The sequence below is a fragment of the Indicator indicator genome, unplaced genomic scaffold, assembly GCF_027791375.1.
Source record: "Indicator indicator isolate 239-I01 unplaced genomic scaffold, UM_Iind_1.1 iindUn_scaffold_109, whole genome shotgun sequence".
In the NCBI taxonomy this organism is placed as follows: domain Eukaryota; kingdom Metazoa; phylum Chordata; class Aves; order Piciformes; family Indicatoridae; genus Indicator; species Indicator indicator.
This window is the reverse complement of record NW_026539221.1, coordinates 4,325-73,961: the sequence shown is the minus strand read 5'-3', so window position 1 is coordinate 73,961 and position 69,637 is coordinate 4,325. Positions and strand designations below refer to the sequence as shown.

General features: G+C 48.4%; 4 protein-coding genes across 4 annotated transcripts in view; all 4 read left to right on the top strand.

Annotated features, from left to right (window-relative positions):
- The first annotated feature begins 12,266 nt into the window (after positions 1–12,266).
- On the top strand, positions 12,267–20,340 carry LOC128980322 (aldo-keto reductase family 1 member B1-like). Its single transcript, XM_054398785.1, has 10 exons — positions 12,267–12,332; positions 12,680–12,847; positions 13,793–13,909; positions 15,197–15,274; positions 16,531–16,653; positions 17,122–17,228; positions 17,388–17,469; positions 18,438–18,521; positions 18,960–19,042; positions 20,279–20,340. Exons 1-10 carry the CDS (start codon positions 12,267–12,269, stop codon positions 20,319–20,321), a joined length of 951 nt encoding a protein of 316 aa, XP_054254760.1. The 3' UTR covers positions 20,322–20,340.
- Positions 20,341–24,007: 3,667 nt separating this feature from the next.
- Positions 24,008–32,635, top strand: LOC128980320 (aldo-keto reductase family 1 member B1-like). Its single transcript, XM_054398783.1, has 10 exons — positions 24,008–24,073; positions 24,555–24,722; positions 25,910–26,026; positions 27,230–27,307; positions 28,454–28,576; positions 29,889–29,989; positions 30,149–30,230; positions 30,745–30,828; positions 31,551–31,633; positions 32,345–32,635. The coding sequence occupies exons 1-10, from the start codon at positions 24,008–24,010 to the stop codon at positions 32,385–32,387; spliced, it is 945 nt and encodes a 314-aa protein (XP_054254758.1). The 3' UTR covers positions 32,388–32,635.
- Positions 32,636–35,889: 3,254 nt separating this feature from the next.
- Positions 35,890–47,100, top strand: LOC128980321 (aldo-keto reductase family 1 member B1-like). Its single transcript, XM_054398784.1, has 10 exons — positions 35,890–35,955; positions 37,126–37,293; positions 38,344–38,460; positions 42,334–42,411; positions 42,930–43,052; positions 45,034–45,140; positions 45,262–45,343; positions 45,833–45,916; positions 46,675–46,757; positions 47,058–47,100. Exons 1-10 carry the CDS (start codon positions 35,890–35,892, stop codon positions 47,098–47,100), a joined length of 951 nt encoding a protein of 316 aa, XP_054254759.1.
- A 15,220-nt stretch (positions 47,101–62,320) lies between these two features.
- LOC128980319 (aldo-keto reductase family 1 member B1-like) overlaps positions 62,321–69,637 on the top strand; it is an 11,184-nt gene continuing 3,867 nt past the window's right edge. Inside the window, exons 1-5 of the mRNA XM_054398782.1 lie at positions 62,321–62,395; positions 63,609–63,776; positions 64,259–64,375; positions 65,619–65,696; positions 66,085–66,207. Of these exons, the coding sequence (XP_054254757.1) occupies positions 62,330–62,395; positions 63,609–63,776; positions 64,259–64,375; positions 65,619–65,696; positions 66,085–66,207 (552 nt within the window). The 5' untranslated portion in view covers positions 62,321–62,329. The remainder of the gene's footprint in view (positions 62,396–63,608; positions 63,777–64,258; positions 64,376–65,618; positions 65,697–66,084; positions 66,208–69,637) is intronic.

The following is a 69,637-nucleotide window of genomic DNA, read 5'->3' as shown; positions in this document are numbered from 1 at the left end:
GTCCTGGAGGGGTCTGGGGGGTCTGGAGGGGTTTGGGGGTTCTGGAGGGGTCTGGGGGGGTCTGGAGGGTCTGGGGGTCTGGAGGGGTCTGGAGGGGTCTGGGGGGTCTAGAGGGGTTTTGGGGGTCTGGAGGGGGTCTGGGGGGGTCTGGGGGAGGTTTTGGGGGTCTGGAGGGGTCTGGGGGGGTCTGGAGGAGGTCTGGTGGTCTGGAGGGGTCTGGAGGGGTCTGGAGGGGTCTGGAGGGGTCTGGAGGGGTCTGGAGGGTCTGGAGGGGTCTGGAGGGTCTGGAGGGTCTGGAGGGGTCTGGAGGGTCTGGAGGGGTCTGGAGGGGTCTGGAGGGTCTGGAGGGGTCTGGAGGGGTCTGGAGGGGTCTGGAGGGTCTGGAGGGGTCTGGAGGGGTCTGGAGGGGTTTGGGGGTCCTGGAGGGGTCTGGAGGGGTCTAGAGGAGGTTTTGGGGGTCCTGGAGGGGTCTGGAGGGGGTCTGGAGGGTCTGGAGGGGTCTGGAGGGGTCTGGAGGGGTCTGGAGGGTCTGGAGGGTCTGGAGGGTCTGGAGGGTCTGGAGGGTCTGGAGGGGTCTGGAGGGGTCTGGAGGGTCTGGAGGGGTCTGGAGGGGTCTGGAGGGTCTGGAGGGTCTGGAGGGTCTGGAGGGTCTGGAGGGTCTGGAGGGTCTGGAGGGGTCTGGAGGGTCTGGAGGGGTCTTAGGGGGGGGTCTGGAGAGGTCCTGGGGGAGTCTAGGAGGTCTTGGAGGGGGTCCTAGGGGGGGGGAGGGGGGGTCTTGAAAGGGATCTTGGGGGTGGGGGTCCTAATTGGGGAGGGGGTGCTAGAGGAGGGGGTCCTGAGGATCTGAGGTGATCTGAGGGAGGCCCTTAAAGGTTTTTCTTTGGGGGGGGGCGTCTCCCCTCTCGCCCTCCCCCCTCACCTTCTCTCCCCTCCCCCTCCCCAGAATTCCCCTGAGTGCGGAAATCGCCAACATGAAGAAGCTGCAGGACGAGCTCCTGCTCAACAAGGTTTGAGGAGGGGGGGGAGGGGTGGGGGGGTCAGGGGGGACGACCCCCACACCCCCTCCCCAGATTTCTTTCCCTCCCTGTGCTGGGGCACACCCATCCAGAATGGGTCTGAGAAGAGCCCAGCCCCCGGTGGACAAAAGCAACTTAATCCGGGGGAGGGCTTGGCCCCTGCCCTGCTGGGAGGAGGTGGTCCTGGCTCCAAGGGGTCTGTTCCCCTCCCTGTCCTGCCCAGCAAGCCTATCACAGGGCGGACATCTTGCTGCTCCTCTCTCTGTCCTGCCTCGTCCGCCCGAGAGGATCTCCTGCTGCTGTCGCTGTGCACCGGACCACGCGGCTGGGGCCCTCTCTCTGTCCCAACTGAATCCTCCCGCCATCCAGGGGAACACAAGGCCATCCAGGCTTGGGGTTGGATATTTTTTCCCACTTACCCTCATCCCTCACCTCTGTGAACCCCCCCCCTGTTACTGCTATATATAAAATTATTTTTTCCTTTCCCTTTTGTAAAAAAGAAAAAATTTACTCCTCCTACTTCCAAACCGACTTCAGACTATTTCTTTCATGATTTTTTTTTTCTTTCCCCTACCCTTTTTTTTTCTTTCCTTTCTTCTCTCTCTCCACCCTGCCGAGAGAAAAGGGAGAGGGGCAGGGGGAGGAATTTCAATCTATTATCATTGGAGCTCCTAAACTCAGAGCTCAAACTACCACACTCCCCTCTCTCCCCTCCCCCTCTGCCCCTCCCCAGGAGCAGCTTCTGGCCGAGATGGAGAGGATGCAGCTGGAGCTGGAGCTGGAGCAGCCCCGGGGCCGTCCTGTGTCCTCCTACTCCAGGTACCACCCTGAGACCCCCTCCTACCCCCTCCCCTCCTTTTCCTGCCATAGGAACCCCTTCCCCCGCCAAGATCTCCTCTACCTGCCCCTCCCCTCCCCCTCCCCCCTCCAATCTCACCTCAGCACTCCTTCATTAGTCAGGACCCCCTCCCTCAATTAAATCAGGACCCCCCCCAATTAAGTCAGGACCCCCTCCCCCCAATTAAATCAGGACACCCCCCCTCAATTAAATCAGGACACCCCCCCCCTCAATTAAATCAGGACCCCTGCCCAATTAAATCAGGACACCCTCCCCTCAATTTTATCAGGACCCCTCCCCTCAATTTTATCAGGACCCCTCCCCTCAATTAAATCAGGACCCCCTCCCCTCAATTTTATCAGGATCCCCTCCCTCAATTTTATCAGGACCCCCTCCCTCCAATTAAATCAGGACCCCCTCCCCTCAATTTTATCAGGACCCCCTCCCCTCAATTAAATCAGGACCCCCTCCCCCCAATTAAATCAGGACCCCCTCCCCTCAATAAATCAGGACACCCCCCCCCTCAATTAAATCAGGACCCCTCCCCTCAATTTTATCAGGACCCCCTCCCCTCAATTTTATCAGGACCCCTGCCCAATTAAATCAGGACCCCCCTCCCCTCAATTTTATCAGGACACCCCCCCCTCAATTAAATCAGGACACGCCCCTCCCCAATTAAATCAGGACACGCCCCTCCCCAATTAAATCAAGACCCCCTCCCCCCAATTAAATCAGGACCCCCCCCAATTAAATCAAGACCCCCCCCCAATTAAATCAGGGCCCCCTCCCCTCAGTTAAATCAGGATCCCCTCCCCCCAATTAAATCAGGACCCCCTCCCCAATTAAATCAGGACCCCCTCCCCCCAATTAAATCAGGACCCCTCCCTCAATTAAATCAGGACCCCCCCACCTCCAATTTAATCAGGACCCCCCTCTCCCCCCAATTAAATCAGGACCCCCCTCTCCCCCCAATTAAATCAGACCCCCCCCAGTTAACCCGGGACCCTCCCTCAATCCCTCCTGTGGCTCTGGAGGGCACCCAAGGGTCTGTGGAGGGCACCCAAGGGTCCATGGAGGGCACCCCTCCCCTCCAAGGGAGGGGGGGGTGGCGCTATAGAGGGGAGGGGATTAGGGTGTCAGGAGTGGTCCTAAAAGAGGGTTCTTAAGGGGGGGTTAGGATTTGGGGGGGGTCCTAAAAGGGGTTGGGGGGGGTGGGGGTGCTACAGGGGGGGCTGGTCCTAAAAGGGTTTTATTTTGGGGGGGGTTCCTTAAGGAGGGGGTTAGGGGCTTGGGGGGGGTCCTTAAAGGGGTTTTTTTTGGGGGGGGGTCCTTAAGGGGGGTTAGGGGGTCAGGGGGCATCCTTAAAGGGTTTTTTTGTTGGGGGGGGTCCTTAAGGGGGGGTTAGGGGCTTGGGGAGGTCCTTAAAGGGGTTTTTTTTGGAGGGGGATCCTTGAGGGAGGTCTTGGGGTGTTGTGGGGTCCCAGAGGGGGTCGGGGTGGGGGGGGTCTGGGGTCCCTTAGGGGGTTTTGGGGACTTGAATGAGGTTCCGGGGGGGGGGGGAGGAAGGGTCTTCTCTGGGGGGCTTTGGAGGGGGGGTTCTTGGGATTTAGTATGGGGGGGGGGGTCTTCATGTCCCCCTCTACCCCTCCCACTCAGGAAATTCCCTGCCCCCCTGATGGTGATGGGAGGGGGGAGGGGGTCAAAATTTAGGGGGGGGTCGTCTTTGTTGGGGGGAGAGGAAGGAAGGAAAATTGGGAGGGGGTGGGGTGGAGGAGGGGGGGATGGGGGAATTTAGAGGAGGGGGTTGTTTGGGGGGGTCCCTAAATGAGGGGAGGGGGGGCTTGTATTTTTGGGGGGGGTTCCTTTGAAGGGGTTCCTTATTTTATTGGGGGAGGGTCTCTATTTTATTTGGGGGGGTCTCTATTTGTTTTGAGGGGGGTCCCAATCTGGGGGGGGGTTCCCTATTTTACTTGGGGGGGTCCCTATTTATTTTGAGGGACTGGGAGGGGATTGAGAGGGATTGGGAGGGGATTGGGAGGGATGGGGAGGGGAGTGGGAGCCGGAGTGGGAGAACTGGGAGGGAATCCTAGATTCCTGTTGCCTCTTAATAGGCATCGCTGAGGTGGGGCCCACAGGAAGGGGCAATGGCAGGACCCCAGCAGCTCTTAAAGGGGCAGCACTGGGAGGGACTAGGAGAGACCCGGGAGCACTGGGACCACACTGGGAGTACTGGGAGCCATAGTGGGAGTACTGGGACCATACTGGGAGCACTGGGAGCCATACTGGGAGCACTGGGAGCCAAACTGGTCCTTACTGGGAGCCATAGTGGCGCTGGCCGCACTAAAATGGCACCGACCGCACCAAAATGGCGGTCTCTCAGCAGAGACAACCAAGCTCACCTGGGGGGAGAAGTGGAAGGGGGTCTCAGGCAGCCACTCCAAGCGCAGGGCCTGCACCCTGCTGCGGTTGGTGATGGTGAAGGTCACAGTGCAGGGAGCGCCAATGGGACAGAACCCAAACTGGATGTGGTCTCCTGAGGCAGCTGTTGGCAAGGAGAGCGAGAGGTCTCAGAGTGCAGGGAGCTCCATCTGCCCCACACACACCACAGGCACACAGGGCTCCAGCTCTGCCTTCTCCAAGCCGCCTTTCCTCTGGGACGTGCAGCCCAGGACGTGGCTGGGCCTGGGCTAAAGAACTCAAAAGGAAGGCAAAAGGAACTCAAAAGGAAGCCAAAGGCACCATGAGAAGGGTTTGGGATCTGGCGGGAACTCTGGTGCCAGCTGGGATGGGTTTGCTGCTCTGGGGGTGGCACTGGTGCCAGCTGAGATGGGTTTGGGGCTCTGGGGGTGACACTGGTGCCAGCTGCAATGGGTTTGGGGCTCTAGGGGTGGCACTGGTGCCAGCTGGGATGGGTTTGCTGCTCTGGGGCTGGCTCTGCTGCCAGCTAGGATGAGTTTGGTGCTCTGAGAGTGGCTCTGGTGCCACCTGGGATGAGTTTGGTGCTCTGGGGGTGGCTCTGGTGCCAGCTAGGATGAGTTTGGTGCTCTGGGGCTGTCTCTGGTTGTAGAGAAATGGCTAGAAGATAAAAGGCCATGAGATGCACAAACCAGCCTTTAGCTTTAAACAGGCTGCCATGTCCTTGAGAAGCTGATTAGAGAAAGCTTGGCAGAGCAGTAAACAGGAGATGAAGCCAGCTGTTGGAACTACAAGGCAGAGAAACATTGCCGATACCATATTCCAATCAGCGTACAGTAACGGGCACGTGGGCAATGTGTGCTGCCAATAGCAAGAGGATGGTATTGGCATGGACAGCACAGAATGCTGTACCAGCCTGTGTCTGCTAATAATAGATGAGCAAGGTCCTGAACTCATTGGGTCTGTGTCTTGCCTCTGGTCAATCTCCTGTATCTCGTGCCACCTGGGATGGGTTTGGTGCTCTGGGGGTGGCTCTGGTGCCAGCTGGCATGGGTTTGGGGCTCTGGAGGTGGCTCTGGTGCCAGCTGGGATGAGTTTGGGGCTCTGGGGCTGGCTCTGGTGCCAGCTGGCATGGGTTTGGGGCTCTGGAGGTGGCTCTGGTGCCAGCTGGGATGAGTTTGGGGCTTTGGGGGGGCTGAGGTGCCTCCCCTGGGGCTCTCTGGGGGTCCTCACCTGGTCTCCACAGTGAACTTGTTGGGCTGGTTGGTTGTGCCACTCTGGATGCCAGGGCCATGGACTCTGACTCAGGAGGGGTCACCGTCCTCGGTGACTGGCACCCGGAAGGGGCTGTGGGGCACAGGGCTGCCCCCGTAGCTCACTGCCACTGTGTGCAGGCCTGGCAGGGAGGGGGCACAGCCTCAGCCTGGCACCCTCCCAGTGGCATGGGGACCACTGGGAGGTTGGGGTTAGTTGTCTTGAGGGTCGTCTCCCACCCAAAGCAGTTCAGGAGGGAATGGGGGCACTGGGAGGAGACTGGAAGGGAATTGGGAAGGGACTGGAAGAGGATTGGAAGGTCATTGGGAGGGGACTGGGAGGGGATTAGGAAGTCACTGGGCTGGCACCGGGCAGGCACTACGTGGGTACTGGGCTGGTACCGGGCTGGCACTGGGCAGGCACTAGGCGGGTACTGGGCTGGCACTGTGCGGTCTGCCTCCAGCAGGTCTCTGAGCCCCCAGCCCCTGCTCTGGGGTGCCCGCAGGTGCCAGCCCGGTGCCCTCCCCCTCCTCAGAGGGGCTGTACCCCATGGGGTCGCTGCCATCCCCCCGGCCTCGGTGCAGGGCTCGGGGACGTTGCTGGAGGGGTTGGTGACCCTGGGGGGCAGCAGGGGACCCCTGCTCTGTGCCACCACCCCAGCAGCCACCCCCAGCTCTGGCACCACCTCCCGGAAGGCTGCTGGGGGGAGGGGGAGGAGGGCACACGGGGAGGGGGCACAGGGGGTTAGGATGTGGTCCTTGGCCACACCGCTGTGGTCCTGGCACCACCGCCATGCCCCAACATAGGGACCCCTCCCCATCTCCCCATCCTGCACCCCCAGACGCCAACCTGCACCCCCAGAACCCACCCCACAGGACACCCCAAGACCCCACAGAGGCCCCCCCAAAGCTGCCTCCCCCACCTTTGGGCCCCAGCACCTTGCCCTCCCGCAGGGGCAGCCCAGCCCTGGAGGTGTGGATGGGGAAGCCCTGAGGGACTTTGGGCCTGAGAGCCCCAGGGGTGAGGCCTGGCCCTGAGCACTTCCCCTGGGAGGAGTCCACCCCAGAGGCCACAGGCACCTGGAAGGGGCTGCCTGGAGGGGGGAAGGGGAGAAGGAGCCAAAGGGGAAGAGCTCAGAGGGGGGTTTGGATGCTCAGGAGCATCAAAGAGGAGCTCAAGAAGCTTCAGAGGAGCTCAAGAGTCTCTACAGGACACCTGAGACCCCAAAGAGGACCTGAAGAACCCAGAGAGGACCTCAAGAGGCTCTGCAGAGCACCTGGAGACCTCAAAGAGGACCTCAAGAAGCCTCAGAGGAGCTCAGGAGCCTCTACAGGACACCTTGAGACTTCTGAGAACACCTCAAGAACTTCTAGAGGACCCAAGACCTCAAAGAGGACCCCAAGAGTCCCCAGAGGACCTCAAGACTCCCAGAACACTCCCAGGAACTCACCAGGGACCTGGTGGCCTCCAGAGGTGACAAAACCAGGGGGCTTCTGACAGCTTCCTCCTCTTCCCCCTCTGTACACAGGACAAGATAAAGAGCAGATAGTAGCTTGTTAGTACTTAGCCACAACAAAGAAATGTGGCCAAGGTCAGCAAGCAACCAGCTGGTATCTGCCAGAGCGAGGAAACCAAAAAGAGCAAGAGTTAGTTTTTACACAACTAACTTTATGTTAGTTATCAGACCACTGGGATTATTTAGACTTTATCATTATTTTCCCTTTTACATCCAGTGCTAATTTGTTTACATTCTACCACTTTTCTACTCAATCTGTGGAAAATTTTCTAAAACTACCACACCCCATTGAAATAAAAAATGAGAAGGTAGGGTCTTTGTTGATACTTTGGTACCTGGTCTTTTCACAGGGCTTGAACTAGTGAAGATCAAGTACAACATTTGCCAGTCCCACAATAATCCACCTTTCCAGGCTATGATCAGAAGGTTTCTTTTTACAAGTGCAAAAAAAAAGACACAAACCACACTGATGTGCTTCTGCTCCCACAGCAACCAGTCCTGGCCTGTGCAAGGAAGTTGCAGTTTAATTAAACTAGTTCAAAACCTGCTGCTGTTAAATTAGTGCTAAGTCTGTGGGAGGACAGATGTTCATTTGCTGAAGAGGTCTCTTTGAACTGAAGTGGTAAGGAACAGGTTTAAGCTAAATCAATATACAGCCTACTTCAACTGATATGTGTCCAAAAGAGGCATTTGCATCAACATAATGAAACAGAGCAAGATTTTCATGTAGACAAGGCTCAAGAAGAAAAATGTAACCATATTATACTTGGGGAATACTGCAAACGTGCCTTGTTTTGCCCTTTGTCTGCTGTCAACACCTCCTCCACTGCCTTCAGGGGTCTGCTCCCCACTACCTGACAGTTTTATTAACCATCTCTTCCTGTCCTATTTGCCCTCAGGTACCCCACTTTTTGGCAAGTTACACTCTATCACCAAACCACCCCATTTGATGTAGCTCTCAAAACTCTATCTTCCTGCAGTTCTGCTAACTTAAAAGGTTCTTCTTGGGGGTAGTTTCAAGCTGATGTGCCATGGATTTTCCCCTATTTTCTGTATTTGTAACAGTAATAGCTACTACAGCTTCAGAGCCAGACTGGCTGAGGTTTCCTCAGAAACCAAAATTATGTTTTCAGGTGCTTCTTGTATGTCCAATGCTATGCAAATGTTAGAACGTGACTACTCTTTCTGGGAAGTTCATCTCTGTTCAGAGGATGACTGTGCAAAGGGATAACAACTGTCATAAACCATTTTTAGCAGCTCTGCTTTCTTAGCCTGGCATAATATCCCACTGCCTGTTTGATTAGCTTGAGCCCACTGGTTTACACTACAGAGCAGAGAAAGGTCAGTTCTTACTCTTGCTGTTCTTGGTTCCATGCCCCCATTCTCAGGCCACAGAACGGTTTGGGTTAGAAGGGACCTTAAACATCATCTAGCTCCACTCCCCCTGTCATGCTCAGGGACATCTCACAGCACTGCAGTATCAGAGGTTGGAAGGGACCTCCAGAGATCATCCAGTCCAATCCCCCTGCCAAAGAAGGATCACTTAAGGTAGTCTGTACTGGAATGCATCCAGGTGGGTTTGGAAAGTCTCCAGAGAAGGAGATTCCACAACCTCTCTGGGCAGCCTGTTCCAGGGCTCTGTCACCCTCACTGTAAAGAAGTTTCTCTTCATGTGAAATCTTCTATGTTCAAGCTTGAACCTGTTGTTTCTTGTCTTACTGCTGTGCATCACTAAAAAGAGCCTGGCCCCCTCCTCTTGACACCCACCCCTCAGATATTGATAGACATTGATCAGATCCCCTCTCAGTCTTCTCTTCTCCAGACTAAACAACCCCAGGGCTCTCAGTCTCTCTTCACAGGGGAGATGCTCAAGTCCCCTAAGCATCCTCATGGCTCTCCATTGGATTCTCTCCAGCAGGTCTCTGTCTCTCTTGAATTGGGGAGCCCAGAACTGGACACAGGATTGCAGCTGTGGTCTCAGCAGGGCAGAGTAGAGGAGGAGAAGAACCTCCCTAGCCCTGCTGGCCACACTTCTCTTGCTGCACCCCAGGATCCCATTGGCTCTCTTGGCCACAAGAGCACATTGCTGTCCCATGGAAAACTTGCTGTCCACTAGGACTCCAGGGTCCTACTAGACCAGGTTGCTCAAAGCCTCATTCAGCCTGGTCATGAACACTTCCAGGGATGAGGCACCCACAGCGTCTCCAGGCAACACACTCACAACCCTCACAGTAAAGAACTTCTTCCGAATGTCCAGTCTAAATCTACCCTGCCCTAATTTAAACCATTGCTCCTTGTCCTGTCACCACAGGCCCTTATGCACAAGTTTTGTGGAGCTACCTCCAAAATCTGGTTAGCCAAGGGTAAAAGAAGCAACAGCCTCATAACGTGGCATTTCCAATACAAAATCAAATTAGCCAAGGCTGGGATGCATATCCTGTGGAATTTCATCTCCTCTGTCTCACCCAAGCCACAAGTACAGCTGTCTGGTGAGGTGCAGGGTGGGGGAACAGAGGAAATCTCTAGTGATGAAGCACTGAAAGCATACACAGTGATGTCCAGCTATCCTGAGAGCATCCTGGCCAATACACAAAATAGGTTAGGCAGTGTGTGGTTCTAGGCTGGCTGAAGAGAGAGCTGGCATAGTACACACACATTTTAAGGAAAGACTTGCTCCAGTGCTTTTCAATCAATGGCAGATCTCCCAAAGGAAGGAACCTCTGGCTGCAAATGTGCAGCTAACAACTCAACACTGTCCAGCCCATACTGCTTCCTGTGAGTTGTACACAGCCCACGATCCCCACTGACTGCTGCAGTCAAAAACAACCTGGAGGTGCTGAGCACATCAGAGTGCTATTGGTCATAGTAAATGCAACCACTCTCAATTTTAAATAGTCTTCACATTTTTCCTGGAGTATGCAACATTGGACTTGGGGATGCTGGTGGATGAGAGGCTCAACATGAGCCACCAGTGTGCACTTGCAGCCCAGAAAGCCAAGCAGAGCCTGGGCTGCATTAAGAGAAGTGTGGCCAGCAGGGTGAAGGAGGTGATTCTCTCCCTCTGCTCCACTCTGGTGAGACCCCACTTGGAGTATTGTGTCCAGTTCTGGAGCCTCTATTACAAGGAGGATCTGGACATGCTGGAACATGCCCAGAGAAGAGCCATGAGGATGATCAGAGGGCTGGAGCTGCTCTGCTATGAAGACAGACTGAGAGAGTTGGGGTTGTTCAGTCTGGAGAAGAGAAGGCTCTGGGGAGACCTTATTGTGACCTTCCAGTATCTGAAGGGGGCTACAAGAAAGCTGGGGAGAGACTTTTTAGGGTGTCAGGTAGTGATAGGACTGGGGGGAATGGAACAAAAATAGAAATGGGTAGATTCAGATTGGATGTTAGGAAGAAGTTCTTCCCCAATAGGGTGGTGAGACACTGGAACAGGTGTCACAGGTTGCCGAGGGAGGTGGTGGAAGTCTCATCCCTGGAAGTTTTGCAGGCCAGGATGGATGTGGCTGTGAGCAACCTGATGTAGTGTGAGGTGTCCCTGCCCATGGCAGGGGGGTTGGAACTGGATGATCCTTGAGGTCCTTTCCAACCCTAACGATTCTATGTTTCTAACATGTTGTAAGTGGCCAGCTAACAGAAGAGAAAAGAGGCTTGATTGCCCCACCACACAGAGCACTATTTAATAGTGCAAGTTTTGGCACATTGCTAAGAGACACTGGTCAGCTGAGGCAAGAAAAGCAGTCCCAGACATTTCAGTGCAAAAGGCAGCAAGGAAAAGGAAATTCTTTTCCATGCCTTTAATGTAAGGATCAGACAATTCAGAAGGTCAGTATGTTTGTGATAACTGGAAACCACCTCTTCAAAACCCACCTTGTATTAGTTGAGTCCTCACCAGGAAATTGTAATGCCCATTTATTTGTTGCACGCATAAACCACCTTTATCCTTTTTAGGAAGAGAGATTTCCACCTTCTCATGATTACAAAATCTAAGGAATGCAACATGCAACCCAATCTGCAGGGAGATTATTGAAGGAATTCTACAGCAGCTGTCACACAGAGGTTTAACTCTGCCCTCGTGTGTGCAAACATTAAAACACAGCCTCCTCTTCATTACCTGGGTTCCGTTTTTGTGCAACAGGATGCATTAATTTATGACATGAATTGTAAATGGCACCTACGATAACCACAGAACCGGAGGATACCTTTCATCTTCTACACTCACACATCTTTCCCTGCATTATGAAACTCTCCTCTGTGTGCACTGGCCACTAAAAAACAAGCCATAGAGATAAGCCTGTTGCCAGTACTAATAACACAAGGAGGGAAGACAATGAAAAAGCAGCCAAGTCTGCAATCTTATCAGAGGCATGTCCCTACTAATATCTGGGAAAAGATGTGGACTTAATTTTACTTCTCACTTTTGCCAGGCATGACCTGCGTGAACTTCTGTCTTCTCCTCTGTGCCTCACTTCCTAGCCTGGGAAGCATGCACACCATCACCTGCATGTGTGGGGGTGACAAAGAACTGCTTCTTCCTCTGTAAAACCACACCAAGGTTTCTCTGGCCATCTCACTTCATCAGCACGCAACATTCCAGGGCCACCATCGCTGCCACAAGGACTACTCCACCCAAAGGGGCTCAGCCCTTCCTCAGCCCAGCAGGGAGGGAACAGGTCCATGCACTGAGAGTGAAGGACATCTGCCCTACCAGGTGACTCCTGTTTATAGACTCCTTTTGGCACACACCTCTGGCTTTACAAGGACAAATCACAGGCCAAAGTGCCACAGAAGGAAACAGGCTCTCCATCCAGTAACCAATGAACCGCAACTGGGTGTTGCAACACCCCAGCGCCGTGCCACAAGCAAGATACACATGAACCACTGGTGGCACTGGGCTGGGGCACTGCAGGAGCTGAACTCTGCCCAAACGCAACCCATACCAGGGCACAGCTGCCCTCTGCCCTTATCATTTGATAAGGAACTTCACCAGGAGGGAAGATCTGCAGGGCACACCACCGTATGTCCCAGGGGTGTGATTTCCTCCCCAGTTTTTAATTGATTTCAGCTTTGTGTGAGTTGGGAAAAAGCCACAGCTTTGTTTGCCAGATATGGGAGGACCCAGAACACTGGCACCACTTCATCATCTTCCCCTGCCCTGGCAAGTTACTATTAAACCAGCTGGGCAAGGGGCAACTGCAGGGAGGCTTCCCAGACGGCGTGCAGGATCATGGCAACCTACGTGCAGCTGAACACCAAAGCTAAGATGCCCCTTGTGGGGCTGGGCACCTGGAAGGTAACAGCTTCAGAGAAAAGAAAAGCTGGCACAAAACTCTGTTCCCACTGATCAGCTTCAGGAGAACTGTCCTGCTCTACCTCTGCTCTCCCTGGCTGCTGGGCTAAACCTGCATTGGAGTGGGGCTAGGTATAAATGTCTGGAGGCTGGCGTCAAGCCCTGGAGCCCAAGAGTGCAGGAAATGCTGTTCTGGTAAAGACCAAAACCCACAGCAAACAAGCTAGGGCAGAGGGGGATTGCTTTCAACCAGGTGAATTTATTCTGTTTCTTTTGCTAGGATCCAGGTATTTAACTGTACAGGTGTTTCTACTGATTTGAGATTCTTAAGATTTCTGCAATATTTTCAGTCCCCACCAGGGCAGGTAACAGCTGCAGTGCTGGCTGCCATCGACGCTGGGTACCGCCACTTTGACTGTGCCTATGTGTACCTGAATGAGAACGAAGTTGGGGATGGAATCCAGCAGAAAATCAAGGAAGGTGCTGTGAAACGAGAGGACCTCTTCATTGTCAGTAAGGTAAGGATCTGATGATATTCCACCCCGGGAGCAGAGGTGAGGGAATGCTCTGGAAACAAACTGTACACTGAGGAACAAAGCAATTCATAGTAACATTCAAGTCCTCCTGATACAAGTTTGCTGCTTCACCCTATTCTGTATGGAGATTTAGGAAGGGTAAATTGTGGCAGCACCCTGCTGAAGTCTAGCACTCTGCTGAGAAGATCCAGAAGTGCTGGGGGATGGATAAGAGGCCATTTGTCGACAAACTGCTGCAAAAGAAGAGAAGCAGGAAAAGGTAGAGTGGGCAACGTAGCACCATGCAAGGTAGAAACCTGTGATGCAGAGGTCTAAGGCCACTCTGTAAAGGACTGATACAGAGACAGAAACAGTTTGGATACAGTGCCTCACTGACTGCTAAAGAACAGCAGAGGAGACAAGCCTGGCAGAGCCTGCTGCTTGTTCTAGCAGCCAGGCTTGCAGTTCTTACAAAGGGCTGCATATGCTGTGTGAGGAAGATGAGGTTCTAGCCACCTTGGGACTGTATAATCTGCTCAGCACATCCCAGGGAAGATGTGGTTGGTGGCTTCTCTTTCCCTTACTGTTCATCTGGATACTGAAGTCACTTCTTACCTTGGTGTAGAATGGTGGCAACCCCTCTTTTGTGGCTTGTCTTATATTTTCTTGGCTTTGCCTGCCAAATTTTTTGCAGGATGTGTACAAATGGTCAAATCTGACAGAAGGTTTTCCTGAGCTGAGCCATTCTCCTCTGCACAAATCTGACATTGCAATGGGAGTTTTTAGTACTGATCTGTCTGATCAGGTGTACTGCCACTGCACATTCTGAATTCAGTATCACAGAACAAGCCCCATCTGAAGAACACTAAGATGGTTTCATTCCTGTGCAGGAGAGCACTCGAGCTTTAACCCAGGAGGTCATGGTGTGCTTTGGCTTTTTGTCTCTAGCTCTGGTGCACATTTCATGAGAAGCCTCTGGTGAAGGAATGCTGTCGGAAGACTCTTGCTGACCTGAAGCTGGATTACCTGGATCTCTACCTCGTGCACTGGCCTTTTGGGTTCAAGGTACAGTAACAGCAATGCCCTTGGCCTTCCCTCCTGTAAGAGCTCCTCAGAACTGCCAATAACAACTGCAGCAGTAGTGCTGCTCCAGTCCAGAAAGCCCACGTGTCCGTTGTGTGTACCAGCACTGCTCCAGAGCTGCTCATCCAGCTTGAGTCCAGCCATGTGAGACAGCCTCTTGATCTCTGCCCCAGAAACCGTTGCTCTGCAGTGTTCTCTGCCCTTGTGATAGGGGAGATGCAGACCTAGCACTAAGATCAGGCCTCCCAGCTGCAAGCATAAGCTATGCCACTTTCCTTTACAAATCCCAAGCATGCTCATCTGAAAATTACCCCTTGTGGGCAGGAGGGGTGTACTTTGCTGCCTGACAGAAACTCTTTCTTTGGCACGTTACAGCATTGCAGACGGAAAGAAAATTGAGCTGACCTTGCCTCTGGGAGCCTTAGTTTCATTTCACTGATCTTGGATTTCAAAAGATATTTTTTAATACCAAACTTTCACAGGCTACATGTACTTCAAAAGATTTATGCCAGTTTGTGTGTGTATACATGGAGAGATATATGTATACATATGGATATGTAGGTATGCACACACAGACCTCCTTAGCCTTTCCTTTCTGCTACACACAGCTCAACAATCCCTCTTCTACCTCATGTTTTTGAGCTCAGCCTCATTTCATCCTCTCAATATTGTTTTACTTAGCCTTATGTGGCCAAAGCTGTGAAGTGAAATGCAGAACAGCACAATATTGTGGCATCTGGAATATCCCAATCACCCAAAATGCTTTGGCCATGCTGTCTAGTTGGAGGCTGTTCTGATTTTCCTACTAAAGCAACTTAAACAGCGAGGCTGCCCATGGGGAATCTGTCAGCAGCACCTTCTTCAGGAAATGCACTCCAGTATAAATGTGGACATTCACAGGGTCAAAGTCAGTCCTCTTTGAAAACAACTAAAGAACCTGTTACTCCTAATTGTGCTTAATGGAACAACGTGTGCTGCTATGAACTCACATTAAGACTCTTGGGTCTTGTTTTGTGACTAAATTGCTTCCCTGTGTGCATTTTGTGGCTCATCAGCAGAAATATCTGCCTTTATTGGGAGAGCAGGTGGCAAATTTGCCATGACCCCTGCATGAGTTAAGAATTAAAAATGGCTGAAGAATTAATTAAGTTATTATGAGAATTACCTGAGGCTTTTTTATGCACTTTCAGCTTTAGCTCCTTACCTTCCTGCTTGGTTCTTTAGCATCACAACAGAGATTATTTCAAGCATGTTCTTTGTCACTGGCAGGCAGGAGAGGAGCTGTTTCCCAAAGATGACAAAGGCATGGGCATATTCAGCAACACAGATCTTCTACAGACATGGGAGGTAAGTTCAGTCACAGCAGAGGGGACACTCTGTCCTCATCTGTCTCGTCTGTGCTTTCATGACACTCAGCAGTGACAGATCTGTTGTCTCATAGATGCAAAATCAGCTGGGGGGAACATAATGCAGTCCAAAGCAGCTTTTCACAATGTGCATGCTTAGGCATTACCTAGTTATTAGACATGACCCAGTTATTAGGCATCACAGGATATAAGGGGTTGGAAGGGACCTCTGAAGATCAAGTCCAACCCCTCTGCCAGAGCAGGACCATAGAATCTAGCACAGGTCACACAGGAACACATCCAGATGGGTCTTGAAAGGCTCCAGAGAAGGAGACTCCACAACCCCTGGGCAGCCTGTTCCAGTGCTCTGGGACCCTCACAATAAAGAAGTTCCTCCTCATGTTCGGGTGGAACCTCCTGTGCTGTAGTTTATATCCATTGCCCCTTGTCCTATCCCAGGTGCAACTGTGCAGAGGCTGCCCCCTCCCTCTTGACCCCCAGCCCTCACATATTTATAGACATTTATTAAATCCCCTCTCAGTCTACTTTCCAGACTAAACAGCCCCAGGGCTCTTAGCCTTTCCTCATCAGGCAGTGCTCCAGTCCCTTCAGCATCCTTGCAGCCCTCCCTTGGACTCTATCCAGCAGATACCTGTCCTTCTTGAACTGGGGAGCCCAGGACTGGATGCAATATTCCAGGTGGGGCATCACTAGGGCAGAGTAGAGAGGGAGGAGAACCTCCCTGGATCTGCTGGACACACTCCCCTTAATCACCATTTATTCCTGTTCCATGAGAGCCTCACTTGACTGCCTGACCCACAGTGAGCACCATCACTTTAAATGGAGCTGCAAACAGACTGTGTTTAGAAAACATTTGTTGCTTGACCACAACAACACTACAATTGTCTTCACCACCCTTACTGTGCCCTTCTTGAACTGGTCAAATAAATTGTACAGAAATAAAGGCATTTTAGGTAGCGATCTTGCCTAGAATGTGGGCCATAGCCCTCCAGTGCTTCCACAACAGTGAATTTCTGTAGTTATTCTTTTCCTCATGCAGCTTAGTGTGAATTTCCACAAAGTCAAGGAATAAGAATTTGCTCTTGAGTGAGACAGCACTAACATACCAGTACCTGCTTTTCCTTCAGAGAATTTTGCAACTCTAAATAGTTATTTTGTGCTGCTTGGGACGTGAAGGAAGAACATCTTCAGGCCCCGTCCTGTATACTAGAAGCTGACTTTGCTCCTCTTTGTTAGGCCATGGAAGAGCTGGTGGATGCTGGCCTGGTGAAAGCCATTGGAATCTCCAACTTTAACCATGAGCAGATTGAAAGAATCCTGAACAAGCCAGGACTGAAGTACAAGCCTGCAAACAACCAGGTAAGCTGCTAGGTGACTTCAGGTGAATAGCTGTCAGGGATTATAGAGATCTGATTACAGTTGAGTAAGGAGATGGAGAAAGGGAGAACAAAGTGGACACAGCATGTACTTTAAATCCCTCTCTCTGGGTTCTTCTGAGCACACAAGGCAATCAAATTCTTCCTCTTTTGTCTCATCTTGCTGAACCACACTTTATAAACGTCTGACTATGAATGTTTGACTGGAAACATTTTCTGGAATAATAAAGAACCCAGAGATGGCCTCTGTGAAACCTCCACAGCAAAAAAAAATCTAAGCACTTTGTATATAAATAGGTCTCTTTAATCCTAGGAATGCATATTACCATGCAGGCCACTGGCAGATGAGGGGAAAAGGCAGGCTCTAATTGGATTAGGAGATATTCCATGGAACACAAAAATATCCACCACAGTTTTAACACTAGCAGCCTCTGTGCCTTTGTGTTGGCAGATTGAGTGTCATCCATACCTCAACCAGGAGAAGCTGATCGAGTACTGTCAGTCCAAAGGGATTGCTGTGACAGCATACTGCCCACTTGGCTCTCCTGACAGGCCATGGTAAGATGGCTTTGTGCTTTGCAGGGGAGCTGCCATGGATTGTTTGTAACATTGAGACCACAAGTGCACTAACAATCATTCATCTAGATACACATCTCTCTTGCTAGGCTGTGTCTTTCTCTGTAGGTTTCTTGCCACTGATTTCTTTTCCCTGCGTAGGGCTAAGCCAGAGGATCCTTCCCTTTTGGACGACCCCAGGATCAAAGAGATTGCAGCCAGGCACAACAAAACCCCAGCACAGGTGGGTAGGTGCAGTACAGTGGGTGCTTCATCATCTAACACAGCCCTTGAGGAAAACAGAGCTGAAGAGTGCCTAAAACCTCCACCCATTGCCCATGAACTGTGGCACTCCTCTGATGCTCCTCTAACAACGCTGATATGTGGCCTCAGCCACAGAGAGAAATGAAGCTGGTGAAAGGTCTGGAGAACAGCTCTTATGAGGAGCAGCTGAGGGAACTGGGTTTGTTTCATCTGGAGACTTTTTTGCTCTCTACAACTATCAGAAAGGAGGTTGTAGCAAGATTTCTTCACCCTAGAAAGAAGTGACAGGGAGAAGAAATGGCCTCCAGTTGCACCAGGGGGGGTTTAGATGGCTATTAAAAGAAAGTTCTTCACTGAAAGGGTTCTCAAAGGCTGGAATAGGCTCCCCAGGGAGGTAGCTGAATCACCATCTCCAGAGATGTTTAAAAGACACATTGATGTGGTGCTAAGGGACATGGTTTAGCACCAGATTTGGCAGAGTTAGATAACAGCTGGATCCTAAAGGTCTTTTCCAACCAAAACAATTCTGTGAGTCTCATTTCTGTTATATGGCTTGCAAGGCCTGCTACTATTATCTCTTTGGCACTCACTGAGAAAAAGATTCATGACCCATCTTCAGAGATCACTTCCCCTCTCAAGTCCTCTTGCAGAGAATGAAAGACTGCTTGCAAAGGCTTCTGCCCATCCAAGTGGGAAGAAAAGGAGTTGACTATCCCAAAACTAGATGGAAAAGAAGGCCTTCCATGTGGGCATCCACCACTTCCCTCTTTGCCCTTCAGGAAGTGCTGCCTGAGCCACGGCAATTGAAATTATTTGGATTGCAGCTCCACAGAAAGCATTTGGTTCTGCAGAAATATACACAAGATGGCAAAACAGCTGTTGGAACAGGCTCTGCTTTCTCCAGAGCAGGAGCTGTCCCTTCTCTGACTCAGTTGTCTGTTCCTGCAGGTTCTCCTTCGCTTCCAGATCCAGAGAAATGTGATTGTGATTCCCAAGTCTGTCACACCACAGCGCATTGTGGAGAACTTCCAGGTAAGCCCTCAGGAGTGACCTGGGTGCTGCCCTGCACAGCAAGCAGCCATCCTTTCTCACCCCTCCCAAGTGCTCCTCAGGCAAGAGGACTGGGATTTTTCTTTCTTTATGCTTAACTACCCTCTACTCAGGGTCAAGCCAGGCCTGCTTTTGAGCAGGACAAGGTCTTACACAGTATTTCCTGGTCTGTGGCTTGTGGATGAATCAGCAGGCACAGCTTGCCAGGTGCCCACTCACAGAAACATACCAGAAAAGTCCTACAAAGAATAAGCAATGTTCGTAAAATAGTTCTTGTGTCCATAAAATAAGTTGTTCCTCTCTCTGTTCATTCAGCACTCCATGGCTGAAAACGGTCCCTCAGTGTGCAGCTGCTCTCTACTCTTCTTCACACTGTTTTGACTTTTCCAAGAGGTGATGTCCAGCTGTTTCTCTTGTTAGGTGTTTGACTTTGAATTGACCAACGAGGAGGTGGCAACTATTCTCAGCTTCAACAGAAACTGGAGGATCTGTCAAATGAGCATGTAAGTGACACTGCTTGTTTCCCTCCAACCCTCAAATTTTGGATATCCTTTATGGCTGCAGTGACCATGAGATGGTGGAGTGCAGTATCATATGAGGAAGAAGCAGGGCAATAAGTAGAATTGCAAGCCTGGGCTTCAGGACAAGGGTAGAGTCCTACATCAGGGCAAGAATAACCCCCTGTACTAGTACAGATTAGAGGTTGACCTGCTGGAAAGCAGCTCCACGGAGAGGGACCTTGGATCCTGGTGCACTGTAAATTGACCATGAGAGAGCAATGTGTCCTTGTGGCCAAGAAGGCAACTGGTAGCCTGGGGTGCATTAAGAGGAGTGTGTCCAGCAGATTGAAGGAGGTTCTCCTCCCCCTGTACTCTGCCCCAGTGAGGCCTCATCTGGAATATTGTGTTCAGTTCTGGGCTCCCCAGACCAAGAGAGACAGGGAACTACTGGAGAGAGTGCAGTGGAGGGCTGCAGGGATGAGTAAGGGAATAGAATATCTCTCTTACGAGGAAAGGCTGTTTAGCTTGGAGAAGAGAAGGCTATGGGGGGATCTGATCAAGGGTTACAAATACCTTAAGAGTTGGTGTCAAGAAGATGGGGCCAGTCTGTTTTCACTGGTACCCAGTGACAGGACAAGGGGCAAATTGGAAGAGAGGAAGTTCCATCTCTTCCTTCCTGTGAGGGTGACAGAGTAGTGGAACAGAGAGGTTGTAGAGTCTTCTTCTCTGGAGACTTTCATAACCTGCCTGGATCTGTTCCTGTGTGGCCTGCCCTAGGTCAACCTAGGCTTTGGCAATGCTTTGGCAAGTGGGGGTGGACTAGATGATCTCCAGAGGCCCCTTCCAACCCATACCATTCTGTGAATTTCATGTTACATCTGCTGAGCAGCAGGAAATTCAGTTTACTTAGAAATCATGCCACCTCAAATTCCAACTGGTTTGTCCCCAGACCTTTTCAGGAGAGGGTGTCATATTTTCATTTTAAAACCAAAACAAACATGAAAACAAACCACATTCTAATTTGGAATTCACTTTCCAGGAATCTCTCTGTAACTTGAATTTAGAAACAAATGGGTTCTGGGAGCTCATTTCCTACTTGTCTGTGTTAGAGAAATGAGGGCACATATCTCCACATACTCTTCCTGTAATTCCATGATGCTCTTCCATGTACCCAATGCACCTCCATAGAACATTTAGGTCACCCATGAAAAATATCATTCCCTCTTTGATTTCTTTCAGGTGCAAAAATCACAAGGAGTACCCTTTCAATGCAAAATATTGAAGATGCTTGTGACATGGACTTCTCATGTGCCTCTGCTCTAACTTTGAGCTGTCTGATTCCCTGATTTTCTTCTTGCATTTGCCCTGCTGCTGCTGCCATGGATCCTTGGGATGTTTATCCCATTAAATCTCTTTGAGTTATTTTCTTTTTTTTTTCTGGAAGAAGAGTATTTTCTACAGAACAAAAAGCAGGATGTAATCATTTTCTGCTTATTAGAAGAGAGGATTACTACTGAAGAGCTTAAGCAGAGGTAGCGGCTAGGCAGAAAATAGGCAGAGTTTGTACCACCACTCAGTGATTGCCTTCAATTCTGCACCAGCAGAAAGGAGATGTTGACAAACCACACACACAAAATTTAAAAAACGTGTCTCATATTTTAAATAAAATTAAAACTCAAAACCAGAATTGGCTGAAGCTCTTCCTTCTCGTGTTTTAAAACTCCAGAAACCTACTCGGAGGCAGGTTACAGACACTTGAACTCCGGGGACAACAAAGCCTCTCGGCAGGTTCCCCTGCGGGCACCAGAGGGCAGCCAGCCCTCAGAGGAAACCAAGTTGTCCCTTCAGCACCAGCCACCAGCCCCCGACCTCTGGCCACAGCTCATAGCCATGCTGAGGGGTATTTCAGATGCCACACCACCTTGGTGTCAGCCTCCCAGTCAGGGGAGGCTCAGCTTCGAGGAGCTGAGCACAAACCATCAGCACCTTAGGGATCTTCTCCCTAACCTTTCCTCTTTCAATTCACAAGGATGAAATCCATGACCATGTGTTCTCAGCTGCCCAAAGGAAGCAGTCCATAAAGCCTTCAGCAAACCCCGGCAGAGAAAAGACACCAGCACCTTAGGATCTTCTCCCTAATCTTTCCACTTTCAATTCACAAGGATAAAATCCAGGACCATGTGTTCTCAGCTGCCCAAAGGAAGCAGATCATAAAGCCTTCAGCAAACCCCAGGCAGAGATAAGACATCTGTCTTGCAAAAATAAATACAGCAAGTTATTGAACACAAGGAGGGTACAATATTTAATATGGTATAAGTGCCCAACACACAGGGAAGTTCTACAACCATAGAACCATACAATGGGTTGGGTTGTAAGGGACCTTAAAGATCATCTAGTTCCAACCCTCCTGCCATGGGCAGGGACATCTTCTACCAGCCCAGATTGCTCAAGGCCTCATCCCACCTGGCCTTGAACACTTCCAGGGAGGGGGCTCTAAGCGAGTGTAGGGATGGGACGGTACTGGAGCTGGATGGGCAGCACCTCTGGACTGTGGCATGGCAATGGTACCTGCTCTGCTCCCAGAGGTGGGAATTACCCTTCACAACCACCCTCTTTCCATTGGCAAGTTCCTGCTCAAACATTTGCTCTGACTCACAGCAGAGCCACCATCATAGGCACAGTCACACAAATTCCTCCAGATGCTCTTTGAGTAAGGGCAGAGCTTTCTGCCCCACCCCACCTGCACCAAAGGGCTCTCCTGCTCCCACTTGAAGGACCTCCTTATATCCCACCATGACATACTGAAGGAAAAGAGACACTAGAGGGGTTTAGCCACATTAACTTGCTGAATCAGGTTTAAGCGTTGGGGATGTGCAGAGAGGAGCTGCCTGCTTAGGGCAGGCAAAGAAACCTGTTCTGCAATAGGGAGTAAGAGTACATGCACACAGTTTTGCTCCTGGAGTTTGATTTTAAGTGCAAGGTTTTGCCAGCTCATCAGATGAATAGCCAAATACCAGAATTATCAAAGACTAAAGTCCTCAAAAACACTTGAGAAGACACAAAGACGATTGTGGGACTTCAGAGGATACTTATGGTTTGATCTGAACTCGATGCAAGAAAGAGTCCAAGGTCTCAGAATTTGATTAAACTTCTATGTTCCTGTCCAACCCAGAACCCTACTCTAGAAGGCTCACCCCTAAACCATGGCCCCAGGCATCACATCCAAACCACCACCATCCAGGGGTGGTGACTCCACCACCTCCCTGGGCAGCATATTCCAATGCCTGACCACTCTTGCTGGGAAAAAATTCTTCCTAATGTCCAGTCTAACCCTACCCAGTCACAGCTTGAGGCTGTTCCCTCTTATTCTATCACTAATTACCTGTGAGAAGAGACCAGCACCAACCTCTCCACAACCTCCTTTCAGGTAGTTGTAGAGAGCCATGAGGTCTCCTCTCAGCCTCCTCTTTCTCAAACTAAACAGCCCCAGCTCCTTCAGTTGCTTTCCATAAGATTTATTCTCCAGGCCCCTCAGCATGGCTATGAGCTGTGGCCAGAGGTCAGGGGCTGGTGGCAGCGGGGTTGGAACTGGGTGATCCTTGGGGTCCTTTCCAAGCCTGACAATTCTGTGATTCTGAAACATGGTCTGCACCTTCCTAAAGGCAGAGGGACAATGTGATCATTTTGGCATTCACTGCAAACTCACTGCTCTTTTGCAGCTTTGAACACAGACTGAAATATCCTTTCTCCCAACATTTACAATGAAGCGCTTCATACTCATCATTTCCACATTACCTACAAGATCCCTTTTCCCAAAGTGACAGCTGCATTTGTCCCATCTGGAGAGGGGAACAGAGCACTCCTTACTCTCACAGGCTAGCCACACCGAGGTTTCGCAGGCCATCTCATTCCATCAGCACACAACACTGCAGGGCGCAGGCCACCACGGAGCATGTGAGGACATGCTCCACCCGAAGGGGCTCAGGCCTTCCTCAGCCCAGGGCTCACAGCCCGCAGACAGAGAACAGCTCCATGCGCTGAGATTGAAGGACCTCTGTCCTACCATGCGAGTCCTGTTTATGACTCGTTTTGGGACACACCTCTGGCTTCACCCAGGACAATCACAGGCCAAAGTGCCACGGAATGGAATAAGCTCTCCTCTTCACCCAGTACCCAACGGCTGAACTGGAGCTGGGTGTTGCAGCACCCAAGCGCCTTGCCACAAGCACGTGAACACATGAACTACTGGGGGCACCGGGCCGGGGCACCGCAGGAGCTGAACTCTGCGCGAACACAACCCGTGCCAGGGCACAGCTGCCCTCCGCCCTTGTCTTCTGATGGGGAACTTCACCAGGAGGAAAGCTGCGCAAGGCGCCCACGGGCAGGGCGATGAGCCCTGCAGTTTTGAACTGATTACAGCTTTCACTCGAGTCCACAGCAGTGGAGTCTAAGCAGACTCCGTCCGAACCGGAGCCGGCCCGCCCTGAAGGGGCCTGTGTGGACCACTGAGCCTCAGTACACCCTGACTCCAAGGTGGACCCCTGCGGGCAGCTCCTCTGTCCGCGACCGCCCCTTAGCAGCCGGGTCCGCCGGCCTGGGGCGTCGGCTCCAGTAGGAACCGCGACTGCTGAAGGCATACCAGTTGGCCTGAGGCGGTCAGGCAGAAGGGGGCGCTGCAGAGTCCTCCCAGACACACACACCCCTCTACGCTCAGGTGGTTCCCCCCCGTACCTTACTGAAGGAACCGGCCGGGACCCCATTGGTTGCCCCGCTTTGCTGCTGATTGGGTGCCGCGACATCAGGGCAGGACTTGAGCGGCGATTGGCTGCTAAGGAAAGTAAGGCCGAGGGTTACGAAGCGTAAGGTGGGGGTTGTTTACCACTTCCGGAAGGGGCTGTACCGGCAAGGCCGGGGCGGGCCCGGCAGCTGTTAAAGCTTTCGGCGGGCGGCGTATTCCGCAGTGAGACGATGGCGACTTACGCACGGCTGGGTGCTGCAGGCAAGGTGCCCCTCCTGGGGCTGGGCACATGGAAGGTAACCGTGATCGCGGCGATGCCCGGGCCTACCGACATGCTGTCGGAGTGGGAACAGCGCTACAGCCGCCGCCGCCGAGGTTCCCAGCTCGGTGCGGCGGTACCGTTGTGGCGATTGACACCGAGGGTTCCTCCCTGCACAGCTGTAGGACTCTGCCCGGGGGCGTACGTCAGCGAGGCCTGGGCTGAGGCCCCTCGGCTGGGTTAAACCTCTCCTGGCCCTGCCTAGGGCTTCTCTGAGAAACGGTGCGGGGATGTGAGGAGACCTGGGAGAACGGCTCTCCCTGAGAGGGAGTTGAAAGAGGAACGGTTGGAAGCTAACTTATAAGCTCGGGCAGGACTGGCTGAGATGTGTCCAGACCCAAGAAATACTTCAAAAGCTCCTTTTAAAGCCTCTTCGTGTGTTTATCTATTCTCTAGCTACCTAAGGAGCAGCATGAGAATCCCAAACCAAGACATATAATTTTCCCTTTTCCCTTCAGTCCCCTCCAGGTAAGGTGGCAGCTGCAGTGATGGCTGCCATCGACACTGGGTACCGCCACTTTGACTGTGCCTACTTGTACCAGAATGAGAAAGAAGTTGGGGAGGGGATCCAGCAGAAAATCAAGGAAGGTGCTGTGAAACGAGAGGACCTCTTCATTGTCAGTAAGGTAAAAATCAGAGGGGACAGGAAACTGAAGTATTTTTATGCTGTAATATTAGAGAAGCTCGTTAATGTAAAACTCCTTATACTGCTATCTTGTTTTGCTTTGTCAGCACACTGATAAAGTTTGATTCTTCTTTGTCAACTGATAGCAATCTTTATTGCTGTAGCCACAGGACAGGAAAGAATCCCTTGAGCTTTCAGCAGGGAGAGCAATTATCCTTACCCTAACTGTCTGGTGGCAGCTTTCTCCCCCAGTCAATCCAATAACACTGAAGGAAGGCAAGACTGATTTTTCTCTCCAAATAAGAAGGCTTCACCACTATAGCCTTGCAGTGGTTTGGCACTCAGCTATGGAAACCCATGGGGGATGGATGAGGAGGAACCTGGCCCTGCAGACCAACTGATGCAGAAGGGAAGCAGGAAAAGGTAGTGTGGGACAGGTAACACCATGCAAGGTAGAAACCTGTGAGGCAGAAGTCTAAGGCCATTCTGTGTAAAGGACTGATACAGAGGCAAAAAACAGTTTGGATACAGTGCCTCACTGACTGCTAAAGAACAATAGAGGAGACAAGCCTGGCAGAGCCTGGTGCTTGTTCTAGCAGCCAGGTTTGCAGTTCTGACAAAGGGCTGCCTCTGCCGTGTGGGGAAGATGAGGTTCTGGCCACCTTGGACAATGTAGTCTGCCCAGCACATGTCCCAGGGAAGAGGTGGTTGGTGGCTTGTCTTTCTCACTAAGGAAAGCAGGCTGTTTATCTGGATTCTGAAGTTGCTTCTTACCTTGGTATAGAATGGTGCCAACCATTCCTTTGTGGCTTGTATTATATTTTCTGAGCTTTGCCAGCTACATTGAATGCAGGAGTTTTGTGCAGTTAGGAATGACAAGAGGCATGTCTTCATTTAAAAGTCTTTGCATTGCAAAGACAGCTGCTGTGTAAAAGGAGGTAGCACAAATTGTCTTAACTAATGGAACCACAAAATTCTATATTCTGATCCTGCTCTAATATCTATGCTGCCTTTGCACATACTGCCTTCAATGTCATGGGTCAGTGCCATCACAGAACAAGCCCCATCTGAAGAGCACTAGGATGGCCTCACTCCATACCACTTTCCAAATAAGATGCAGCACTGCAGAGCTTTAACCCAGGAGGTCAATGTGCCTGTTTGGTGGTTGTTTGTTTATTTTTCCTGTAGCTGTGGTGCACATTTCATAACAAATCTCTGGTGAAGGGAGCCTGCCAGAAGACCCTTGCTGACCTGAAACTGGATTACCTGGATCTTTACCTTGTGCACTGGCCTTTTGGGTTCAAGGTACAGTAGTGGCAATGCCTTTGGCTTTGTTTCTTGTGGCTTACAGCTTTTAGAGAGCTGTGTGGCTTTATAGCCCATCAGTTGTTCTGGCAGAGAAAGACAATTGTCTGTTGTGTGTACCGGCACTGCTTTGGTGTTCAGCTTGACTCTAAGCTAGGCTCATGAGACTGTTGCTTGCATACTCCTTTGATCCTGGGAATGATGGTCTGAAAATTAGAGGCAGGTGTCATGGCTGCAAGCATATGATGGGCTGCTCTCCATTTTGTTTACAAATTAGTGTATGCTTGTCTCAAAATTCCTCCTTACAGGAAGGAAGGCTGCACTTTGCCCATAAGGATTTTCCCCCTGCATGTTACAGAATGACAGAGCAAAAGAAAATCCTTCTTTCTATTTAACTCCTCAATTGGCAAGTCCTTAATACAGTACATATTGAACTGACCTTGCTGTAGGTACCTTAGTGGTGTTCCATTGAGACAGAATTCAAAAGATGAAGCTCCTTGGATGCCTAAATTTTTCCACAGATTAGTGAAGGAGTGGATGTGTCCCTTGGACTGTTTCTAGTCTTAGCCTTTCCATTCTGCCATAGTCTAATCAGTCTTCATCCTACCTGGCACTGTTATTTCATACTTTGTTTTTGCCTTATGCTAACAAAGCCATGAAAACCAAACTGTCTCATGGTGACAGCACCAAACAACTGTTCAAAACAGTTCAGGTTTTGATGTCTTTTCATAACTCTTACACAAAGGCTATTCTAATTTTCCTAGTATGAGCAGCTTTCCACTGAGATTTGTCATGGAAGAAGTGTCACTGTACATAATAGCTCTTTTCAGCAGATTTGGTGTTTTGTAGACCAAAACTACATGTTCCCAGTACACAGCTAGGTTCCCTGATGCCTTTCAGACAAAGAGCAATGCATCAAGTGAACATGGATGAGACTGGAGCCTAGTTCAAAGCAGTTTCTCTGTAGGTATCTGGGTGAGTCAACACTTTGAGGGGGCCAGCAGAAAACCCTTTCCTTACAAGGAATGATCACTGGCAAAAGTGTCTTACATTCCTCCTACTCCTCAGCAAGGAGTGACTGAATATAGACAAGAAGCCGTGTTCTTGCCTGCACTAGAAGTTTAAGCTGTCATGGTTGTGAGCTCTCATGGCATTAAGCGAACTTCTCAACAGGTTTTCAAGCATTTTCTTTGTCACTGACAGGCAGGAGAGGATCTGTTTCCCACGGATGACAAGGGCATGTCTTTACCCAGCAACACAGATCTTCTACAGACATGGGAGGTAAGATCAGCCACAGGGGAAGAGGCAAATCTTCTGTCCTCAGCAGTGGCATAGCCCTATGAGGAGCAGCTGAGGGAGCTGGGGTTGTTTAGCCTGGAGAAGAAGAGGCTTAGGGGAGACCTTCTTGCTCTCTACAACTACCTGGAGGGAGAATGTAGCCACGTGGAGGTTGGTCTCTTCTCCCAGGCAACCAGCAGCAGAACAAGAGGGCACAGTGTAGTGGGTTGAAAATTACCCCCCGCCCCCAATGGGATTATTTAGAACTTATCATTATTTTCAGTTTTGCATCCAATGGTGATTTATTTACATTCTGCTACTTTCTGATCTGTGGAAAATATTTCCAGGCACAGCCTGAAACTACCACACAGTGTCTCAAGTTGCACCAGGGGGAAGTTTAGGCTTGATTTTAGAAAGTTTTCCAGAGAAAGAGAGATTGCCCATTGGAATGGTCTGCCCAGGGAGGTGTTCAAGAAAAGCCTGGATGAGGCACTTAGTGCCATGGTCTGGTTGATTAGATGGTGCTGGGTAATAGGTTGGGCTTGATGCACTTGGAGGTCTCTTCCAACCTGGTTGATTCTGTGATTAGCTCCAGCAGTCACAGAATGATGGCTCATGTGTGCATGCAGAATTAATTGGAAAGAATTCACCCAAGTATAGGATAGCTTTTTTAAAAGTGCATGCTTAGTCAAGCATTATTCCTAGCCCCTGTGCATTAGCATCTCCAGTCACTGAGCTGCTTTCAGTGGAGCTGCAGGCCAGATTGTTAGGAAAAAGTTATTTCTTTGACCATAAGTGTATGAGTTTTCTTCACCACAGTTCTTTGGATTGCTCAAACAGATTTTGTAGAAATACAAACTGAAGAAGTGCTCCTGCCATCCTCCTGGGGCATAATCCTCCACAGAGGTGACAGTAGCAGAGTTAGTTTTCTTTGTGTAATTCAGTGAATATCAGGATTTGTAATGATTTCTGGGCTTTGGTATGATAGAAGATGTGGCACAGATACTACCAGTACCCACTTCTGCCCTTGAGAATAAAAAGTCCAAGCAGCTATTTTGTGCTTCCCATGAAAGGGAACGAGCCACAGGAGGAAGAAAGTATTGAGATTGTCTCTTGTACACTGGGTGTTGACTCTTCTTTTTGTGTTAGGCCATGGAAGAGCTGGTGGATGCTGGTCTGGTAAAAGCCATTGGGATCTCCAACTTTAACCGTGAGCAGACTGAAAGGATCTTGAACAAGCCAGGGCTGAAGCACAAACCTGCAAATAACCAGGTAAGCTGCTAGGTGACTGCAGGTGAACAGTTTCCAAGGAGTATAAAGATCTGATTGCAGTTGAATGGGAAGATAGAAAAAGGGAGAACGAAAAAAGACACAGCATGTACCCTAAATCCTGTTCTGTGGGTATTTCTCAGTACAGAAAGGACCAGAATACTTCCTTTGTCTTGCCTTCTTGAACATCTTTTTACCAGTTATGGAGTGTTTTCCTATGAAGTCTTCTCTCTGCAGGCATAAAAAATCCAGACACAAGCTATCATTCTGACTAATCAATGACTGTTATAAAGCCTCTTGGAATGAAATCTAAAAATCACATAAGGTTTTGCTGGTGCCCTGTAGAATTAGCTTTCTGTTGTCACAGACCACATGCAGGTAGGATGAAGGCAGCCTGTATTTAGGAAAGTAGGATTCAGTGGAAAAGAAACTTGAGCATGGGGAATACTCGAGACCTGAACAGACTGGAGAGCTGGGCACAGAGGAACCTAATGAGGTTCAACAAGGAGAAGTGCAGAGTCCTGCATCTGGGAAGGAAGAATAAACTGCACCAGTACAGGCTGGGAGGTGATCGGCCGGAGAGCAGCCCTGTGGAGAAGGGCCTGGGAGTGCTGGTGGACAACAAGTTCTGCATGGGACAGCAATGTGCCCTGGTGGCCAAGAAGGCCAATGGGATCCTGGGGTGCATTCAGAGGAGTGTGTCCAGCAGATCCAGGGAGGTTCTCCTCCCCCTCTACTCTGCTCTGGTGAGACCTCACCTGGAATATTGCATCCAGTTCTGGGCTCCCCAGTTCAGGAGGGACAAGGATCTGCTAGAGAGAGTCCAATGGAGGGCTGCAAGGATGATTGAGGGAGTGGAGCAGTGCCCTATGAGGAGAGGCTGAGAGCCCTGGGGCTGTTTAGTCTGGAGAGGAGAAGACTGAGAGGGGATTTGACAAATGTTTATAAATATCTGAGGGCTGGGAGTCAGAGAGGGGACAGCCTCTGCTCAGTTGCACCCTGTGATAAGACAAGGGGCAATGGATATAAACTACAACACAGGAGGTTCCACCTCAACATGAGGAGGAACTTCTTCGCTGTGAGGGTCCCAGAGCACTGGAACAGGCTGCCCAGAGAGGTTGTGGAGTCTCCTTTGGAGACTTTCAAGACCCATATGGATGTGTTTCTGTGTGACCTATGCTGAATTCTATGGCCTTGCTCTGGCAGGGGGTTTGGACTCGATCAAAGGAAGGTCTCTTCAGACTCCTAACATCCTGTGATCCTATGAACACTACAGTAGTTTTACAGCTGTCAGTCTCTGTTCCTGTGTTGGCAGATTGAGTGTCATCCATACCTTTCCCAAGAGAAGCTTATCAACTATTGCCACTCTAAAGGAATCACTGTGACAGCATACTGTCCCCTTGGACGCCCTGACAGGTAATTTCCAAGTGGGTTACTGTGGTTTCACTTCTAAACATTGAAACTAATTGAAGGAGTAATAGTGCAGGTGTATTTATTTGTTTTTAAATTACTCATGCTAGATAGTCTTTATGGAATGATTCTTTGCTGTTTTTTTTCCCTTCTTCCTTTTTGTAGGGAGAAGCCAGACGCACCTTCCCTTCTGGATGATCCCAAAGTCAAAGAGATTGCAGCCAAGCACAACAAAACCCCAGCACAGGTGGGTAGGTGCAGTACAGTGGGTATTGCTTCCTGTAACACAGCCATTAAGTAAAGAGAGAGGGTACAGCCTCTGTCAGTGTTCCCTGTGAGCTGGGCTGCTCTTTTATGCTGTTAACAAGCAATGCAGATTACCCACTCTGTGGTCTACAATATCTGCTACTACTGTGTCTTTGGCCCTCAACCAGAAAAAGATTCTTAGCTCATCTTCGATATAACTTCCCCTCTCAAATACCCTTGAAGCCTTGCATAGATCTATGCTCCTAAAAGCCCACGTATGAAGAAAAGGAATTTACTATCCCCAAACTGAATGGGAAAGGAGGCCTTCCCTGTGGGCCTTCTCTGCTTCTCCCTGCTCTACAGGAAGCAATACCTAGGCCCACAGGGACAGGAAAGATTTGAGATGTAGCTCTGTAGAAGTGGGTATAGCTCAGGGAAAGCAGCTGCTGGAACAGCCTCTGCTTTCTCCAGAGCAAGAGCTGTCCCTTCTCTGACTCAGTTGTCTGTTCCTGCAGGTTCTCCTTCGCTTCCAGATCCAGAGAAATGTGATTGTGATTCCCAAGTCTGTCACACCACAGCGCATTGTGGAGAACTTCCAGGTGAGTCCTCAGGAGTGACCTGGGTGCTGCCCTTCAGCCATGCCCTGCCTTTTCCCTGCACAGCAAGCAGTCATCCTTTCTCACCCTTCCAAGTCTTTCTCAGGAGTGGGCTTTTTGCCTATCTGGAAGCTAGAGCTCCATAGGAAACCACAGCTGGAGAAACAGCAGACAGAGCTCTTGGAAACAGTGTGCTAATAAGCTCAGTTATGTCACATAGTGTCTGCTGTGTTTTGTGGATGAAGTGGCAAGCTGGGCTTACTTAGAGCCTAAATCCAGTACTGTTTCTCAAAATAACATTAGCAATGCTAATGGAAAAGTGCTGATGTCAAATTGCTCCTCTGGCTTAAGTCAGAGGTTTTTTTTTCTGCTATTGGACATCAAGATTTCAGAAGTAACATAGCTGGGTTTATTGAAAGACTTTCATATTTCATGTGTTTCTTTGGAACTGGAACAAATATATCTTCCACAAACAGAGGCATTCTGCAACACTAAGGTGCTCACCAAACATCTTGGAACAGCTGGCACATGTAACTGCTACTGGCAGCCTTTCTGGTTTTCTTCCCTCTGCCAGTAGAGTCTCAAAAACCTAAAGATATTTCTTTTCCTTTTCCAATCACTTCTAGCCAGCACCCTTTCTAATGTGAACTTGTCCTTCAATCTTGTGAATCTTGCTTCTGATTAACTTGTTCAAAGAGGTGGTTTCCAGCTGGTTCTCTTTTCAGGTGTTTGACTTTGAATTGACTAAGGAGGAAATGGCAACCCTCCTCAGCTTAAACAGGAACTGGAGGATCTGTGAAATGATCACGTAAGTGACAGCTTCTTTCCTTCAGACTCTTACATTTTCAGTAATTTTTGTTCTGATCTTGCAGCTACACCAGTCGGTGTAGATAGGGTAGATTTTTGAGCTCTGAAATCATTTGAGAGATTAAGCATCTGTTACATAACATCTTAGTGGAGTTATTGCCACTTTACTGACTAAAGGATGAGTATAAGTTGTATCATATACTGACACTGAATCCTTTCTCCAAGAAACTGTGCCAGGAATTCCAAAAGGAGACTTGTATCTGATAACTTTGCCTCTGACTGTATTGTAGAAATGAGCAGTAGGCTTTTTTAGGCTATTTTTTTTTTGTCTGAGTAGTTACAAACTGATGTCAGCTCTCATGTAGGTGGTTGGGGGAAGGAATGACCATCTGAAGTACAACATGAAGAATGACTGCTTGCAGATGTGCACCTTGGAAGCCTATAGTAAAACAAGTCTTGGTTGAAAGGCCATGGAAACTGCTGTTTTCCCTGTAAAGTGCATGAATTTTAACTGTCTAGAAAGTAACCTGTTCACATCATTGTTCAATGCCTGAATAATAGGAAAGGACTTGAACTTGTTGGTAGTGTGTTCCATTTCTATAGTAATAAGTCTCAATTCAGAGCCTTTAAGGCTCCTCTGTACACGCAGTGTAGTTCTATATGGCATTCATTTCAGTCTTGAGCACAATCTTTTCTCTTTGATTTCTTCCAGGTGCAAAAATCAGAAGGAGTACCCTTTCAATGCAGAATACTGAAGACAGTTTTATCCTGCCCTCTTGCAGATCTCTGGAGTCTAATGAACTTCTGCAGTTGTGGTAGAGTTGCACTAGACAGCTTCCACACTGTCTCTCTCCTGCCAGCAAAGGCTTAGTAATTTGTCTTCACTGACTGTGAGTTTTTCTTCTTTGGTGGAAGGAAATAATAAAATTGTTCTCAAGACAAAATACAGGAAGAAAGGCAATAATAATTCTCTATTCATTAGATAAGTGTCTCTGTGGCTGAAATAGAAAAGAATGAACTAGCAACTGGTTTTTATTTTTATCTTCTGTCTTGGATCAGCACTAATTAAGGCTGCAGGATAAGGGGATGTGAGCACGCAGGAAAGATCCATCCTGAAAGAATGACTGCATTAGCAACAATAACATCTAGAGCACAGCCCAAAGTTTTCTGGCAAAAGAAGAATAAATGGGAGATATGTCTAGACATACAGATGCATGCCAGCTCAGACTAGGCCCTATTTCAATCACATTCTTCTACAGTCTGAAATTGGACAGATGCTAGTGTTTGATTTTATTCAAAATGTTTGGATTACCCCTGGTTTGGAAGTTCTAATATGAAAAAGTGGAAAACTAAGCCACTTACTACATCATCAACATCTCTGGAAACAATCATCCATATTATATTCTAAATGATGTCATAGGAGTATCAAGGTCTTGTCTTCATCAGAAGTTGAATAACAAGCTTTGGTTGTGAACGATGCTGATACTTGAAGCCTTACTGTGGACTGTGGGTCAACAAGCAGCATCAGACAACACCTAAAACTGCTGGAAAGTTGTACAGTGATATCACTGTGGACTGATTTTGGCTGGTAGTTTGTGCTGACATCTAGATATTAAAAACCCAGAGTAACAGAGACTGGGGAGAGAGGGGAGAATGCATTAAGCAGGTATCTGCTACTGCATAGAAGCAAAGGGTAAAAGGTGAAACAGTTCTTACTGAGCTGCTGCCTAGAGCATCAAGCTGTGCTGACTGGGACAGGTCTCTGCTGGTATTTACAGTTAAGTTTTCTCCTAACAAAGCCCATCCCTCATGGTAGAGGATGCAGGTGAGCCTGGGTAGTGCTAGGGTAGCTAGAAGGTAGTCCAACAGCATTGCTCTTCAGGAGTCCATAAGTGCAATGTGCCTTGGGCTGGTAGACAGAAGGCATCAACACTACAACTACTGCATTCTGATCTATAACATGCACACAAGATTTAGCTGTAGGGTCTAACAAAAGCATGAGTTGTATCTTGAGTTACTGAGTTGTCTGAGAACTTCCTGAAGAACAAGATGGTTAATAAAGTGCTTTTGTAAAGGTTTATGGTAAATAGTGTTAGTACCCAATGTGACTAACTTACTGCTTGTGCCATACTAATTTGTGTTAACACTTAGTGTGAAACATGTGAACATGCTTATAAACATGAACTACTCTGTTGTAGATCATCACTTCTGTAAGCATGAGTGCATGTATGATAGATGTTTGACAAAGGACAAACTCAGAGAGTTTGAACACCAGAGGAGCATCAAAATCTTGCGTTTACCAGGAGTAGAATAACTGGGTTCAAAGCACCATGCCTGACCAGCCATGGTACATGAGGGCTATGACTGTGAAGTGATAGGAGAACAATACCTTGAGCTATTCACAAGATATATTCCCTTTCACATCCATAGCTCATATGTACCAAGACCCTTCTACATATGTAGCACTCTCATGACAGGCTGTTCCTCCCTTGCTCTGCTTGGTGAACTCAGCTTAGCACCACCATAAGGGAGCTTGGTGCTCCCTTACCACATGACAAATGCAAAGAAATTAGCATTTTATATGGTTAAAAAAAAAGCTTTTGTTTTTAAATAAGGTGTGAACAAAACTTGCACTTTGACTTGAGTGTTATCATTGAGAGGACAATGAACCTCAGCTCCATTACAGCATTAGGTGGTTTTAGTGCTTATGCAATCCAACAGGGAAACAACACAACATGCAAATATTCATCTCAGTATACTGAGACTACAAAATATATTCTAATATATATATTAGACCATAGCAGGGGGGTTGGAACTAGATGATCTTTAAGGTGCCTTCCAACTCAAGCCATTCTATGATATACAGGCTGGAGAGCTGGGTGCAGGCAAATCACATGAAGGTTAATAAGGACAAGTGCAGGGTGCTACATCTGGGGAGGAATAACAACAGGCACCAGGACAGGTTAGGAGCTGCCCTGCTGGAAAGACAGAAAAAGTCCTTGGAGTGTTCTGCGTGGAACAACAATGTGCCCTTGTGGCCAAGAGAGCCAATGGGATCCTGGGATGCATAAAGAAAGGTACATCCAGCAGGTCTAGGGAGGCTCTTGGTGTGGGAAAGGCACCCAGAGAAAGATACATTGTTATATTCCCAGCTAATACTTGAATAATCTACATGCAAGCAGTGAAGTTTCTCAGGTGGCTTTAACAGAACATCCTGGACCAGCTACTGTATCCTGCAGGTACTTTTTTTTTTTTTTTTACCCATGGTGCTGTGGCAGCTTCAGACCACCTACCATTTATTTCTACACTTCTGTATTTTATTCTGAAATATGGCCTGAGCCTTCCTGAAAATAGAGGGACAACGTGATCATCATAGAATTGTCAGGGTTGGAAGGGACCTCAAGGATCATCCAGTTCCAACCCCCCCCCTGCCAAGGGCAGGGACACCTCACACTACAGCAGGTTGCTCACAGCCACATCCAGCCTGGCCTTCAAAGCCTCCAGGGATGAGGCTTCCACCACCTCCCTGGGCAACCTGTGCCAGTGTCTCACCACCCTCATGGTGACAAACTTACTAACATCCAATCTGAATCTACCCATTTCTATTTTTGTTCCATTCCCCCCAGTCTCATCACTCCCTGACACCCTAAAAAGTCCCTCCCCAGCTTTCTTGTAGCCCCCTTCAGATACTGGAGGGCCACAAGAAGGTCTCCTCGGATCCTTCTCCTCTCCAGACCGAATAGCCCCAATTCTCTGTCTGTCTCCACAGGAGAGGAGCTCCAGCATGGTGTTCATTAACAACTCACTGTTCTTCTGCAACTTTCAGAAAACATTAAAGAAAACTTGTAAAATAACATTCTTTAAAATCGCCGTTTTCTACATTACTCCCACAAAGCAGCTCTCTTTTCCTCTCTTACCGCAAGCATATGCTACGTCCGTCCCACCTTCAGAGGGGCACTGAAGCCTTAAAGCTCCCAAGTTCACATCGGCCACTCGCACCACAGGACCTCTTGAAAAGCCTGGCCACCCTCGCAGCCCTGGGGACTCGCTGCTTGAGCCCAGGAGCTCGCACGACCTAGCCGCAGAGAAAGCAGACACGGAGAAAACCGGAACTAAGCCACCCCAGCTCGGAGTGACCAGGGCCAGCCGCGGAAAGGCGGTGGCTGTCCCCGGGCGGGTCCCGGGGCGGGACCGGCCGCTCCGCTTTTAAAGGGGCACGGCGGGAGATGCCACTCAGCAGCGTTTCCGTGAGGGGACATGGCGACCTACGTGCTGCTGAATACCGGCGCCAAAATGCCTCTCGTGGGGCTGGGCACATGGAAGGTAACGGGCATCCCGCTGTGGTCCCCGGCCGGGATGTCGCCCCTCGCTCCCGGCAGGAGCTGGATCCGCACCCGGTCCCATTTCCGTCTGGGGGCTTCCACAGAGGTGTGGGTGGGGGCAGCCCCGCCTGGCTCGGGAACGCCGGGCCGAGCAGAGCGCTGCCGGTGCCACCGGCATCCCGCCCGGGCCTCGCCGGCATTGCCTTGTCGGTCTGGCAGTGCCTGCGGGCGGGAGCCCCGCGCTGCTTTTGAGCTGTTCTCCCCGGCTTGCCCTCGTTGCCGCTGCCTTCTCCCCCCGTTCCTCCACCGTCCCTGGAGAATCCCGGGTCCGTGAGAAGTGACTCCTTTCCCCACGCCGTGCCGTCCCCCTCTCGGCCGCGTCCGACGGCTCTGGGGACTCCCGGCCCCCTCCCTCCCCTCGCCTGCTGCTACAGAGGGGCTCTCGGCTCTCATGCTGTTTTGAGACGGGTAACTTAAATCCAGGTTACCTGGAATCCTTTGGTAACAAGATGCGGCTTTAAAAGACCATTCATGCGTTTCAAGCAAGTTCTGACGAAGAGTTTTGCACCACCCTTACAATGGCTGCAAAAGCACCGATCTGTACCTCGTCTGAAAGCAAACATCACTGGACTTGTGTGAACAAGATATGCCAACATCTCTTTGTGCACAGCTCAGGTGTCCTTTCAGGGTTTAGAAACACCTAGAAATGCACACCTCTTCCATCTCTGAAGGCAGCTGATGTAACCTTTGAATTTACATGTAGAATGTACTCTGGAGAAGGTACAGGATGGTATGGGATGATCAAGTGCAGACTATGCCCTATCCATCACACTAAAATCCTCCCAGATGAATGGTTGCTGCTTCTTTCTGTCCCAGCACTGGGATGCAAGGAGTGCTGAGCAGGAGGGACTGCAGAGCTCCCTGGCACAAAATGTGATTGCCCTTGGTGCAGCCCTGGAGCACTGTCCTGGTGTTGGGTACTCTGCTCCACCTGGCTGTTGGGCTGAACTTGTGTGGGAGTGGGGCTATGGATAATGTATAAATGTAAGATGAATGTAGCTTTAAGAACACTGGATAGGGTAACTCTTCTTAAAATCCCTTTGTATGTCTTTCTTTAGAAAACGAGCTATATGCTTTGATTTGGGATCTTAGCTACTTTTCTTTTTTTCAGTCCTCAACTGGGCAAGTAAGAGCTGCAGTGCTGGCTGCCATCGATGCTGGGTACCGCCACTTTGACTGTGCCTATGTGTACCTGAATGAGGGTGAAATTGGAGAAGGGATTCAGCAGAAAATTAAGGAAGGTGTTGTGAAACGAGAAGACCTCTTCATTGTCAGTAAGGTAAGGACCTGGTGGTTTAGGTAGGATCAAGGGGACAGCCTACCTTGAACATGTTCATAGAAGAACATTGAGGGTGGTGGCAAAAAGCTGTGTGCTATAGCAGGGAGTAACTTAGAGCATAGTATAGGCAAATGGTGACAGAAGCTTCTTTTTATCACCTTATTTTGTAGAGAGTTATCTAAGATCTACTCTGCATCCTCTGGAGCTGATGGAGTGGGTTCAGAAGAGGGCCCAGAAATATCAGGAGGTTGGAGCACCTCTGCTACGAGGACAGGCTGAGGGAGCTGGGGGTGTTCAGCCTGAAGAAGAGAAGGCTCCAGGCAGATCTAATAACAGCCTTCCAGTACCTGAAGGGGGCTACAAGAAGGATGGAGAGAGACTGTTTACAGAAGCCTGTAGTGATAGGACGAGGGGCAATGGCTTCAAACCACAGAAGAGCAGATTTAGATTGGATGTTAGGAACAAGTTCTGCACCATGAGGGTGGTGGAACACTGGAACAGGTTGCCCAGGGAGGTGGTTGTGGCCCCATCCCTGGAGATATTCAAGGTGAGGCTTGACAGGGCTCTGGGCAACCTGATCTATTTGAGGATGTCCCTGCTGACTGCAGAGAGGGTTGGACCCAGACCATTCTATGATTTTTCTGGAACTGTTCAAGGAATATATTAATCTCAAATGGTCCCAGAAAGTTCTTTTACTCTGCTTTGGCAGGAAACCCTGAAATCATCAACTCTGAAATTATCAACTTTAAAAGAGCTCTTTAACCTTTGTCTGCCTGTAATAAGGGCTTTTATGTCTTGACTAATGGAACAGGATCGGTTTTCCATTTGATCTCATATGCCACCACCGCATATAACGCCCTTGGTATCAGTAGTCATCAGCCAGGGCTGCTCATAGTCCAAGCCACATGTGAAGAGCATTAGAATGACCTCATGCATGACTCTGCATCACCTTCCAAAGGAGACAGGCACTTCCCTGTCAACAACAGGACAGAAGGGTTCTAAGAGCTTTAACCCAGGAGGTCATGGTGTGCTTTGGCTTTTTGTCTCTAGCTCTGGTGCACATTTCATGAGAAGCCTCTGGTGAAGGAATGCTGTCGGAAGACTCTTGCTGACCTGAAGCTGGATTACCTGGATCTCTACCTCATGCACTGGCCTTTTGGGTTCAAGGTACAGTAACAGCAATGCCCTTGGCCTTCCCTCCTGTAAGAGCTCCTCAGAACTGCCAATAACAACTGCAGCAGTAGTGCTGCTCCAGTCCAGAAAGCCCAGAAAGCCCATGTGCCTGTTGTGTGTACCAGCACTGCTCCAGAGCTGCTCATCCAGCTTGAGTCCAGCCATGTGAGACAGCCTCTTGATCTCTGCCCCAGAAACCGTTGCTCTGCAGTGTTCTCTGCCCTTGTGATAGGGGAGATGCAGATCTAGCACTAAGATCAGGCCTCCCAGCTGCAAGCTTGAGTTGTGCTACTTTACTTTTGGCTATGCATTGTCTGCCAATGACTGTGCCCCTTATTTTGTGGGCAGCAGGGCTGTACTTGCTGCCTGATAGAAATTCTTTCCTCTGCATGTTACAGAATAGCAAAGCAAAAGAAAATGCTTCTGTTTTCCATTTCTGTCTTTAGTCACTCAGTCCTTAATACACTACCAATCGAGCTGACCTTGATTGCAGGAGCTTTAGTGTTGTTCCACAGACTTTGGGTTTCAAGACATAAGACACATCCAAATTTCAAGCTTCATGTACCTCAAAGGAACCAATGTCTCAGTCCTTTCCTTTCTACTACAGACAGGTTAGGACCTCCATCCTATCTGTTATTTTCAAGCTTGTCAGCTGTTTGTTGTGCTTTCAAAGGTGTCATGGATAGTTGTATGTGAACAAAACCCTTGAGTAAAATTGACATCTCAGAATACCCTGACATCTGCACAGCACATTGTGCATAGAACAATATGGAGACACAGGGCTCTGTGTCTATTCTTGCATGTCTGAGGGGTTCTGTTTTAACTAGTGCCACCAATTTAAACTGAGACTCTACTCACACAAGACCTCTGTGTGTGTACATAGTACCTTGTCAGCAGATATGCCTTGCCCTGTGTGCAACTTCAATGTTCTTGGGACCTGCACAGGTCCTTATACCCTTCCAAAAACCACATTTTTAAAAAAACATTTTTTTCGTTAATAGGCATGAGAGAGAAGTACAGCAAGCCTGTTTGTCCCATTTTGTTCCATAAGTGGCATGACTTGTTTATCACTATGTGTTTTGGTGAGTCACCACTATGCAGGGTCCAAGAGAAACACCCATGGCTCCTGCTGGTTGCTAGAAAAATGCCAAAAACCTGCATGAATAATGTAGACAAACAATGGCACTCCAGCCAGTAAGTCAGCTTCAACAGGGGCCCAGCTTAAATGCCTCTATACCAATGCACACAGCATGGGAAACAAACAGGAGGAACTAGAGATGTGCACACACCTGCAAAGCTATGACATTATCAGCATCTCTGAGACAGGGTGGAATGGATCCTATCAAAGGAGCATGGGAATGGATGAAGACAAGCTCTTTAGCAAAGACAGGCAGGGGAGAAGAGGGTCAGAGGGTCATTAACCAGATGGCATCCATGGAACTCCATCTGGAGAAGGATGAACTGTCTGAGAGCTGCTGGGTCAGGATTAAAGGAAAGGCAGGAGCAGGTGGTATCAATCGTGGGGGGTCTACTACAGACTACCTGATCAGGAAGACCAAGTGGATGAGGTCCTCTATAGACAAATAGGTAAAGCTTCATGTTCACAATCCCTGGTCCTTTTGGGGGACTTCAGCTACCCTGGCATCTGCTGGAAGAACAACTCAACAAGGCACCAGAGTCCAGGAGGTTCCTGGAATGCACTGATAACCATTTCCTCCTCCAAGCAGCAGAGGGGCCAACAAGGAAAAGTACTATACTGGACCTTGTTCTCCTCAATGAGGAGGGGCTAAGGGGCAAGGTAAAGCTCAAGGGCAACCTTAGCTGCAGTGCCTATGAACTGGTTGAATTCACAACCCTTAGGGCAACAAGGAGGGTCGCCCTAGTCCACTAGCCTGGACTTCAGGAGAGCAGGACCTCAAGGACCTGCTTAGTAGGGTACTGTGGGATAAATCCCTGGAGGGGAAAGGGGCTCAGGAAAGTTGTTTAGTATTCGAGGATCACCTCCCCTGAGCCCAGGAGCAATGCATCCTGACAAAGAGGCAAGTGGGGAAGAACACCAAGAGACCTGCATGGATGACCAGGTTGCTCCTGGACACTTAGTTGCAAAAAGAAAGTCTGCAGAGGGTAGAAACAGGGACAGGTAACCTGGGAGGAATACAAAGAAGTTGTCCACGCAGCCAAGGATCAGGTTAGGAAAGCTAAGGCTTAGATAGAATTAAACCTGGCTAGGCACATCAAGGGTAACAAGAAAAGTCTTTATAAGTCAGTGACAAAAGGGAGAACAGGTAAAAAGTGGGCCCCCTTCTGAAGGAAAGGGGAGACCTGCTCATGCAAGATATGGAGAAGGGTGAGGTACTCAGTGACTTTTTGCTTTGGTGTGCAATAGTGAGGGCTGTAACCACACCATGCAGAAGGCAAGGACAGGGACTGGGAGAACAAAGATCCACCCACTGTAGGAGAAGACAGGTTTGAGACCATCTAATGAACCTGAAGGTGCACAAGTCCATGGGACCTCACGAGATCCATCCGTGGGGCCTGAGGAAGCTAATGGACAAAGCTGCAAAGCCATTTTCCATCATACCTGAAAAGTCATGGCAGATGGGTGAAGTTCCTAGTGACTGGAGAAGGGGAAACGTAACCCCCATTTTCACAAAGGGAGACAAGGAAGACCCAGGGAACTACAGGCCAGTCAGTCTCACCTCAGTGCCCAGCAAGATAATGGAGCAGATCCTCCTGAAGATGCTGCTAGGGCATATGGAAAATGAGGAGGTGGTTTGTGGCAAGCAACATGGCTTGACCAAGTGCAAATCCTGCCAGACAGCATTGGTGGATAAGGCAGACAGGCAACTGACATCATCTTCCTGGACTTGTGCAAAGCATTCAACACTGTCCCACACGACATCCTGGTCTCTAAATTGGAAGGACAATTTTGATGGATTTGATGGATGGTGCACTTGGTGGATAAGGAACTGGCTAGGTGGCTGCTCTCAGAGTGTTGCAATCAGTGGCTCAATGTCCAAATGGAGACCTGTTGATGATCAGTACTGGGACCGGGGCGGTTTAACATCTTTGTTGGTGACATGGACAGTGGCATTGAGTGCACCCTCAATGAGTTTGCCAATGACACCAAGATGTGTGTGCAATCAACATGCTGGAGGGAAGGGATCCATCCAGAGGGACTTGTACAGGCTGGAGAGGTGGGCCCATGACAACCTCATGACGTTCAACAAGGCAGAGCGCAAGGTCCTGCACCTGAGTCAGGGAAATCTCAAGCTGAAATACAGGATGGGTGATGAGTAGACTGAGAGCAGCCCTGCAGAGAAGGACTTGGGGGTGCTGGTTATGAGGTGCTTGACATGAGCTGCCAATGTGCACCAACAGCCCAAAAAGTCAACCACATCTTGGGCAGTATCAAAAGATGAGTGACCAGCAGGTCAAAGGAGGTGATTCTGCCCCTCTAGTCTGCTCTTGTGAGACCCCACATGGAGTACTGCATCCAGCTCTGTAGCCCCCAGTATAAGGAGCACATGGCTCCGTTGGAGAGAGCCACAAAGATGACCAGAGGGCTATGAGGGCTGGCTGAGGAAATTGGGTCTGTTCAGCCTGAAGAAGACAAGGTTCCAGTGAGACCTTACAGTGGCCTTTCAGTGCCTGAAGGTTGCCTACAGGAAAGCTGCAGAGGGAGGTGCCCCTGCAGATGGCAGGGCAGGTGGAACTAGATGATCTTTAAGGTCCCTCCCATCTCAAGCCATTCTGTGAAGTATTAGTACTTTCTGTACTAGAAATTAAGGTTATCATGGTCCTCAGTTGTCTCAGTATTAACTCCCCACCAAAGGGTGTTTCAAGATTTTTTTCTGTCCCTGGCAGGCAGGAGAGGAGCTGTTTCCCATGGATGATAAAGGAATGTCAATATCCAGCAACACAGATCTTCTACAGACATGGGAGGTAAGTTCAGCCACGGTGGGGGAAGGAGAGTAGTCTGTCCTTGGCAGTCTTTTCCATGCCTTCAGCAGTCCCAATTCTTGCAGATTCATGGCATGGTAAATGATGTAGCTCTTCAAAACACTGATGCTTAATGAAGCACTGGAGCCACAAACCAAGCTGACTGTAGCAACCACAGAACTGTCTTCACTACACTTTCTAAGCTGTTCTAAAACACTTTGGAAGAATAAAGGGATTTTAGGCTGTGTTCTTGCCTACAGCCTGGGGTCCAGCCCTCCAGTGTTGGCTCAACAGAACGTTATTGATTATCTTTATTTTCCATGTGTAAACAGCTGTGTGCATTTCTGCCATCTGAAGATGGAACACACCTCACAAATTCACCAGTGTGCACTTTTCCCCCAAGAGACAGACTTCAAAACTCCAAACAGCTCTTTCCCTTTCCATGAAGAGAAGCATATCAGGAAGAATGTATTGAGGCCATACCTTCTGCACTGGGTGCTGACTTTGCTCCTCTTTGTTAGGCCATGGAAGAGCTGGTGGATGCTGGTCTGGTGAAAGCCATTGGAATCTCCAACTTCAACCATGAGCAGATTGAAAGAATCCTGAACAAGCCAGGACTGAAGTACAAGCCTGCAAATAACCAGGTAAGCTGCTAGGTGACTTCAGGTGAATAGTTTTCAGGGATTATAGAGATCTGATTACAGTTGAGTAAAGAGATGGAGAAAGGGAGAACAAAGTAGGTAACAGCATGTTAACACCATATGGTGACTTCTGGCTACACAGGAGGACAGAATCAGAGAATCACAGAAACATTCAGGTTGGAAAAGACCCTCAGGATCACCAAGTCCAACCCAGAACCCTACTCTACAAGGCTTACCCTAAACCATAGCCCCAAGCACTGCATCCAAACCACCTTTAACCACATCCAGGGTTGGTGACTCAAGCACATCCCTGGGCAGCACATTCCAATCCCTGACCGTTCTTGCCATGAAAATTCTTTTCCTAACATCCTGTCTAAAGCTACCCAGTTGCAGCTTGAGGCCATTCCCTCTTGTTCTATCACTAATTACCTCTGAGAAGAGACCCGCACCAACCTCCTTTCAGGTAGTTGTAGAGAGCCAGGAGGTCTCACCTCAGCCTCCTCTTTTTCACACCAACCATCCCCAGCTCCTGCAGTCACTCTCCATAAGATTTATCCTCCAGGCCCTTCACAGCTTCCTTGCCCTCCTCTGCACTGGCTCCAGCACCTCCACATCTCTCTTGTACTGAGATGCCCAAAACTGGACACAACACTCGAGGTGTGGCCTCCCCAGAGCTGAGTCCCAAGGGACAATCCCCTCCCTGCTCCTGCTGGACACAGCATTTCTAATCCCAGCCAGGATGCCTTTGGCTTTCTTGGCCACCTGGGCACACTGCTGGCTCCTCTTCAGCTGCTTGTCCATTAGCACCCCCAGGTCCCTTTCTGCCAGACAGCTTTCCAGCCACACTGCCCCAAGCCTGCAGCATTGCTTGGGGTTGTTGTGACCCAGCTGCAGAACCTGGCACTTGGCCTTGTTGAAGCTCATCCCATTAACACTGACCATGGATCCAATCTATCCAAGTCCCTCTGCATGCTGCAGATCTCCTGCATCCAAACAGGTGATGAAGTTGTGGTATACAAATTACAACTCTAACTTGTTAAAATACATTACATGTTCTGTTAATAATAGCATGAACCTGTTATTATTAATAGCAGGTAACTGTTCATTCAACACATGCATGTCTTCTCACACATGGATGCACAAACCACAGTCACCCAGCTGGAAATGGGTGGTCAGTTTTAGCTGTGTATGGAGGAGAATCAGAGCATGTGTTGGCACACTGGTGGCTTCCTGGTATCTGCTCTGAAGATTTTTTTATGTATATAGAACGAACGTATGTATACATACATAGCAAAAAATAAAACCTCACCAAAATTCACCTAGTTGCTGTCTGCATGTAGCAGCCACTGCCCTCTGGTAGACAGCAGCTACATAACCTGCTGTAGATGCTTATGTCTCCAAGTGGTCTTGTACAGATTCAGCCATCCCTTACAGTTCTGAATTCAGTCATTCTTGCAGGCTCACCAAGAGCACTAATCTCCAGAGCTTATCAGTCCTAACAACATTTTAATACTTTCTCTGCATGTAATTACCAAAAAGCAAGCTACAAGAAAAAAAAAGGCATCTCTGTCTAAAACTACAGACATCTATCAAACCCTTTCATGCAAATTCACAAGAGAGGAGCTTGTGTGACAAGAACAGAGAGGAAGGGATGCATCACGTCTTACTACTAATGCCACATCAGGACTGTTTTATACAGTCCATGTTAGGACTGAATGTAAACACCACTGGAATTCTCACTATTTGCCAAACTACTGCTTAAAAACCTCAGAGAATCACTTCAGAACATGCCTTCTCAGGTCTAAACAACCCAAAGAGAAGCCTTCTGAAATGCTCTCTTCTCACAGCAAAGAGCCAGAGAAGCCTTACTGTAAAAGACTGGCATGTAAGGACAAGAAATTACCTTTAAGCGCATTAGAGAGAATCCCTGGCACAAGTTACAGCAGTTAAATCACCACCAATCTCTGTACTCTTGTGTTGGCAGATTGAATGTAACCCCTACCTTACCCAGGAGAAGCTGATCAAGTACTGTCAGTCCAAAGGGATCACTGTGACAGCCTATGCTCCACTTGGCTCTCCTGACAGGCCATGGTAAGGCAGCCCTGCAGTTTGTGAGAGGCTGGCATGGATTATGCTGGCAGCACTCAGACAGTAAGTGCACCATTAATCAGTCACCTAAATGCAGATGGCTGTTGCTATCTTTCCTCTGTAGGGCTAAGCCAGAGGATCCCTCCATTCTGGATGACCCCAAGATCAAAGAGATTGCAACCAAGCACAACAAAAGCCCTGCACAAGTACGTGGGTGCCAGACAGTGGGTACTCTTTCCTACAACACAGGACAGCTAATGACAACATAGAGGCCAGGCTGGCTCTTCATTCCCTGTCACCTTTGGTATTAAGAAGCAATGCAGGTTTGCTTACTGTGTGAACCTGTAACAAATGCTTCCAATGGCTCTGTCCATCTATGAGAAACATTTTCTTGACTCATCTTCAAACGCTGTCACGTTTCAGTCTTCCCATCTCAAGTCATTTTGCAGAGGATGAAACCTTGATAAAAGTCCAGGTGGGAAGGAAAACACTTGATTATCCCAAAACTGGATGGGAAAGGAGATGTTCCATGTGAAGGTCCATCACTTCTCTTTGTTCTTTTGGAAGTGCTACTTGGGCTGGAGGGGCAGGAATTATCTGAAATGCAGCTCTGCGTAGCTTAGGGAAGACAGCTGTTCCAACAGGCTCTGCTTCCTCCAGAGCAGGAGAAATGACTCAGTTGTCTGTTCCTGCAGGTTCTCCTTCGCTTCCAGATCCAGAGAAATGTGATTGTGATTCCCAAGTCTGTCACACCACAGCGCATTGTGGAGAACTTCCAGGTGAGTCACTAGGTGTGACCTGGGTGCTGCCCTTCAGCCATGCCCTGCCTTCTCCATACAGAGCGAGCAGTGATCCTTTCTCACCTTTCCCAAGTCCTCCTCAGGCAAGAGGGCTGGGCTTTTTCTCTCTGTTTACCTATGCTCTACTAAGGATTTAACATAAGGTTAACAGTTGGAGAGCAGGAGTGAGCAAAGCTTTTGGAAATGGCATGCTGTTCATCTCAGCAACTGCTTCGTGTGTGGTGCCTCCTATTCTGCAGGTTACAGATGAATTGGCATATGGCACTTGGCTGGCACTCAAGTGTGGTAGCACACCACAACAGACTTGTGTAGAGCAAGCACTGTTCAGAAAATAGTCCTGGTGTCCATAAGCCTTGTTGCTTAAGTGTTAGGTCAGGAATCCTCGACTGAAACTGGTCACTGGGATTTCAAAGGACATAGCTAGATTAAGAGAAATGGGAAAGTCTTTCTTGTAGATGTTCCTTTGGAACAGGACAGAAAGATGCATCCTTCATAAGTGGCCAGTATGACATCAATCACTGTCTTGCCAAGCATCTTCTGAAAGCTGGCAGCTTTGGATATTATCTTCCTGTCAGTGAATTCTTGAAAATACAGCCAGATGCCTTTTCCTCCTTCATGAAGCAGTTATTCTTTCTAACCAGCTCCCCTCCCTTGTTAGCCTTGTTCTTTCATTTTGTGGATTTTGCTTCTAACCTCTGCTTTGTTCAGAGGTGATTTCCAGCTGTTTCTCTTGTCAGGTGTTTGACTTCAAATTGACTGAAGAGGAGATGGCAGCTATTCTCAGCTTTAACAGAAACTGGAGAGCCTATACAATGACAACGTAAGTGGTAACATCCAGTATTTTGGTTTTTTCTTTTCCAAACCCTCAAGATATGAATACTGGATACATGGAGGCTTTGCTTTTTTAACACTGCCTACAATGCTGACAGCCTGAATGATAAATTGACTTGGCTGTTCCCAGTGTCCTAACAGCACACACGATCCAAGGAAACAAATACGGAACAAATCCATTCTACAATTACATACTTCTGATCCTGCCTTGGTAGCTACTCTAAGCACCTACTAGAGCTTGATATATTTTAAAGATGATGTCTGAACTCAAGTCTTTTATTCCCTTCAGGTGCAAAACTCACAAGGAGTACCCTTTCAGTGCAGAATACTGAAGACAGTCACATTGTGCCCTCTTCATCTACTGCTTGGTCTGACATTCTTCCTATCAATTTGTCCAGCTGTCTTATTGTATATCTCCTTCTGCAGCCAGTGAAGTCACAAGATATGTATCCAGTAATTATTTTTTCTTGTTGTTTCTTGTCTGAAAGAAGGATACAGTAAAATTATTCTGAAGAATAAAATGTGAACTGTATGCTGATTTAAGAGAAGTAGTTCACAGAACGTGAGAGCTTGGAAGGGACCTCCACAGATTGAGTCCAACCCCCCTGCCAGAGCAGGATCACCCAGGGTAGTCCTCACAGGAATGCATGCAGGTGGGTTTTGAAAGTCTCCAGAGAAGGAGACTCCACAACCCAACTTCCCTGGGCAGCCTGTTCCAGTGCTCCATCACCCTCACTGTGAAGAAGTTTCTCCTCATGTTGAGGTGAAACCTTCCATAACTGTAATAATTCTCTGCCAAAATACAGAATTAAGGAGAAAAAACTTTGAGCTACACATTCATGTTCATACTATCTTGCATCACACAACAGGTTAAGGAGGATAGTCAGCAGTTGTGAGCAATAGGGGAAAAAAACCCAAAACTGAGAAATGTGAACTAAAGATTAACTTCCTTAGGATGAGTGAGAGAATCAGGAGTTTCACCACTCCAGAACTGAGAGAGTTTTTTTACTACCCAAGTCCCTCTTAAAATAAAAAGTCCATGTATAGAAAACACACAGGTGCATGCTCAGCAGTATTTCTACACAGGCTTTCTCCTCTCTCTCAGAATACAACAGCAGGATGGTGGGGTTTGGCCAGAGTGAAGTGTCACCACATGCTTCAGGTTATTGCTGATTGTGACATTTCACTCTTATGTGGAGTAAAGAAAAAACAATGATACCTGCTGCCTTACCCCTGCCACTTCACTCGAGTGTCCCTATTGGAGAAAACAAGTCTCTAAAATGTAACAATGAAGCATGGGCTTATGAAAGGCAGATCCTGTCTGACTAACCTGATCTCCTTCTACGCTAAAGTGACCCACCTCGTGGGGAGGGAAGGGCTGTGGACCTTGTGTGGCAGTTCAGGAAGGGTGCCTCCTGTCACTGCCACATAAGCTACACCTCTGGTGTCCTGAGTGTCCAACCCAGTAAGGTGGACACAGGAAACAGCGTATTCCTATCCATAAATCCTGCCCCCTATCAATCCATCTGCAAAGTCATTCTCTTCCTCTTTCCTCCCTCTCTGCTCCCGTGGGGGAGTATCTCAAGACTTCTTAGGCCTTTCTAGGCCTAATGCCAGGAGGAGAAAGGGGGGGGGGGAGGGGGGGGCAGTCTCAGACCTGGCCAGCCTGAGCTTAGCCTAGCAGTGGGAGGGGGGAAGAAAGAGCCCTGGGGGTTTGGGTGGACCCTCAGGTGGGGAGAAGGGAAGAGTTGGGAAGTCTTTGGGTGTTATGTAAGGGACTGTACGCTTTGGGTTATTCTTGGCACTATGCTTTGTAGGTTTTTTGTAGTTTCACCAATTGCTTTTCCATTTAAACTTTCCATCACTCTCCAATCCATTTGTGTGAGTGTCATTCTTTTGTCCCTCTTGGGGCAAGAGAGGATCTGTCTGGCCTCAAACCAGCACACCTTGTCTGCCTGGAATTTACTAAAGCCTTTGACATGGTCTCCCACAGCAGGGCCATGAGGATGATCAGAGGGCTGGAGCACCTCTCCTATGAGGACAGACAGAGAGAGTTGGGGCTGTTCGGTCTGGAGAAGAGAAGGCTCCAAGGTGATCTTCTTGTGGCCTTCCAGTATCTGAAGGGGGCCTAAAAGAAAGAAAAGAAAGTTGGGGAGTGACTTTTTAGGCTATAAGGTAGTGTTGGGGAACTTGCTTGTCAGGAACTTGTCAGGGAGAACCCACGGCGAGGGCAGCGAGGGAAGACCCGCACAATCAATATGATTGATAAGCAAGTCTCAACTTTATTGCTCAAAAGCACAGCTTATATAGCATCTTTGGCTAAATATGCACAGGTGGCATAATTCTATTGGTACACCTTAATTGAATATACCAAGTGTCATCATTTAATTGGTTTAAGGTAAAAAGCTCGATTATAATGTCACGCCTACTTGCAATTAATTCTACGTGCAGTTCCACAAACTTCTCTCTAATTAGGTACTTGTTTTCATCCTGTTAAACACAGCTGCAAGGACAACCACAAGGCCATAGTAACCTTGGCACATCCTGTAGTTTGATAACACAGCTGCAACACATCAGCCTAAAAGCTATCTGTGAGCAATAAGCAAAAAGATGGAGTACGGCCTACACATTTTGCTCAAACAGTTGTTACATAAAACCATGTCCCTTAGATTCGAGCCATTCTCCAAGAATTCCCCTGCTTTTATTTTGTACGAGAAAAGCTCAGGATGTGACCTCATTGACACTTCGCATGATACATCCATATGCAATACGCAAAACAATCAAAATCAACAAAACAATACCAATCCAACCTAAACCTTATTTGAGTAGGCCCACTAACCAAGGAGACATATTCCCAAATCAAGATTGAAACCATTGATCAAAAGGATTTACATTTTTAACAATTGATTTGGTATGGTTTTCCAACCAAGCAATCTTTTGATGAATTGATTGACTGTGATCAGACAAATTAAAACAACACATGCCTTCAAAATCTTCTCAACCGTGACCATGAGCTAAAAGCAAAAAATCAACAGTAGCTCTATTCTACAAATATGCATGTCTTAAACTATTTTGATCTAAAAGCAATTGGTTCAAAATTTCAGTAATAACATTAGCTTGTTTAACTGACCAGCAAGCTAATTTCTCTTAAGAAATCAATTGATTAAGCCTTATAGACATTACAATATGCAGGATAAAAAAGCAATAAAAGAAGCAAAACAGCAAAAGCATAAATGATTGTTTTAGCAAGACTACGAAGCTAGCCAGAAATGGTTAAAAGACCGAGACTGCAAAGTCCTCCTCTGATTCATGAGGGCAGAGCTGGCCAGGCTCTATCCCCACAAATAAGGAAAACACCTGCAGGCAGATAATGAGGATAGGAATGCCTCTTCACTTCTATAAATTCAGCTCGATTGCACCATGCAGTATAATTTCTGTACCTCTTCCCTGCTAGAGTAACATCCTGAATATCTGTGGCTTTGTATGATGTAGAATTAAACACAACACAGTAATCCATTCTTACCAATCCTAACATATTTATCTCTTGAGGCTAGTCAGATTTGTCTTTTCAAATCCTTTACACCCAAAACTATGAAAGCTTTTAAGTGTGCCAGGAAGCACATATAGAATGATCTTTTCAAGTTCAGTGGTTCAATTTTCTCAGTGATGTCCTTTTACCCATTCACTGATATGCCCACCAAACAGGTACTGAAGGGATTGGCAGGTGTTGATATGGAGAGGCACAGCATGTCTCGTCCTATGGCCTTGGCAAGCGTGACCCACACATTTTGCTGTGGTTGCTTTGGGATCTGCAAAGCTGCTGCTGCAGTCAGCATCGAAAGGATGATGAAAGCACTGGGACCCAATATGGTCCAAAACCTGTTGAGACACAAGCATATCCTCCACCTGAGGTTATTAATGCACTGGTGGTAGTCAAAGAATTAAAATGACGCGTCATTGGGGTTTCCTGGGAATCATTAGGACGCTGTAATAATTTTAAATTTTAAAATGTAATACATATGTTTAACCAGGCCTCTGAAGAGGCCCCTACCATTCCCCTTCTTTAGTTTTTGCAAAAGTCACTTCAGTATACTGTGTGAGGGAATAAAAAATACAGGGAACATGAGCGATACCCCACAATTGCAAGAATGAATTAATCTTACCAAATAGATAGGCTGGGCTATTTGTCTATTCCCGGGTAACCACTGTTTAACTATAACATTCTGGTGAGTTAACATATAAATCTACATAAACATATTCCCTAATTACATAATATTAAGACATTGAAACATTCAGTCCCAAATGAAATGTTTCCTCCAGGGACACTCGTGCAGTCAGCTTCAGATCGGTGCTTCTGATCTCAGTTAAACATGAACTGTGGTCAGACTCAGTGGTCAGCTGATTGTCAGCTTCACGGGCACTGCTGTTTGTCCCATCCTTTGAGTCTTGTGCTGGGCCTTGCCATGCTGGCATCAGGAAAAACCTGTAGGTGGGAAAAGATGAATCCCTTTCCTAGCCCTGAGTTTTCCCTAGGGTAAACCTCTGTATCAAAAAGGAAAAGACTTTTTTTGTTTGTTTGTTTGTTTGTGTCGCTTTTCATAGTCTTATAACCTTATCTTAAAACGTTTATAAGCACAAAAACAATAGAATACTCTATAACGTTCCTAAAATAATCTTATGTCCTACTAATATAAAAAAAAAGATCCTAAAAACTTAAAAAACTACATAAAAATTAAACCATCAATATAACACACACAAAAAAAAACCACAAAAAAAAGATAATGCACGCTTTTCAAAATAAAAACTTATTTACCATCTAGAGCTCCTTTTAAAATTTTGCTGGCAGACTCAAAAAAAAAAAAGAGAGGTTCAAACCAGAAAAAGGAAAAAAGAGAAACCTTAACCTATAAACTCATAAAACCAATAACATTTATACGATATTATGCTTGTTGATTAAAAAACATACTTTAACATAATCACTAAAAACTTATAAAAAACCATCATTTTCTATAACACTCAATATACCTTATCACAAGTACCAAATTTGTTTTTTGGGTAGTCAATAATTATCATACTTATTATATAAAACACAACAATTACAAACACTAAAATAATAAACTTCCAAAATGCCTTACAATCAAAATTAATCATAAAAACAACACATAGGTATCAGTTGCATTCATGAAATGGTGAACTACCTTTCTTAACAAAACTTAACGCTGTTACTTTAAAATCAAAACACAGCTTTCTGCAGACCAACAGCTGCAAAACAAGGGAGTGAGATAAGGAGGGAGAAAGAAGGGGGGGGAGAGAGAGAGAGGGGTAGCAAACGGCAGTAGAGAAGACACTTTTTTCCTTTTTTTTTTCTTTTCGTTGTTCACACGCTGTTGTCTTCAGAAATGTGCAGATTTTCAAACTTTGAAGTGAAAGTTCTGACTGCATGAGCACTGCCTTCAGCTCCAAAGTTGCTTTTTCACTAATTTCTTGATGAAAAAACTGTGACATTTCTTTAAAAAATCAAGAGCTGTAAATGCTACTGCTGCTGCTGCTTTAACAAAATCTCGGGGACTTTTCCACTTCATAGGGATAAGTTGCTCATTAGGAAGAGGATTTTCTACTCTCCAGCACCCTTTTCTTCTGGCACTGACAGAGCAGCTGGGCAGCTAGGGGCGGGGGGTGCGGAGACTGCTGGTATGACATCCACTGCTTTAGTTATCTCCCCCACACCCAGCTCAATTCCCTTTTCTTTTGTTAGGTTCTGTCCCATTATGTTTCTGGTGGCCCACCTTAATAGGTGTCAAAGTACAAGTCCAGGCTGAGGTGGATTCCTACGATGCAGGCTGGGAGGCTTCTCCTGCGGGGCCGTACCGCAGTTCTCTCGGCTCAGGGGGCCCCCGGGTCCCTTGCCCGTGGCAGCGGCGGTGGGTCGGTGCTGCCCTGCCCTTGGCTGAACTGCAGCCGCCGGAGGCTGGTGGCAAGGCCATGCGGGGGCCAGGCCGGGCAGGCTGGGCTGTGGTGTCACCGCTTGTCCAGCAACCTGCGTCTGTGTGCCCGTCTTGTCTTGTCTGCGGGTCAGTGATAGGGTCAGTGCCTCCCACTTCCAATCCCGTTCGCACTCCATCTAGGGCAGCTGTCGCTACTGCTGCAACCTTTTTCTCAGTCTGATATCGATTCAAACAGTCCATAACAACTTTATCGTCATCAATTTCCTTATCCCACAAAATATTGCCTACTTCTCTCCACACTTCAACACTAAACACATCCTCTGACACTTTAAAACATCCATGCTCTTTACCAAACTGCAATAAAAGTTCTGGATGTTTCTTTAAATCCACATCCTCTACTCTGCGTTTCTCAAGGAAACTTTTAAGTAAACTAAGGGCCACTACGCTCTCCATACCCCGGGGATTTCCTAGTGCAGCTTTCGACCAAGCTTGCAGCCCTTACCTAGATGGCGAGCGGAACTTCTGTAGAATTCCTGCCCAGGCGATACTAAACACACCTTGCATACGAACTTCCTACGCCAGCGTCAAGTCGTACTTCGCCCGCCGGCCGCTGCAATCCTAGCCTGACGCCTCTCCGGGCCCGCCGTGTGCCTCAGCAGCCGTGGGGTCTCTGACAGTTCCCTCCTGTCCTTGTTGCTCCTTCACGTCCTGTTGATTCTTCGTGTCCCTGTTGATCCTTCATGTCCCTGTTCGGGCGCCACTTGTTGGGGAACTTGCTTGTCAGGAACTTGTCAGGGAGAACCCACGGCGAGGGCAGCGAGGGAAGACCCGCACAATCAATATGATTGATAAGCAAGTCTCAACTTTATTGCTCAAAAGCACAGCTTATATAGCATCTTTGGCTAAATATGCACAGGTGGCATAATTCTATTGGTACACCTTAATTGAATATACCAAGTGTCATCATTTAATTGGTTTAAGGTAAAAAGCTCGATTATAATGTCACGCCTACTTGCAATTAATTCTACGTGCAGTTCCACAAACTTCTCTCTAATTAGGTACTTGTTTTCATCCTGTTAAACACAGCTGCAAGGACAACCACAAGGCCATAGTAACCTTGGCACATCCTGTAGTTTGATAACACAGCTGCAACACATCAGCCTAAAAGCTATCTGTGAGCAATAAGCAAAAAGATGGAGTACGGCCTACACATTTTGCTCAAACAGTTGTTACATAAAACCATGTCCCTTAGATTCGAGCCATTCTCCAACAAGGTAGAGAGAGGAGTAGAGGGAATGGAACAAAGATGGAAGTGGGGAGATTCAGGCTGGACATAAGGAAGTTCTTCACAACTGAGAGTGGTGAGACCCTGGAACAGGTTGCCCAGGGAGGTGGTTAAGGCCCCATCCCTGGAGGTGTTTAAGCAGTGTGTGGAGCTGGTGCTTAGGGACATGGTTTAGTGTTGACCCTTCAGTGCTAGGTCGAAGGCTGGACTGGGTGATCTTCAAGGTCTTTTCCAACCAGGTATGTTCTGTGATTCTGTGAAATAAAAGATTCCTGCCTTATCAAAAAGATCTTTTTCTTTGAAAGTATTTATGGTCTTGCCTAGACCTCACAGTTTGTGAGACAGGATGCTGGGTCCCCAACACCATTTGACTTTAAGAACTGAGTTTGTTCTTTACTAGCTCTATTTTTGAGTTCAGTGTTCTGCTTCTTGCAGATAAAACTCTTCTTTTGCTTTTCAGACAAAAACTTCCAAAAGAATGTAATGTACCCCCGGCACAGGAACAAAATGTAGCAGAAGGATATAATCCAAATATGTTTAGTGCTTCTATAGAGAACCAGTAGATGCTAGGCTACTGCAGCCAAACAAAAGGACAATTTCTTGCTGTTCTGTGTTAAATATGTGCTTTGTATTTCAGACACTCTGCACAGCTGTTCTTGGCTTTTGCTTCTAAGTCACAGCAGCTGCTAAAGCCACTCTACTGGAGAATTATCTTCCCTGTGGGAGTATTGATCTGCATGAGGGTAGGGAGGCTCTGCAGGGGGATTTAGATATATTGGATCCACGGCCAACGTTAATGGGATGAGCTTCAACAAGGCCAAGTGCCAGGTCCTGCACTGGGAGCACAACAACCCCAAGCAATGCTACAGGCTTGAGGCACCGTGGCTGAAAAGCTGCTGGCAGAAAGGACGATGGGGGTGCTAATGGACAAGCAGCTGAAGAGGAGCCAGCAGCATGCCCAGGTGGCCAAAAAAGCCAATGGCATCCTGGCTGGGCTTAGAAATGCTGTGTCCAGCAGGAGCAGGGAGGGGATTGTCCCCTGGGACTCAGCTCTGGTACTTGAGTATTGTGTCCAGTTTGGGGCATCTCAATACAAGAGAGATGTGGAGGTGCTGGAGCCAGTGCAGAGGAGGGCAAGGAAGCTGTGAAGGGCCTGGAGAATAAATCTTATGGAGAGGAACTGAAGGAGTTGGGGATGGTGTGGCAGTTTAGGCTGGGTGCCCCCTGCCACTGCCGCATGAGATACACCTCTGGTGTCCTGGGTGCCCACCCACAGGGGTGGACACAGGAAACGACGTATTTCTACCCATAAATCCTGCACCCTATAAGGCCATCTGCAAAGTCATTCTCTTCCTCTTTCTTCCCTCTCTGCTCCCACGGGAGATGTCCTCTCTTATCGGGTAATGCCGGGGGAGTATCCTCAAGGCCTCTTAGGCCTGTCTAGGCCTAATGCCAGGAGGAGAATGGAGGGGGGGGCAGTCTCAGACCTGGCCAGCCTGAGACTTGCCTAGCAGCAGGAGGGGGAAGAAAGAGCCCTGGGGGGTTTGGGTTTACCCTCAGGTGGGAAGAAGGGAAGGATTGGGAAGCTTTTGGGAATTCTGTGAGGGGTTCTGTACGCTTTGGGATACTCTTTGTCACTATGCTTTGTAGTTTGCAGTTTTTTCTGTAGCTTCACCAATTGCTTTTCCATTTAAACTTTCCATCACTCTCCAATCCGTTTGTGTGAGTCTCATTCTTTTGTCCCTTTCGGGGCAAGAGACGATCTGTCTGGCCCCAAACCAGCACAGATTTTTAGTTTGAAAAAGAGGAGGCTGAGGGGAGACCTCATGGCTCTCTACAACTACCTGAATGGATATTGTGGAGAAGTTGGTGTTGGTCTCTTCTCACAGGTAATTAGCAATAGAACAAGAAGGAATGGCCTCAAGCTCTCACAGGGCAAGGTTAGACTGGACAGTAGGGGAAAAAAATTCTTGGAAAGAGTGGTCAGACATTGGAATGAGCTGCCCAGGGAGGTGGTGGAGTCACCAACCCAGGATGTGTTTAGGGGTGAACCTTGTAGAGTAGGGTTCTGGGTTGGACTTAGTGATCCTGAGGTTCTTTTCCAACCTGAATGTTTCCCTAATTCTGTGATTCTGTATCCACTCATAGCCAGCTTGTAAGCTCCAGTCACAGCCAAGAGATTTGAGCTAACAAGACAGCAGCCTTCAGCACAATCCATGCGCCCACGGCGGGAATTGCCCCTGGGTCAGACCTAACTCGCTCTGTTTAGGCTCCCCAGAGCTCCTGCATCCTCTCTCCTGTGAGCTGAGGTGCGGACTGCAGCCAGCTGCCCTTTGGGGACATGGATGCCCCGTGCTCGGCACTTTCCCTGGCGGCCACCAGAGGGCAGCCAGCCCTCAGAGGAGCCCTTTGCCCCGTCTCTGCCGGCAGCCAGCCCCCGAACTCCAGCTGCAGCCCACAGCAGCTCTGGGGACATTTCACACCCCACACAACCCAACCGTCTGCAAAGGAAGCTCAGCCCCACAGTGCCGAGCCCAAACCGCTGGCCTCGGGGGCCAGTTTGCCTGGGAACACAGGACCAACCATCTCTACCCACAGACCCACATTCCCACCAGGGCCCCAGACCCACAGCCCCAGGGCCCCAAGCCCTCCCACAGCTTGCTCACCCCAACAGCGGAGTGGGAAGGCCTAAGCCCACCGACCCCTTTAGCCTATCTGCCCATGGCAGATGCCAGTCCCCAAAGGCACGGTGCAGACACAAGTTCCAGCAGATCTGGGCACCTGTGACCCCCACGCCCCTGCTACAAACACCCAATCTGGAGCACAGGGGACATGTGCAGAGAAGGGCTCAAAGAACAGACTTCGAAACCTCCTTTTCACATAACACTCAAGCTCAAAGCAACAGTTCAAGAAAGATTTTGAGCTGTTTGAACGTGTCCAGGGAAGGGCAACAAAGCTGGGGAGGGGTCTGGAGCACAGCCCTGTGAGGAGAGGCTGAGGGAGCTGGGGGTGTTTAGCCTGGAGAAGAGGAGGCACAGGGGAGACCTTATTGCCATCTACAACTACCTGAAGGGAGGCTGTAGCCAGGTGGGGGTTGGTCTCTTCTCCCAGGCAACCAGTGGCAGAATGAGAGGACACAGACTCAAGCTGCACCAGGGGAGGTTTAGGCTGGATGTGAGGAGGAAATTCTTCACAGAAAGAGAGATTGGCCATCAGAACGTGGTGCCCAGGGAGGTGGTGGAGTCACTGTCCCTTGAAGTGTTTAAAGAAAGCCTGGATGAGGCATTTAGTGCCATGGTTTAGTTGGTTAGATGGTGTTGGATGACAGGTTGGACTCAATGACCTTGAAGGTCTTTTCCAACCTGGTTAATTCTGTGATTCTGTAACATCAAAACCAAGTTCCTTTAACGCCAGCAGGCTAGATGAGGAGGTATTTGCTTTTTGTGGCTGTGTCACCTTTGTTTCCTCCTACTGGGCAGGTGACCAAACACATAATCATAAAGTTGTGCATTGGGTTTCATAGGAGAATAGTCGAACCTTTGTTCATGAAATGAGGCAGGACTCCCTTTCCATAATTTCCACTTTCATTCACAACCCTGTAATCCAAGACCATCTGCTTCACAGCTTTCTGAAAGAAGCAGCCTATAACCACCCCCCCGCCTCCCCCCTAGCAATACCCAGGCTGAGGTGGGACAGCTCTGCTGAGACCAAACACAGATTTTCATAGGGCAGCAAAGTCACAGCATTTACTGCGGTGCAGGGAGAGGCAAAGGTTTAAACCACTCTTTTCAGTGGTACATCTTCTCCACTGAGGGTCACCCAGTGGCACTGGGGCCTTACATTTTGGCACGAGACAGGGTGTTAATATCAGTGTCAGAGGTAGCTGGAATTGGTGCTGACTGGCACCAAGCAGTCCATGGTCTCCAAACAGGTCAGCACTGCTATCCCTCAACACCCTCTGCAATTTGTGTCCTTTACATTCCACCCTTCACCTCACTGAAAGATAGATTAAGTTTTTGACCCTTAGATAAACTCTACCTTTAATATCATCACAATGTTAATGAAAACTCCATCCCTTGTTCCTGGCAGACCAGACTAGTTTAATTAACATTTCACCATCACAAAGCTCCCCCTTCCCCAGCAGACAAAATTATAAAAGATCAACACCACAACAATCTTCACATTCTTTTCACCTTTCTAAAACTTTTTCCAAAGTCAGCCATACTGCTTGATGCCTAAGATTATCCTTGGCCATGCTGCTAATCTCCTGTCCATCTTCTGGCATGCTTACTCCAGAACAACACATACAAGACACTCCTTGATGTCCCACCAGCTTATGCGACAATACCAGAGGGGTGCCAATAACTGGGCTCAGACCTTGGAGCTCTCAGGCCACAGCACAGTGATCCCCGTTTTTTCAGGATCCCTTCCCCTTTGCCTGCAAACACAATGCTGCAGTCCAAGTAACTGCAGTTGATTACCTCCTTCTTCCCAGTCCCTCTGTGGGGTGTCTCATCTGTGAGATCAGCAGAATTGGGGCATTGCTCCACACAACCCTTCACTAGCAGATCCTAAAAATCTTCCTCCCTTGTGCAGTGCAGTGCTTGCAAGCAGCAGAGAGCCAAAACTGCCCAGAACTCTGCTCTTCCAGACAAAAAGCCATATCCTTTTTGCTCCAGCTTCCCAGCACTGTCACAGCCACTGTGGGGACACCAGCTGCTGCAAGTGTTAAGCATTTCTGTAATTTCATTCTGATCAAAGGACTGTCATGAGAGTGCCCACACTTTGAGGAGCAGCACTCTCATCTCCACAGGCCTGCTTAACCTTGCAACTCAGACTGCCTGGAGGGCTTTGTTTTCATGTTGCCATCAGTCCTGTTTTTCTTCAGAGACGTCAGGATCTCCCTCTGAGTCAATCACTTTAAGACCACTTGCTGCTCCTGCAACTGCAGCCTGGCCTCCCTGACACAGCTTTCCCACCAGACGATTCAACTATTGCTCACTTCTGATCAAGAGCCTCCCCTCCATCCTGAGCACTTGCTAAAGGAAGATACTCCAACAAATATCATCAGCCTGACTCCCCTGCTCTGCTAAGTGGTCTTTAGTCTCTCTGCAGACCCATTAGCAGCTCATGGCAAGCCCCATCACACAACTGCATCACAGTAGCACACCTCTCTCCCCATGTTTCACAGCCAAACCCCCTCTGTGGCTTCCCAACCACTGCTTTTGGATCCTGCATGCAGAGACAGCACTACACCAGAGCACTGGCACATGGGCTTGGAGGAAGCACATGTCTGTCTCTTCCCAACCACCTTCCCACCCAGCAATGGTCCCCCCAGGTCCCTCCTTTCTCTAGCTGTTCACACACTGTCTACACTCACCCTTGGACGTACACTGGCTGTGTCACTTCCACCACCATGGTTGTGGTTCATGGCTCTTGCCACAGTCCTTCCATTACTCCAGTTCCGGGCCTTGACAGGGCTGGGTGTCACAGATATTCTCTAACAGCTCAGGCAAAGCAGTCTCATCACAGGGTAACAGAAACTGATTTATCACCAGTTAACACAAACTTCACCAATTCAGGTACTGAGGGAGCAGGAAAGAACACAGTAAATGTCTTTCTCCTCCCACCTTCCCCAGCCTCTGGGTAAACCAAACACCAATCCCCTCCCTGTCCTCCGTTCTGCTTCCTCCATTTTCACCTCAGTTTACTCCATCCCAATCCCTCTGCTGAGCATGGAGCTTGGTGCCTGATTCTTCCCTTCACCATTCAGTCCCAGTTATTTGCTGACAGTTAGTAACCAATTTCATCACAAGTTATGACTTTGGAGAGCTTGCTGTCCCCATGGTTGGGAGTGGCCCATGCCCCTCAGCAGCCAGCCCCTTCCAGGTGAGGTGCTGCCTTCCTTCTTCCCTGGCCAGAGGACTGGGAGGGCCATGCAGGCTCTTCCCACCTGCTGGAGCTGCAGTGCCCCAGGTGGCAGCCCCAGTTTCAGAGCCAGCTGGAACTGGTTCCGACCAGCCTGGGGCAGTTTGTAGTTTCCGCCTGCCCACGTCTCCCCTTCCAGCGTAAACCTGCCCTTCCACCCAGCAGTGGGAGCACCTCCATGGCACTTGGCCATGCCTAGGGCTGTTTTTTTAAGCAGATAGAATTAATGGACAAACACCGGTGTGAGGATAAAAACCCTCATCAACTCTGATAAGATGGGAGAACCACCAAGACAGGCTGCTGGCTTGTTTTGAGCTCAGGGTGGAAAAGAGGCCAAGGTCTTTTACAGTCAGGTTCAGCCAAGATCCTCAGATCTGTTTCCTGGCATCCAGAAGCTGAACTGGAGCATCCCACTGAGCAAAATAAACGTCCCTTTTTAATGGTCCCGTGTGAGGCAGGAATTCCCACTGCTCTTCCCAGGGATTCAGGCTTAAAACCTTCATGTCTTCACCTCAAAACTGCCTGTATCTGTTTGGTAGCCCTAAAGCTGCAGACTCCTGCAGCTCAATCCCTTACAAGCAGAGAGGAATGCACCTTACAACTCTGTCACCTCTGTACTTTGGGGTTTTTTTGGCAGGCTGCAGGGTCTCTGCTAGTAAAGACTTGCCTCCACCAAGATCCACTTCCATTATTTTAGCCCCAGTTCTCCTCAGATGCCAAACACTGCTGCTCTCCAAAGTCACAACTTGTGATGAAATTAGTTACTAAGTGTCAGCAAAACAGAACAAAAAAACCTCATGATACTACACATCCTGTTTCAGTGCAAAACCTTGCACATGGATCAAGTTAAGCAACAAAAAAAAGAAAACCATCAAAAACCCCTCCTCCCACACACAGTTCCTCATCACCAACAGTCACTGCAAATAAGCAGCTGGCCATGTTATCAAGGACACAGCACAGAAGATTACACCAGGCTAGCTGCCACCCCATGACACAGGCAGTACTTCTTCCTCCAAGGCCCTGCCACCATGTGATGGCTCCCACAGGACCTTCAGGAGAGGCAAACAGCGGAAAGCCAGCTTGCCTCATGGCTGTGAGGGGAAAGTCTCCCTCACAAGAGCAAACAGCAAAAACAAAAATACAGAACTTCTGCCTGAAGCCTCTTGTGATGAGATGGAAACATCTTTCTGACAAGCAACCACCAGGGAAAACCAAACCCGAACAGTAAGAGATAAGAACAGAGTTACATAACAGTTTCATGATACACATGAAAACACATCGCATCCTGCCGGGGATGGCTGATGGCACTGACACAAGACAGGAGGGACATTAAGGAGGAAAACCAATTACCTTGCCTTCCCTTAGTTAAATGGAGCAAAAAACCACTCAGCAGCAGAGAGCAGGGGCCTCTTCCATGGGAGGCACCCATAGCAAACACTCACACCTGAGGTAACTCCTCCATATGTGAGTAAGCAGCAAAGCCTCCCAGGCAAGCCTGGGTTTTTTCCACTGCACTGCAACCTTCTCAGGAGAACAGCGGACACTTGTCTGCAGCAAATGTCAAAACCAGTTTCTGATGTGAGGTTACTGGCCACCTAAAAAGTATGATTACAATCATGCATTTCATTCTAAAATGCCTTCAGCACCTCCCTGAACACAGAGGGACAGTTGCATCATTATGCTATTCATTAAAAAGTCACTGTTCCTCTTCTGCAACTTCCAAAACACTGAAATAAAAAAACCTCTCCCAACATCCAAATATTTATATATATAAAAAAAAATCTCTTTATCCTAAATTACTCCTAAGCCACAGCTCAGTTTCCTGTGAAGGGAAAGCTGCATTACTCCTGTCTGGTGTAGGGAATGGGCTCTCCCCAGTCACAAGCCAGCCAGACCGAATTTTCTCGAAGCCTCTCACTGTATCACTAAGCCGGGTCACAAGGCTCCTACAAGAGGGAGCTTCCCAGGTCACTACCCCTGCCGTGGTGCTGCTCCAGCAAAGGGCTCAGCTCTTCCTTGGCTTGAGGCACACAGGCTGCAAACATCTCTTAGAGCGCCAGAATACACCTCAGACACCCTCATCCCGGATACGGCTGAGGTCAAGGAACCGAGGTGCTGCGGAGGGAGGGCTAGCAGTCAGGTACGGAGACAGGGCTGAGCAGCGTACGCTAAACGCCTCTCGTAAGGCTGGTGCAGCCTTGGTTTAAGCCAATCTGACAGAAGCCAGAGCTCTGCTCGGCGCCCGGCCCCGCAACTACCGTCAGCCCTACAGCGCCGGCACCGCCCCTCCATCCCCTCGCTCCGCTCCGCGCCGGGGAGGGGCGGGGCAGGCCTGGCCGTTATTAAAGGCGCTGTGCCAGCAGCAATTCTGGTCGGTTGTGTTACCGTGTGGCGTTCGAGGCTATGGCGACTTACGTGCAGCTGAACACCGGCGCCAAGATGCCTATCCTTGGGCTAGGCACATGGAAGGTAAGGGCGCTGCTGGCAGGAGGGTGGTTGCAGCTGACTGTTGTGCCTAGCCCGAGCCCGGTCTTCGTCCTGCCCTTGTCCGCGAGGGACGGGTGCCCTTTCCCTGGCCTGGCACTGGGAGGAGCGGCAGGGAGTGCGGCCGGGGGCGGCCGGGGCCCTGGAGACGTAGCTATGGTCGCTGATGCCGGAGCGTAGCCCGGTTTGGGCCTCGTCCTTCTCGACACCCCAGGCCCATGGGGGAACACTGCCGGCACCACTGATACCGTGGCCGCGGTTTCCCTCTCGGAATGGGCATGCTGTCTGTGGCCTCTGGCACCGAGGGTCGTCCCTGCCCGCTGCCCTCTGGCAGCAGCCGAAGCTCCTGCACTGCGAAGGCTCAGCCCAGAGACTCGCGTCGCCGTGGCTCCTTAGCTGTGGTGAATTCCCCAGGCTGGCTGCTGGGGATTTCCGCTCTTAGAAAGAGTGCGAGGAGACGAGGAGTCTTTAGCCTGGCTCCGGAGCACTGTCGCGTTGTTGGAGTCACAGTTCTGCAAAGCTGCTGGGCTGAGCCCAGCCGGGGGTTGAGGTGACAGGGGGATGCCTCCTATGAGGACAGACTGAAAGAGTTGGAGCTATTCAGTCTGGAGAAGAGAAGGCTCCAAGGAGACCTTACTGTGGCCTTCCAGTATTTGAAGGGGGCCTACAAGAAAGCTGGGGAGAGACTTTTTAGGGTGTCAGGTAGAGACAGGACTAGGGGAAATGTTAAAACTAGAAATCGGTAAATTCAGATTGGATGTTAGGAAGAAGTCTCTCGCTATGAGGGTGGTGGGACACTGGCACAGGTTGCCCAGGGAGGTGGTGGAAGCCTCATCCCTGGACTTTTTTGCAGCCAGGCTGGATGTGGCTCTGAGCAACCTAATCTAGTGTGAGGTGTCCCTGTCCATGGCAGGGGGGTTGGAACTGGATGATCCTTGAGGTCCCTTCCAACCCTGACAATTCTATGATTCTGTCTGGAGACTGGCTTTGAGGTCAGGAGCCTGCATTCAAGATGTAAACAGATTCAGGAATGCTGCAAGGAAGACTGGGTGTCTTTTTGGTACTTTAATGTTTGGGGGGGTTGTGCTTTATTTTAATTGGGGGATTGCTTTAGGAGGGTCCTTTTTCTTAATTTTTATCTTGCAAGAAAAACAAGATAAAAATTGGTTGGAGTTTCTTGAATGTTATTTTTTTTCAGTCTCCACCAGGGCAGGTAACAGCTGCAGTGATGGCTGCCATTGATGCTGGGTACCGCCACTTAGACTGTGCCTACGTCTATCAGAATGAAAATGAAGTAGGGGAAGGGATCCAGCAAAAAATCAAGGAAGGTGTTGTGAAACGAGAGGACCTCTTCATTGTCAGTAAGGTATGGATCTGGTGGCTAGGATGCCAATATACATTGAGGTGTTTTTGTAGTAACCTCCAAGTTCCTTACTTTCTTACTCTGTGGTGCAGCATGGAACAATGTAGCTCTTACTTGTCACTCCTGAGTCAAGTTTCTGGCTTTGCATAATTCTCTACACGAGGTAAAACAAAGTGTGTATCACTGGTATAGGTGATGTTTCAAACTTTTCCTGCTGTTAACTTACGCTGACCTTCTAGTAGGTGGTTTTTAAAGTAAGTCTTAACGAAACCAAACTGCTTCTGCTGTCTGCCTTAACACTGCCACTTGTGCTACCTCTGTGCATAGTGCCCTCAGCCTCACAGGGTGGTTGTGCTCACAGAGCAAGCCCTGTTTCAAAATCAGTAGAATCACCTAGTTCCAAAGGGAACAGGCACTCTCCTGAACAGGACAGAAGGGGTTTAACCTAGGAAGTCATGGTGTGCCTTTGGCTTTCTTGTCTCTAGTTGTGGTGCACATTTCATGAAAAGTCTCTGGTGAAAGGAGCCTGCCAGAAAACCCTTGCTGCCCTGAAACTGGATTACTTGGATCTCTACCTCATCCACTGGCCTTTTGGTTTTAAGGTACAGTAATAGCAATCCCTTTGGCTTTGTCTTTTGTGACTGGCAGCTCTGAAGAGCTCTAGGGCTTTACAGCCCAGTAGTTGCTCCAACTGATAAAGATCATCATGAGTCTCTTCTGTACTATTGCTCTGATGCTCAGCTTTGTTCTGGCCATGTGAGCCAGTCTGTAGATTCCTGCTTGTACAGCATCCTCTGCCTCTTTGACTGTGGAAAATGAAGACTTTGAACTACAGGCAGGTTCCCATGCTGCAAACATAAGTTATGTTGCTCTCCTTTTGATTATTGCCCATGTGCTGTCTTCCACAAAGTATGCCCAACTGACAGTGATATGGTTCCCTCTGTGGGAAGGAGGGCTAGGCTTTGCTGCCCAACAGAAATTCTTGCCTCTGCATGTTACAGAATCACAGAACAAGAGAGTGTTTCTGATTTCTATTTCTGTCTTTAATCACTGAGTCCTTTAATACAGTACAGATTGAGCTGACCCTTGCTGTGGGAGCCTTAGTGTTCCTCAGACTTTAGAGTTCAGAAAATGACATTTTTTAGTTCCTAAGTCCTTGACTGACTTGCATGCAAAAGAACTGATGTCTCTGAGTGTTTCTAAGCTTAGGGCTTCTGTTGGAGACTGATCAAAATCTCCTTTCTGCTTGTTACTTCTGAGATAACTGGTTTATAGCACCTGTATTTTTAGTATTAGCTTCATGTGGACAGACCTATCAAAGGTAAAATGTGTTGTGTAATAATGTATCAGTAGGAAAGAGCTGTTCTGAATGAGGTTGGTACCTGGCATGTAGTCCTGACTGGGACGTGGGCTGTTTCAACATTCCCTAGGCCAGCAGCTTGAACAACGAATCTCCTCATGAAAGACCTGTCAGCAGGTCTAGTCCAGTACAGACCAAGCATGTTCCAGGTCCTAAGTGGATACTTATTACACTTCATTATGTCCATGTAAGAATTGTGTATTTTCGTGATCCAGAAAGTAAACTTGCAAACTGGCTGTGATTGTATAAGTGGAGAGTTATGTTTTACCATATTTGTTTTCATGAGCCAGAGGACACTGTATCCAGCAGGAGTATCTGTCCTTACTGGGATGGCTGTGGGCAAAAATCTCATGTGAAAGCAAAAGAAAAGACTGAAGAGTATTGGCATGCCCTGCAGTAGGAGCTTGCAGTGTCATGGTCTTTAGCATGTGTTAACCTCACTTCCCACCAAAGAGTGTTTCAAGCATTTTCTTTGTTGGTGACAGGCAGGAGAGGAGCTGTTTCCCACAGATGACAAAGGCATCATTATACCCAGCAACACAGATATTCGACAGACCTGGGAGGTAAGCAGCAGCAGAATTGTGGGGTTTGGGTTTGGCAGTCTCTTGTTTTCATTACCTTCAGCAGTCTAAATTGTCTTATGTGTGTACAGCTACTTGGAAGGACTCACTGGTAAAACAGTGGATAATTTGGTATCGTTACTTTCCACTTCTAACTTGCTGTGAATTTCCACACCACAGTCTCAAAGAATGAGTCTTGGAGCTTTGAAGTGAGAGAGATGGCACAAATACACCAATGCTCTGTACATTTTTCCCCTCTGACTGGAGCTCTGAAAATTTAAATAAAAATATTTCTGGTTTTCATGTAGGAAATAAACCATGTCAGGGAAGAACATTTTCTTCAGGCTCTGTCGTGTATGCTCTATGCTGATTTTGTACTCCTTTCTGTTAGGCCATGGAAGAGCTGGTGGATGCTGGCCTTGTAAAAGCAATTGGAATCTCCAACTTTAACCATGAGCAGATTGAAAGAATCCTGAACAAGCCAGGACTGAAGTACAAGCCTGCAACTAATCAGGTAAACTAAGTGAATGCAGGTGAATGTTTGGGTGGTGCTGGATTTGCTTTTTTTTTTAAGACTTACTAAAATCTCATTATGAAATAAGGTTTATAAAAAGGCACTGGAGTAGACACAGCATGTTCTGTCTCATCCTTGAACTACTTCTGGATGTGCAAGGTCATTTTTTTTTATGTACTACTATTTCTGTACTACTGTTTAGAAATCTGGCAAAGGAATAACTCTAAAATTCCCTTTTTTTTTGGATGGGGGAGCTGCAGGGGGCAGGAGGAGCTTGGATGAGCTTTAAAGGACTTTCTAAAAGTAAACTAAAACTCACTGTGTGTATACAAGGGCCTGTTGCTTATGACTGAGAGAATTGAACAGGAGCATGCTTTATGAACTGCCATACAGGCTTAATGGGGGTTAGGAATGAAGAAATGGAGTTGCAAGGCAGGCTTTAGAGTAGGAGTGACCAGGTATATGGAGAGCACTTGGCTAAAATCGTAAGAAAACTTGAGTGGCAGGAGACCTTGGGAGATAATCAGCCTAAGCTAGTCATAGCCTGAGCTAGTTACGGCCCAGAGCAGCTTCAGCTGTTGCCCACAGCTTTACACAGCTTGAATACCTGCAGGGATGAAGATGGCACAGCCTCTTTAGACAGTCTGCTTCTCTGCCTGACCCCTTGCCTTGGGTATATGAGGGAGGGAGTTTTCTTATACTCAGTCTCACTTTATGCCTGTTGTCTCTTGACCTCCCACCATGGACCACTGAAGAGCTTGGCTTATGTTTGGATGACCTTCTTTTAGGTATTGGAAAGCTGCAGCCTGAAGCCTTCCCTTTTCCAGGCTGGATAAGCCCAGCTGCCTCAGCCTTTCCCTGTACAGCAGGTTTTCCAGCCCCCAGCTGTCCTGGTGGCCCTGTACTGAATTCATGACATACTGAAAGGGAAAACGAGACACAGTGTTACAAAGGTGGTCTGACATGGGGTGAGTAGAGGCGGGTGATCACTTCCTACAGTTTACTGGCTGTGTCTGTGCTGCCAGGGCTCACTACTGAGTCACATTCAGCTCACCCTACTGCGGCCCACGAATAATTTCTAGCATAGTTCCTTTGTAGGTAGTCAAGCTGCAGCCTGTGTTACTGCCAGGGCCTTTCCATCCCAGGTGCAGGGCTTTGTGTGAAGCCTTACTGAATTTTTACAAGGTTTGTTGGTTTGTTGTTCTTCAGTGAATCTCTCTGAAGTGGTAGCCCTGCCTTGAGTGTATTGACTGGTCTTCTCTCAGCTTGGCATCACCTGCAAACCTGACATGGTTATAGCCTGGTGTAAGCTGCTGAAGAGAGATGGTCCCCAGATGGCACCTTGTGGGGTTTATCTAGCCTTGTCCTTGTTTGCTCTGGCATTTGAAGTTCTGCAGTCATAGTAACTGATACCTTATTAGAAGATTGGTTAATTTGTTGTGGTAACTGGAGCATATCTACTGACAGAATTTGAACACTTCTTGGTTTGTTTTTGTTTGTGTTTGTTTGGGTTTTTTTTTTTACTGAGAAAGCCAATAGGATTGATCTCTGGAAGTCTGTTCAACATAAAACTGAAACATTGAGAAGTGCAAAATTCCTCATTCTCTGGTGTATTTTCATTACCTGTCCCAATGTACTTCTAGGATACTTGGTAGTCTTATAGTACCTTTCAGCATCTGCCACACCTCATTGTCACTATCACTGCAGTTGATAATTACCCTTGTCTCTTGCACAGAAGTCACTGACCTATCTCTCACAGTTGCAAAATGCTCTCTGATTGCTGTAATCAGGTTAAGCTTAGAGCAGTGGGTCTTTAGTTCCTGTGCTTCACAGCCTACTTGCAAGAGTGAAAGCTTCTGTTACTAACATTTAGCAGTTAGCCTAATAGTGGTAGTGCTTACTGCAGACTCTCTCTGTGCCCATCACAATGTGCTTGCAGTAGCTTGAGATGCAGCAGGCTTTTCATCTTGGTCCAAACATAATACAGGAAGGACATGGACCTGATGGAGAGGGTCCAGAGGAGGGCCATGAAAATGATCGGGAGGTTGGAGCACCTCTGCTATGAGGACAGGCTGAGGGAGCTGGGGGTGTTCAGTGTGGAGAAGAGGAGGCTTCAGGGAGACCTAAGAGCAACCTTCCAGTACCTGAAGGGGGCTACAAGAAGGATGGAGAGAGACTGTTTACAAGGGCCTGTGGTGACAGGATGAGGGGCAATGGCTTCAAACTAGAGAAGGGCAGATTTAGATTGTATATCAGGAAGAAGCTCTTCACTATGAGGGTGGAACAGGTTGCCCAGGGAGGGGGTTGTGGCCCCTTCCCTGGAGGTATTCAAGGTAAGACTCAATGAAGCCCTGGACAGCCTGATGATGTAGTTGGGGATGTCCCTGCTGACTGTTGGGAGGTTGGACTGGATGAGCTTTGGAGGTCCCTTTCAGCCTGGGCCATTCTGTGATTCTATAAGAAAGGCTAGATCATACAGCTCAGAAGTTGTTTTGTTTTCTTTTTCAACTTGAGTGCCAGTGGACAGGTAAGAATGACTTTGTTTCACTTACTTTGCACAAATTTTACCTATTGAATAGCTAAGCAAATAACCAGATGCTCTGTTACTCTTGAGTATCTGTGTTAATGGAGCAAAATAAATGTGTATAATCTATCCCAAAAACCTCAGTTACATTTCCTGCTGTCTAATCTTCCAACGTAGCCCAGAAGGGTAACAACTATGCAGGCTTCTACTACCAGTAAGCAGCTAGAACCACAAATGAAGCACCTCGACGCTGCAACCTGATCCTGTGTTTTGCACTCTCTTGCTCCACCTGCCAGTGTCCAGGGCCTTCCCTCTGAATGCAGCAGCAGCCTGCAGAAGGCTCAAATGACAGCATAATCGAAAGGGTTCTTGGTGTTGCCTGCTGAAAGAAAAGTGCTTCCTGGTAGGGAACTAGCCTGAAAATGCCACTATGCCAAGTATCAAATTCTTGTGTTCATTCACTGCCTCCTAACACACAAATAATTCCTGTCCCTTACTGCAAGTCTTGCCAGAATACAGGAGCCTCTGTTCAGGAGTGTGTTTTCTGTTGGGTTGGTAGATAATATTCTGGTTTATCAAGTCTATAGTGAACAGTAAGCTGAAGGTCTATAACCTGTAGCACTTAGCCATTCTTAATGTTTGCAGACTGGAGGTATTCAGCATGAATATTGACACCAAGTAAACAGCAGTAACTGAAACAATACTGCTGTTGAAGTTAATGTGGTAGTTATATCAAAGAAACCAAACCCTACATTATGGTCTATTTAATTACAGCTGACAAGAGATCTTTGTACTTACTGGTCTGCTGTCCTGTCATTAGGATTTTACAGTTCTCTTGTGTGCATTTTACTGAACTGTCTCATTTAAACAGTTTTGTGGCTGGTCATATGCTGGAGATCATATGGA

Coding starts and splice junctions, on each gene's coding strand:
- LOC128980322 (XM_054398785.1), top strand. CDS start 12,267: ATGGCAACCTACGTGCAGCTGAACACCAAAGCTAAGATGCCCCTTGTG. Junction 12,333..12,679: donor TGGGGCTGGGCACCTGGAAG/GTAACAGCTTCA, acceptor CAATATTTTCAG/TCCCCACCAGGGCAGGTAAC. Junction 15,275..16,530: donor ATCTTCTACAGACATGGGAG/GTAAGTTCAGTC, acceptor CCTCTTTGTTAG/GCCATGGAAGAGCTGGTGGA.
- LOC128980320 (XM_054398783.1), top strand. CDS start 24,008: ATGGCGACTTACGCACGGCTGGGTGCTGCAGGCAAGGTGCCCCTCCTG. Junction 24,074..24,554: donor TGGGGCTGGGCACATGGAAG/GTAACCGTGATC, acceptor TTTTCCCTTCAG/TCCCCTCCAGGTAAGGTGGC. Junction 30,231..30,744: donor ACAACAAAACCCCAGCACAG/GTGGGTAGGTGC, acceptor CTGTTCCTGCAG/GTTCTCCTTCGCTTCCAGAT.
- LOC128980321 (XM_054398784.1), top strand. CDS start 35,890: ATGGCGACCTACGTGCTGCTGAATACCGGCGCCAAAATGCCTCTCGTG. Junction 45,344..45,832: donor ACAACAAAAGCCCTGCACAA/GTACGTGGGTGC, acceptor CTGTTCCTGCAG/GTTCTCCTTCGCTTCCAGAT. Junction 46,758..47,057: donor AGAGCCTATACAATGACAAC/GTAAGTGGTAAC, acceptor TATTCCCTTCAG/GTGCAAAACTCACAAGGAGT.